The 72,089-nt window shown below is 46.3% G+C and overlaps 2 long non-coding RNA genes across 2 annotated transcripts; one reads left to right on the top strand and one right to left on the bottom strand.

Annotated features, from left to right (window-relative positions):
• Nucleotides 1-35,611: 35,611 nt before the first annotated feature.
• On the bottom strand, nucleotides 35,612-36,224 carry LOC144100472 (uncharacterized). Its single transcript, XR_013307671.1, has 3 exons — nucleotides 36,096-36,224; nucleotides 35,854-36,024; nucleotides 35,612-35,770 (listed from the first exon to the last, which is right to left on the bottom strand). It is a non-coding gene; the product is annotated as an uncharacterized LOC144100472 (long non-coding RNA).
• A 2,671-nt stretch (nucleotides 36,225-38,895) lies between these two features.
• On the top strand, nucleotides 38,896-46,722 carry LOC144101952 (uncharacterized). Its single transcript, XR_013308114.1, has 3 exons — nucleotides 38,896-39,090; nucleotides 41,157-41,208; nucleotides 45,711-46,722. It is a non-coding gene; the product is annotated as an uncharacterized LOC144101952 (long non-coding RNA).
• Nucleotides 46,723-72,089: the final 25,367 nt, after the last annotated feature.

Below are 72,089 nucleotides of genomic sequence, written 5' to 3'. Positions count from 1 at the left end.
GAACATTCCGGGCAGGGATGGCAGTCATATCAAAGCGCAATGTAGGCTTGATGGTAACGCGGAACGAGTTCACAGCAGGCGGAAGAGAGCCTTGACTCACGGGAGGCATCTGTGGAGGAGGCTCAGACGCTGGTGACGGCCCTTGGTGGGAATACTGAACTGGCGCGACGGGCACAGTTTCTTGAGGGAGTGCCACGGGCACGGAGGCGGTAGAGCAGTCCATGTCACAGGCCAAAGTCGTAGCATCGGAAGACGGCGCAGGCTGGAGGCCCAGAGGCGCTGACGATTGCGTGGACGTGGAGGCTGCGTCAGGTGGCAACACAGCGGGCATCCGCGTAGCCGTCGTCGTCAACGCAGAATCCATGCAGACGCGTAGCGCGGCCTCGCTCGGCAGCGCCGAGCTAAGCCTAGCTTGCCCCTGAGGGTTCCGGTTGGGCTTTCTCACTTGAGAATGCGCCCGCCATGCCGGGAATTTCTCTGCAGGTGCATCGTCAGCATTCGGTCTCACGGAGGGCACTGTCCGACCCACGCCACACGCGAGAAGACAGCGAAGAGCGAAAACACAGACCTAGGAGCAGACACGTTGTTGTTGTTGTTGTTGTTAGCCTATCAAAAGATGGCACATACCCACACTGGGGGATCGGCCAAGAATCGGGTGGCTATTCACCTGAACGCAGTTAACAAAAAGGAAAAGCACGTGGGTGCATAACACCGGTGAATTTTTCATCATGAAGAGAAAAAGGATGAGTGTTTTGATTTTAAAAATTTAAGAATAATAATAAATAGAGTGATTAAATATTAATGATTTAGTCAAAATGTAATAATTGATAGAAAAGAAAAGGTTGAAACACTTAGCAAGGCAGTCGGTGAGATTCTATCAGGAAATTTTGAACAGCGGTGCAAACAGATCTGTGGCTGAACCCAAATGTGGTGGCCCCAAATGATAGCAAGAGTGATCTGCTCAAACTAAGGCCAAGATGCTGCAAGGGCTCCTCCAACAACCTTTTCTCAGTGAGTTGAATCGGCGACAATACAGCCAAAAATGTTCAATAGATTCTGGCTCACGGCAAAATGCACAAAGGGGAGAGAGCGCCAAACCCGACTTGTGTAAATAGAAATTTAGAGGGGGGATGCGGCAGCGTAGCCTCGTCAGTGATACTTCAAGCTGCCGAGAGCAACAAATTTTCCTGTTCCAATAATATTTAAGGTGCTCATAATCCGCCGATGCTAAAAGTGATGTGTCTTGCGTGCTTAAAAACGCACGTCGGCGAAATCTAGATGCTGTAATGTAGGCTGTAGCCGGGATGATTGGCAACACGGGGTCGCTGAGGGAAGCTTTGCGAGATTATCAGCAATCTCATTTACTGTCACACTGCTGTGGCCCGGAACCCATACTAAATGAACAAGGCTCAAATGCGGAGGAAGTAGGGATAAGAAAGTTTATAAAATGGGACCGTCAACCTGTGCAGCGAGGGACGAACACAAAGATAAAGAATCAGTAATTACTGCAACTGCTGTAATATAGGGGTCTAGCTTGCGTAGAGCAAGTACAACTGCTAGAAACTCTGCTTGAAAAATAGGGGTGAAATCTGGAAGGCGCAGAGAAAAGGACCAGTCTAAATGGGAGCAAAATATTCCCACACCTGCTTTTTCATTGCATTGCGATGCATCAGTAGCTATTGCTATATCGGTTGGTAGGGTCCTCAGATGATCTTCTAGAAGGCCATTTAGAATACTCGGTGGCAAAAGTTTTGCATTTTTTGGGAATATGTCGTCGAAAACAATGTGTATAGTGGGCCCATTCCGAAGCGCAGGAAGGATATCATAAATGTTTACATCTAAAGGCTGAAGTAATCTTTGCACAAACACTACCTGAGGGGAATTGAAACGAGACCAGGGGACACCAAAAAAGGAGGTCGGCTGAGAACAGAAAATGCTTTGGGAACGGTGGAAATGGGATTCATAGGTCCTGAGGTAAGTTTGCACAGTTAAAAATTGAAGTCGTGATAAGAGAGACGGAATGCGGGCTTCAAGGTACAGCACATTGATAGCCACAAATTTTGGAAGGCCGAGGCACATGCGAAGTGCTTCCCTCTCTAAAAGGACGAGAGGGCGAAGTTTATATGTAGCCGAGCCTGAAAACAACACTGATCCAAATTCTAAAATTGGCCTGACATACATTATGTAGATCATTAATAGCGCATCTCTGCGCATGCCGTACCGGTGATGACATAATCTCCGTAACATGCCCACGGCACGAGCCCCTTTCGCCGCGACATGGTCAATGTGAGGTCGCCAGGTGTGTTTGTTGTCATAAATGACCCCTAGGTATTTTAGGGAGTGAACCTGCGGTATTATTTTTAACTGGCAAGTGAGAGAGACCACTACAGGAGTGAATAGAGGGAAAACAAGAGTAGGGCACTTGCCAACATTTAACTTAAGGTGTAATGAGCTCAACCAGTGCTCAAGTGTATTCAAATATGACTGCAACAGACCATACAGAGAATGTATATCCGGCGCAGCAGCAAAAAACGCAATGTCGTCCGCATAGACGTAAGTGCGTACATGGCGGTGGAGAGGAATTGAGCTTAACAGAATATTAATGAGCACAGGAGAAAGAACAGCTCCTTGCGGTACACCTCGCGTTTGTCTATACCTCTCTGAATGAACACCATTATGGACGCAAAAGAATTCCCTGTTATGAAGAAATGCGGATACCCATGCAACTATATAATCTGGAAATTGAAGAGACTGTAGCCTATGTATCAGGATGGAGTGTTCTACACTGTCGTAAGCTTTGGCGACATTTAACGTAACCAAAGCCGCGACCAGGCGTTGACGACGAGCAAGGAGAATTCTGCTCTCAAGATCAGCATGTACATTCCATATCGAACACCGTGGCCGGAAACCGAGTTGGCATGGGCTGAGTATACTTTTGCGGTCCACAATGGCTGACACCCGAATTAGTAACAACCTTTCTATCAACTTTACCACGTTTGATGTTAAAGACATTGGCCTAATATTATCCAATTCATAGCCTCCACCCTGATTTTTAAGTAAAGGGATCACGTTGGACAGCTTCCACTCAGAAGGTATCCAAGCGTGTTTGAGAGAGTAGTTTATTAGGTGCAATAAGGAGTTGGGAGACTCTTCAAATAGAATCTTGAGCATCTTTGTGGTAACACCATCAGGGCCAGGAGCAGCAGCTGGCAATCTCTGGACAACTTGTGAAAGCTCTGATAGATTTACTTGTGAGGCATTATCATTTGGTACGACTGGTGCAAACAACAATGGTCGCATAGGTAGTAAAGACGAGAACCGCTTTTGCAAGCCTGTGGCTATTAATTCAACCGCCTGGATAGCTTCTACAGGTGACATAACTAATGACTGAAAATTATGAGAGGACATGAGCTGTTTCCTAGACCGTAGAAAACCGAATAGTGCACGTCGGTTGCCCGCCTTTGAAAGATAATCTAAGTGTTCTGAGTCATATTTTTCCTTTGCGCGAGAAACTGTGCGTTTAAAGGTGGCTGCAATAAATTTATAATCGCTCCAGTTATTCGGACATTGGTTATGAAGAAGCTTTTTCCATGCTGCCTTCCTCCGCCTGTAATCTCTTGTACAGTCCGCATTCCACCAGTTAGAAGAATTCCATTTTATTGGCCTCACCAGGAACTCCGACTTTTTACGGCTTTCCTCAATAGCCAGACATATACTTGCTGACTGGTGGACCTCGGCGATGTTAGACACTGGAGCAAGGGCAGAGCGCAACGCCGTCTGAAATCTGTCATAATTTACATGTGACCGCAAATGAGAAGACGCCGGAGTAACACGACATATGATATCAAAACGAATAGGTATATGATCACTTGAAGTGCCGCTATCAACTGTCGACCAATTAGTTACGTCAATTACAGTACTAATGAACGTGAGATCTAAAAGAGATTGAGTGTGTGTGCGAAGATAAGTGGCCGATCCTGAATTTAAGCACATCAGGTTGTGATCAGAAACCCAGTCCCAAAGGCGCTTGCCGCATGAATTAGTCGTGAAACCCCAAGACACATGGTGAGAATTGAAGTACCCAGCCACGAGAACTGGGTTTTTACAGTTTACGAGTAAAAAATCCAGAGGTCTAACATCCTGGACTCCATTGGGGAAATAACAATTTGCTATTGAAAATGGAGAGCACCCAGGAAGTACAAAGTCTATTGCCAAAATCTCACAGTCAGAGGACATTTGTTGAAAAGATACCACAGCCCTGTGGCAAAATTTTGAAGAGACTAAAGTTAGTAAACCCCCGCCTCTTGACTGGCGGTCTAGGCGAAATGACCGATAATTTTTGATATGAAAATGTTTGTTGGTTGAAAGCCATGTTTCTTGCAGAATTATGTCATCCGGATTAAGCTGAGTAGAAAGGCAGTGTAAATCTGTGGAAGCGGAAAGAATAGAGCGACAGTTCCACTGCAGAACTTGCAACGACGCTATGGTTGCGAAAATCTAGCAGCAGCAACTGCCTGCTCCAAAATGGTATCCTTGGGTTTAGTGCCAAGCTGCTTCTTCTTTGATTTGGGCTGGGTGCCCTGAGAAGACAACGAATGAGACATGGGGGACCCACTGCGCTTAAGAAGCCGCGCATCAGACTCCACCATCTCGGAATCATACAATTTATCAACATCCCTCGAAGTACCCGAGGTAGGTACAGCGGAAGTGACAGAAGTTTGTTCCTGGGGTTGTGATGCTACTGGAATTTGAGACCTGATAAGAGGAGAGGGAATTGTTGTCGAAAGAGGTGCCAAACTAGCCTGCACGGCATGTGTAATCTGAGTCGCTAAAACATTTGTAAAGCACTCCGACACACTTGCGACAATCTTTTCTACCATTTTAGACATCGAAGCCTCCACAGCAGCCGCAATTGCCTGGGACAGCGTTGAGTCTAGCATGACACCTTGCCGAGCGGCCACATCGGCATAACCGCGGGCACGTTCTTTGACCTATGAAATAGCGTCACGGCGCGAACAGCGTTTCCTGTCAATTATTTCCAGAATTTGAATTTCCTGAGCTCGAGAAGGACAATTTGAGTAGTTTGCAGAGTGCGCACCACCGCAAAGGCAACACTTCTCATTCTTCTCAGTGCAGGTGCTTGTTGCATGACCATCCCCACAGTTGCAACACCTCAAGTTGGATTTGCAACCGCCAGCGCTATGTCCATAACGCCAGCAGTTGTTACACTGCAGAGGCCGAGACGATAATGGGTCTACCCGAAAAATTAGAGGCCATGCCTTGATTTCAGAGGGGCAGGAAGTGCCGGCAAAGGTAGCAATCACTGATTCAGTGGGCATCCGCACTTTGTTTACATCCCGGCTACAGCGGTGCACAGCAACAACACCTGCAGCCGACAGAAGCTCAAGAGTCTCTGCCGGAGACAGGGAAGAGTCTACACCTCGTACAATACCTTTCATGCACGCCAGATGAGAAGGGATGAAAGAACTTACCCGAAGGGAGGCAAAGGAAGAGGAGTTTAGTAAATCTCTTACACAGTAAATCTCTGAGATTGACTCATAATGAGAAGTCGTCGACTGGAGAGCAGCCCGAACAGCACCAGGGTTGTTCATCCTGATAGCACCACCATCCTTAGGCACCAGCGCGACAGGGATACTGCCGAAACCACTGCGCAAAAAAGCTTCCAACGGTAGGAGATCAGTTGACAGAGAAGCCGACCAGAGGGAACTCCCCTGGCCGGGAGACTGGGTGGACATAGTCCGGGCTTACTGCCTTACCGCGCAAAGACGCAGAGAGAAAATGCCACAATCAGCCACCCGAAACTTAGCCGATCGTTCCCAGCAGAGCAGAGCCGTCGGGGCAGCGATGAACAGGACGAACGCCACTGGGTCGAACGATGGTGACCGGTCTTGCGCGGGCCGTCGTGCGCTTTACAGCACGCAATGCACTAGGTCTTCGTCTTCTTCCGGATGCAGTTCAACTGATGTGGAGGGATGGGATATTCCTTACAATGCATCTTTGTTCATGGTGTGGCTACCAAAAAAACACAATTGTGTTGAAGCAATCAGCATTGCAGAAAATCATCCGTGTCTGCATGTCACTGAAGTTCCCGATAGCATCAATCAGCGTGCTTCAAACCTGCATCACATTTCCATCCAAAAAACATGTCCATTTACTGGGCTTTGCTTCTTGATGCCCTCAGTCTTATAGAACAACTGGAGGTCCTTGAACTTAAAGATGTCGTTGTGAGTGACAGCTTAGCTGTATGGCTTGCTCACAATCTCGCAGGGAACCGCACCTCGTTCAGGACAGTAAACCTGCCACAAGCCACATTTCATGGCAGTGCCTCTGACATTCTTATGAGCGGCATTTCGAAATGTGAGTGCCTGAAAGAGCTTATGCTCAAGGCTAATTTAAGTCCTGCTGGACTGAGACGTTTGATAAGTTTACTGAGATTTACAAAGACTTTGGAAACGTTGCATTTGGAAGAAGAACTCTAAAGTGATGATTTCAATATGAAATTAGATCCTGAGAAAAACAATGCAAAAATATGCCACGCTATTGGTGAGTTCCTCAGGAAAAATGCATCGCTCACTGAGCTTCACTACCATGCACATAGCAATGGCTGCGTAGAGTTTGTTTCTCAGTTCTCTTGAAACCAACAGTGTATTGAAAAGCCTAATAATCCCCTGCATCGATTATTATTATTTTTATATTGGCCCCTATACCGGTGCTGTGCTGAAGTCGGTGCTATCCAAAAACACAGGCCTTCGTTCACTGAGTTTTGAAGGGTGCCAGATTGACGATGGTGCTGCGGAACTGATGTCTCAGGGACTTAAGAAAACACTACGCTTGAGTTCCTTGATGTTTCTGACTCTTCTGTGTGTCCTCAAGTTCAAGACCTTCTCGGTGCTCTAAAATTGAATAAGACCACGGCGTTTATTGAAGATTAATGCTGGTGCGGCAACGGAAAGTGAGAGGCAAGTAATTTTGATAATGCTTGCATGCTATATGCAGTTTTCTTTTAAAGATCACAACTGTTTGGGAAGAAGCCCGTTAAAGATGATTAATAGAAAGGTCGTGCAAAGTGCAAGCAGGAAAAAAAAACAAAGTTTTACAGAACCAGAAGGGCTCTATATCTTTTAGACTTGGGAAAAATTGTGGATTTATTTACTTTTTTATTTAGCAGCAAACCGTATACAGTTGAGCCTACTTATAACAGATTCTGTTCGTTGTATCCAATGTTCATAGTAAGTAAACTCTCCATACAAAGACCAAAAATATTAAGTCCTCCAAAATTGATGCTTAGTTCTTTAAAGAGACAGTTATGCAAATCTGCTTGTTCAAAGTAGACCCTACAGCAGCTTTTTCCAAGGTTTTCATGACTATCATTTTCTCACTGGTACCCTTGCTACCAACAATCGACATTAGGTATGGGATATAACTAATTGTAGTTCAAGCATCCATGGCAGCTAGCGGCAAGTCAGCCACATAATTGGATTCCTAACAGTAGGGGAGTTCTCGTACTTGGCGTTGAACAGCTTCGTCACAACAAGCAGTACTGTGTTATTGTGGTCTGCAGGAATGTAGTCATCCGAGGATACATCTGGCCAGCTATGCGTCAACAAAGCGTTGCCATAGATCTGCATGCATCTGACCACATGTGTTTTCGAGACCTTCATCTATACACAGAAGCAGGGCGAAAGTTGGGCACATTGGTATTGGTGGATAGCACAGAGGAAGAAAGACAAGACACGTGAGGAAGGCGCACACTACTTGCTAGTACTTGCTAATAGCGCCTGTAGTTTATGCCTTCCTCATGTTTGTCATCTTTTTTTCTGCAGTGCTATCCTTCAAAATGAGCATACATCGTTCCTAGGTCCATGCAGCGCTCATGGCACAGAATGTATGAGCAGTGCTGCTTGCTGTCTGACGCTGCCTGCACATGGAGCAGCGCAAAAGATGAGCCCACTGGGCTGGCGATGCATACTATGTGACCAGCATGGCTAGCAAGGCATTCAGACTTCTCAAATCGCTGCTCTTGATCCACGACCACGGGCAGTAGTTAAGATATCAATGGTGCCCCTGTCTCGTGCCCACTGCACTACTTCCACTAGGGATACTTTACCCAACCGGCAAACACAAAGGCAATGATTGCCCTCGTAGGCCATCGTTGCGAGCCTTTTATTGCATGTTCTTTTAGGGGCGGTGTCGCAAAGGCTGAAAGACGCTTTTTGATCTCGGCGCTTGCTATAAGTGCAACCTCTTCAACTTCGATGAGAGTTTACGGTGCCTCCTTGTTCACTATAACCGAGTGGTATGACCAAAGCTGTTCGTTGTGTCTGAGTCGAGTTTCCATTCCCTGATGCACATTTGGATGGTAACACCACACTCGTTCGTAATAAGCGAGCATTCATTATATCAGTGGCCTCGACTGCAATATGCGTGTGCATAAAAGATGATGCTGAAGGCAAAAAAGAAAATTTCCAGGATTACAGTCTTTTGTTCTTGCTGTCTGTGACATCCCAGGGCTAAAATAGGGCTCTGTTTTTGTTCTCGTATTTGTTTTTTGTGCTGATCATTAGGCACATTTCCTGGTTTGGTATGCCAACAGTTTCGAGTAGAGGTTACATTTTGTGGGTGGGAAGTGTGCATTAGTGCAAGGGAAGTGTGTTATTGCCCATGTGCTGTTATTTAGGTGCATTGTAAAAGCACCCCATGTAGTCAAAATTTACCTGAAGTGCTCCTATACATTGTGCCTCTTAATGTGGCTTATGCTTGCGCCATAATCATTGATTGAGCACCTAATAATACATGAACAAAAGTTGAAGCTCTAGATCTATACTTCTCTGTGTGTAGAACAGTTCAAGTCTGCCCTACTTTATCGTTAATGGGAGAAAAGGCAGTTAAAACTGTTGTCGTTATTTACGCACAAAATGTAACAGAATTGGGCATACATAAATCTTTATGAAGATTTCAGAATTGAATTTTGTTTTAAACTTGTTGTTATAGTTGCTGAGTGATTAAAATTAACACCCTCATATAGTCACCCTCATATAGCCCCCTCATATAGCCCTCCACTACGATGTCCCTCATAGCCTGAGTCGCTTTGGGACGTTAAGCCCTATAAACAAAACTGTAGCATTACAACCAGCCGAAGCGTTGATCTCTCCTCTTTATTGTGGAACTAAAATGGCGGTGTTCTGTGGTCTGAAAGCCATGTAGAATTCCAATTAGCTCACAGTTTTTAACAGCCACACATAAAAAAACATTGTTCTGAATTTGTCCACATTTTTCTGTAATATTTGTTACAAGACTGATGAAGACCCAAAAATTGCCAAAAAAAAACTGATTGGAAAAATGGAAATTGTGACCAAATTGCCCATTTTAGTTGCTGCATCCCCCTTAAGTTATTTAAAGGAATACAACGACACGTGAACACAAAGTATGATTTCTCATACACACTATGTTCATCTAGTGTCATTGATGGGTTTTCTCCAAGCCATAAGTTTCTTTATTCTGTGCATTGCCTAACTGAGCCTTGAAATGCATTTCAAACATAGTTAATTAACCTGCCCGCTAATTCTTCTGTAAATAACCATAATACCCAAACATAATTCTTCTACACATAGCAGAGGACCGGCAATTATTTTTTCAAAAAGTGCTCGCTGTTGCAGTACTTCTTTCAGAACTCTGCTCTTCAATAAAATTATTTCCACTGCTAAAAAATCACAAGCTGAGAAACTATTAACCAGATTCTTTAAGCACCACATACAGCAGACACCAGTGAAAGTGTAACTGCAGGGAAAGCAGGCCAAGTAAACTTAAAAAGTTGCATGCCTAAACTGCCAGCAATTATCTACATACCAGGAAAAAAACACTTAATATGCAGTGGCTTACTGGAGCATTGTGAGCTTCTTAAGATACCAGTGCTAATGCAAGCTGACAGACAGCCTCTGATCAGTTATAACCGCACCAATAATCCACCTTTGAAAAATAATTTCTATGGTTAATCCTACCAGTGACGGCAGTAACAACTCAACAAATTTTATAATCTTTCAATTAAAAAGCAGGCTCTTGAGTCACCGGAATCGCAGCATAGCAACCTTGCATTTCTGTGATTCTCTGCACACAATCTCATCCACAAAATTTTTCCGTGATTGAGCTCCCTCCATGTTTCTCTTTCACTGTTGATTCGTGTATCTTTTACAGGAAAGCATTGTCCTTGGAGCTTACCAAAAACCAGTGGTATGGCTCTGTGCAAGTCCTCTGGTGTGACACGGATGTTGAAGGACTTGTTGCTTCCTTGTTGGATCCATCACTTTGTCCTGCTGAGCTTCACCTCTACACAAAGCTGCTTTCTGAGCAATCTTTCTCTGCTATATGCAATGCGCTGGCTTCTGATACTTGTCTGAAGGACTTGAGCATCTACTTCTACAGTGACACTTCTGTACATGTGGAAAGCCTGCTCCAGATGCTTCAGGAAAACACGTCACTGAGATCCCTTACGTTTTGTGATGGCTGCGACGCACCGGGCTTGTCTGTTATGGCATCACAGGGCCTCGTCACGAACAAATTTGTGACAGATCTGACTGTACTTTGCTCTCAAATGAGCACCACGAGTGCAGAAGTGCTTGGTTTGATGCTTTTGACAAAAGAAAGTCTTCATAAGCTGGTCTTGTGCCATTTTGGACTGCAACCAGCCTGCCTTGAAGCCATGTCGGAAGGACTAATTCAAAATCATTTCATCACTGAGGCGGATGTTGAGTGCACAAGTCCAGCGATAAAGGCAGCTGGTAAACGGAATGTTTTGTGCCTCTATCGAACTGTTCGTTTCGTCCTGAGGCAAAATGTTGAAAAATTGTGTGCCAAAGCATTTGAGTTCCTCGAGACAAAAGAATCTTTAATTTCCTGTGTAAAATCAACCTCTGGGATGACTGAAGCAGAGGCAAAAGCTTCTTTGAAGGAAGGAAGGAAATTTATCTGCACCAATTATTTTTTCATTAACCGCATAGTTGCTCAAAAAGTGGAATGCTATGCAGGAGAAGGCACTCCAATAGACAAGCTCGATTTCGACTGTTGGCTTGCCATCACAAAACATCTGAAAGTTTCTGATGTTGTTTATGCATGAGATCAGTGGAAACAGTGTAGGAGCAGGATTTCTCATATGATCAAATGTGACTTTTCAATGCTAAGTACACTAAATTAAAATCTCTAAGAGCTAAATTTTTAGTGTGTGTTAATAAATGTGAGGGGATACTTTTGAGAGGGTTTGTTACTTATGGTCAAGATTTTTTCTTGGTTGCACTTAAGTGAAGGTTCAGTAAACACAACCTTTCCTTTAATGGTATTGGCTTATGTCAGTGCTGCTTTATTCTTTTTGTGTTGCCTCATTTCATTATATCAAAATGTTTTTATTTTTAATACAGTGTAGCTCTGCATTACAGTAGTATACAGCTGTTGATTAAGTTCCCATGCTCATCATCATCATCATCATCATCAGCCCTACTACACCCACTGCAGGGCAAAGGCCTCTCCCATGTCTCTCCAATTAACCCTATCCTTTGCCAGCTGCATCCACCCTTTGCCTGCAAACTTCTTAATCTCATCCGCCCATCTAACCTTCTGCCGCCCCCTGCTACGCTTACTTTCTCTTGGAACCCACTCCGTTACCCTTAAAGACCAGCGGTTATCTTGCCTTCGCATTACATGCCCTGCCCAAGCCCATTTCTTTCTCTTGATTTCGACTAGGATGTCATTAACCCGTGTTTGTTCCCTCACCCACTCTGCCCGCTTCCGATCTCTTAACGTTACACCTATCATTTTTCTTTCCATGGCTCGCTGCGTTGTCCTTAACTTAAACTGAATCAGGTAGATGGCGTAGAGGTAGAACATCCGCCTCGCGTGCAGGAGGACCGGGGTTCGAATCCTGGTGCCGCGCAATTCTCCACCGGGTTTAAAGAAAAAAAAAAAAACTCGTGTCGATGGAATTGCATAACCAGGCCTGGAGTGCGGCCTTATCTCGGTGACCAGAACCGACAACGCACTCTCTCACCAGAACAGGATTTGGCCACCCTGGTGTAGTACTTGGCCACAACCTTCTATGATCAAACCAATTAACCAATTAACCCATGCTCATAATGAGGTGCAAGTCTTGCATGCCCTCATGGCTTGAACTTGAATTCATGTTACAAAGCAGCAATGCCCTATTTACATAGAAAATGCCATTTAAGTTCAGGAATGTCTATTACGCAAAAAATCTGATTTATCTGTGGCAAAAATATTGCTGTATGGCTTATGTCCCTGTCCTGATTTCTTGACACGAACTTAGTTGTGTGTGTTCAATGTCTAGAAGCCAATGTGCATCCTTCATGGGAGCATCGTGGTCTGCACTTGTCGAGCAAGTGAATACTTGCTTGGTTGATCTCTTCGAATCTACGTTTTCATCAAATCTTCTCCATGCAGCAATGGGAAAAGGCTGTAACCTGGCAAATCAATTTTTCACAATACTCCTGTGCTGGTTATGTGACTATAGTCACCACATACTGTGGGGCAAGCCTATCCAGCATGTTCTTCCCACGAGGGCTCCAAATGGTAAGGTGAAGTAAAGGAAGGCACCAGTCTGCACACTAGTAAACTGACTGTTTATTTTATTCTCTGAGTAATATACTGTCAATTAAGCCAGAAACAAGAGAAGCAGAATAGCTGCAAAATAACTTGCAAGATATGGTAATGTTTTTGTTTTTTCTTGTATGCTGTGGAGGCAAGGCATGAGAAATCAACTTACCGGAAAAGATACTGAAGGCATGCTGACACAGCGATCGCTGTTCGTATTGATCTCAAAAGCTTCTAAAATATACATTGTTTGGTCAAGTGTTTTTAGGGGAAGCCTCCAAGGTGGAGTAAATTTGTAATAAGGGAGTAATTACTCATCGGCATCCACCAAAGCGCAGCCATACAGCTACAAAGGAAAGCCAAACAGCTTTCTTAGAAACTTCGCAGTTAAAGAAAACTTCGTCCTGGTCCGGGGTTGGAGCCCCGGATCACCACTTCACCGGAGCAGTTGCTCTACCGAGCTAACCGGGACGGCAAGCTTATGGTAGGCTGACAGCGAATCGATCAATAGCTCGAAGTGGGAGCAGGTTGTTTTTTTTTTCTTTGACTGTGAAGTATCTGAGAAAGCTGTTTAGCTTTCCTTCGTAGCCGTATGGCTGCGCTTTGGTGAATGCCAATGAGTAATTACTCCCTTATTACATATCCCTAGTTTGTTTCTGCTCAGAATATAGGTCCTTTCTGATTGTAGTGAGCAACCATTGTTTTTACTGTCAATGTTGCAATAGCCTCAGATTCGTTTGTTGTGTTGTGCGTGCAGATGCTCTTTCAGTCTTATTATGCACCTCCCTGTTAGTGCAACATATTGCCACCAGGCGGCCCCAGGTAACAGGCAGTTTTTTGGCTCGTGACGCCATCGGAGGAGGAAGCTTTTTTCGGAGATCCAGCGACTTCGTCCGAACCTAAGTGCTTTTTGGTATTTGCTCTTGTACATGCAGTAGGAACTGTAGTTTTAAATCATGTTAAGAGTAGGAAGGCTAACGCAGGTGTGTGTGTCGTAGGTTTCTGTGTAGGAATTTTGGCGGGCTTTTACGTTGCGTAGTCAGCCGGACGATAGGTCTGCAAGCTAGGAAAGTCAAGGTGGACGGGGAGTTAGTACAGTGCCAGGAGTGCGATCGTTGGTGCTATTTAGACGAGACCGTATTCGGGACCTTAGCCGAGGCAGGTGGGCTCGCTTCGCGTGCAGGCTGTGTAAGCGTTTTGAGGAGGCCGTTCGGTCGTTGAAAGGGGAATGGGCAGCTAGGATTAAGGAACTCAAAGGGGACCTGAAGGTGGAATGAGAGGAACGGATTAAGCTAGAAACTCAGCTCGCCGAGTCGCTTAAGAGGGACGGGGCTAATGCCGACCTAATGGAGCGAATTGTGGGCAAGCTGAAAGAAGCGCGGATGGAGCGGGCCTAACTAGAAGAGCAGGTAGAAGCGCTGAAATCACGGGCGGCAGGTCACCAAAGTAGCGATTTTGGTGCCACACAAGCTTGGCGTAAGACACGAGAACCATTTCAATGGTCATTGAGATTTGCCGAGTAGCAGCGACACAACTCCTTCGAGTTCGATGGCGTTTGAGAATTTCGAAGACCGTCGACTCGATGGCCATTGAAACTCGCCGTGTGACAGGGGTGTAAATCAAGACCTACTGAACTAGAGACCTACACACTTGGAGGGGTCCTATGGGACTGCGTGCGCCAACTTTCGTTAACTTTTTGGTCGTTGAGGGCGCTCGGTTGACCTGTTTACCAAGCGCCTTGTTGGGAAAAGCATTGACCTGTTGGGAAAAGCAGGCCCAGCTAGAAGAGCAGGTAGAAGCGCACAGGCCGCGGCCGGCTGCAGGGCACTCCGGTTCGGAGCAGTGTCAGGTGGGGACGAGGCTCGTCGATCCTACAGCCCTGTAGTGCAGCAGGCTTTGAGTGTGGACGACAGAGAGGTAAAAACGGGCACGGTGATGCTCAACAGTAGTGTACGGTGGAGGGAGAGACAGCTAGCATGATCCGGAGAGCAACAGTCACAGTCAGGAAGGAAGCGGTTAGAGCGCAGAAGGGTTCTGGTAGTCGGTGACTCGAACGTAGCGAGGGTTGAGGAAGGCGTTTTGACGACACTGAAGGCGGACAGGCAGGTGGAGGACCCGTCAGGGAAGTGCATGGTAGATGCAATGGCCAAAGCCCAGGAGGTGGTAGCTAGGGACAACGTGGATAGCGAGCACCTTGTCGTTATCCATGCTGGTCTAAATGATGTGCTGAAGGGGAGGAGCCAGGACCTCGAGAAGCAGTTAGAAGTGGGGAAGCATAGGTTCAGAGAGGCCTCTGAGAGTGTGCATGTGACCGTATACACAATCCCAGAGGCAGTCTAGCGGAAAGGAAAGGAAGGTCGTTGAGGCTAACCGTGTAATTAGATTAATGAGCCAACGACTAGGATATGCGGTAATGGAAGGTAACAGCAATGTGTACGTGGTCAGCTTCCACCGTTTTGCACAGGATGACATTCACTACGGTGGTGCCACTGGCAAGAAGGTAGGTAGTAGGATAAGTCGCCAGGCAACAGCTTTTTTTTTGGGGGGGGGGGGGGACCCAGAGCTCTGAGGGAACCTGTGTAGACAAAGAAGAACCAAGGTCAAAGACACGATGGAGCCATAGAAAAAAGACACAAGCGCCAGGGCGAAGTTAATTCAGATGTAAGTTGAATTAATATGCAAGGTGGTAGGAATAGGCTGATATGGGAGGAAATAGAAAAACAGTTAAGGCAGGAGGAATTAATGGTATATGGCTTAGTGGAAACGCATCTTAGAGACATGAAGCAACCACCCTTTAACCTAGACTACGCATGTGAATATTGCAATAGAACAGAGGGCAGCAGAAAGGGGGTGGAATTACAATATATTGCAAGCGACATTGATGAGCTAGGAGGACAGGGCGAGATAATTATATTAGGTGACATGAATGCACACATAGAAGACCTGGATGGGTACACAGATTAGACAGGAAGCATGCTGCTGGATGTGTGTGACAGGCATGATTTAGTTGTATGCAACAGTACCGAGAAGTGTGAAAGGCTCATAACATGCGAGGCAGGGAGTCTGCACTCGACGATAGGTTATGCACTTATGTCACATAGGATGTGTAGTAGATAAGGGGTAATGAGCATAGATGAACATGGTTGCAGAAGTCTAGGTAGTGACCACAAATGTATAAAGTTGAGTTTCAGAAGAGAAACCAATGCAGGATTGAAGCGAGATGAACAATCAGAGGGGAATTTTCACTCAAAATTGGAGCCAGCAGCTGAACAAACAGAGAAAGTAGATTTTTGAGGATAATGAAACAAATTGGACTTATACCAAATTAACTCGATTACTTGAGCTATAGCTAGCTAAGGTGCGAGTCAAGCCAAAATGGAAAAGACCCGATCCCAAGAGTTGGTGGGATGAGGAGGTCAAGAAGGTGATAGAGAAACGTGGGGAAGCGTTGAGGGAAGACAGATATTCCAAGAAGGGGAGGGGGAGCCAGAAGCTGAATTAGACAGAAAATGGGATACCTTCATAAGGTGTAGAAGGGAAGCATCCTATTGGATTAATGAAAAAATTAGAAGGAAGGGTGCCCAATGGATGTCAAAAGTAAACAAAAAGGATAGAAAATCAGCTCAGAGATTCTGGAAACATCTAAATGCAATGAGTAATAAGACTAGGCTAGAGCAAAGGTTTATTTTTAGAGATCAGGGTATTCGACTAGAAGGGGATGAAGCGATAAAACACATAGGAACAAGGATGACAGAAAAATTCTCAGAAAGAAATGTTGCACGTAATTTATCGAAGGATGATAGACCGGTTACTGCAATAGCTTCACTTGAGCAAAGAGAGTGGGAAAGGGCAGAGAAGAAGGTTCCTAGTGGCACATCAACAGGACCAGATGGTATTCCGATTATGTTATAATAAAGAAGCTAGGACCAAAATCCAAGCAAACATTAATACAGGTAGTGAATAAATTGATAATGGATGGGAAAGTCTTCGATGAATGGCGATTATGTAGAATAATCATTATATATTAGGGGAAGGGGGACAAAGTTGACGTAAGTACCTACCGTCCCATAACAGTGACATCTGTGGTTTACAGGGTGGGGATGCAGATTATAAAGGACAGATTGCAGGCTTGGGTGGAGAACGAGGGGGTGCGAGGGGAACTAGAAAATTGGCTCCGGAAACAAAGGAGGTTGGAGGACAATCTATTTTCATTGACGCAGTGTATACAGATTGCTGAAAAGGAACACAGGCCCTTATGGCTAGCATTTCTGGATATTAGGGGGCCTACGATAACGTTATTCAAGAGCATTTGCGGGACATACTGGGCACATTGGATGTGGAAGATGGAGTATTTAACCTTTAAAAGGTATATATAAAGGTAACAGAGTGCTTATAAAATTGAAAAAGAAATGTATCAGGGCCTGTAGAGATACAGCGGGGGCTTAGGCAAGGATGTCCTCTTTCTCCTTTGTTGTTCATGTTGTACCTGCAAGGGCTGGAGACCAAGCTAGAGAGGAGCGGACTAGGCTTCAACCTTTATTTTTTAAAGCGAGGAGAATGTGTTAAACAGTCATTACCGTGACTAATATACGCCAATGAAATAGTGCTAATGGCTGACAACAAGGAAGATTTACAGAAGTTGATAGACATATGTGGTACAGAGGGAGATAGATTAGGTTTCCAGTTTAGTAAGGAAATACCGGCAGTCATGATATTTAATGATGAGAATACAGGAGTTCATGCTAGAATTAGTGGATGAGTACAAGTATCTTGGGGTGTGGATAAATAACGGTGCTGAGTATCTGACAGAGCATGAAAAATATGTAATGAATAAAGCTAGTAGGAGTGCAGCTGTCATGAAAAACAGGGCACTGTGGAATTACAATAGGTATGAAGTGGTAAGAGGAATCTGGAAAAGGGTGATGGTTCCTAGCCTCACTTTCGGTAATGCGGTCCTGTGCATGAGACTGCAGATGTTCAAGCAAGGTAAGAAATTAAACAACGCGGCATAGGGAGGCTAGCTTTAGGAGCACATGGCAATACACCAAATCAGGGGGTACAGGGTGATATGGGATGGGCGTCGTTCGAAAGCTGCAGATTAGCTAGCAGTAAGATAGCATTTGAGGAGCCGTTGAGAAAAATGGGGGAAAAGCAGTGGCCTAGGAAAGTTTTCAGATACCTGTATATAAAGAATGTTGGCACGAACAGGAGAAAGCGAACTAGAAAATTGACGAGCAAATATCTGGACAGCAGTAGGGGGGGGGGGGGGGGGTCAAATAAGAAATTATCGGTTAAGAAAAAGGTTAAAGAAACAGAGAGAGCTCTTTGGAAAACAGGGATGATGATGAAATCGGCACTGGGAACATACAGGATCTTTAAGCAGGAAATTGCCAAAGAAAACATCTACGATAATTGTAAGGGAAGCTCTTTGATGTTTGAGGCCAGGACTGCAGTTTTGCGGACTAAGACATATAGAGTCAGGTACCACGAGATAGACACGTTGTGCGTTGCGTGCGGAGAGGAGGAGGAAACGGCTGAAGACTTGATACTCTTCTGTAAAGGGCTTCGCTCTACAGTGGAAAGCAGCGGGGCTGATTTACCGAAGGCATTGGAGTTTAAGGACAGTGAAGGGAAGTAGATTTTAAGCGGGTAGAAGCAACCAAGCGAAGGTTATCTTATTGGCGGCTAAGATTAAGAGAAGAGTAAAATTTCATTTGTCATGGCTAGGTGGCTTGAGCCACCGACCGATTTTAAGGGTTCAGCCTTATCCATCCACCCATCGATGAATGTTTGTCATTGTCATCATCATCGTCTGCTTTTCACAAATGATTTTTCTCCTCTCACTGCCTCCCTGTGCTTTGGTCCTCTTATTATTTTGAAAGCTAGTAATGAACGATGCAAATATGACATTTCTTTAAATCCTAGCGGTGAACATTCTGTTTGCGCACATGCATGCGGGAGACTTTCTGGCATCTTTGCTAAGGCACTGGATGAATAATGAATACCCAAAACGTAGACAAATGACAAAACTATTATATCCTTGAAGTAAAACAACCGACGCTACTTGCTCAACAGGTTAACTGTAGCGCCATTCCGCCCGTAGCTCAAGCCACCTAGCCATGACTTATGAAATTTTACTCTTGTCTTGCTTTTAGCCACCAATCATATAACCTTCGCTTGGTTACTTCACAGACTCGCTTTAAATCTACTTTCCCTTCACTGTCGTTAAACCCCCAATGCCTTGGGTAAATCAGCCCCACTGCTTTCCACTGCAGGGTGAAGCCCTTTACACAAGTGTTCAGCCGTTTCCTCCTCCTCTCCGCGCGCAGTGCACAAAGTGTCTATCTCGTGGTACCTGACTCTATGTCTTAATCCGCAGAACCCCAGTCCTGGCCTCAAACAACAAAGAGCTTCCCTTACAATTATCATAGATATTTTCTTTGGCAATTTCCTGCTTAAAGATCCTGTATGTTCCCAGAGGGTCAGCTGACAGCGCCGCCATACGGCGGATTCATGCATGTTCTACAGGAGGCATTGGTTCGAGGCTACTTAGAAGTCTTATGGTGTCTTCGGCTGACGGCACTCGTGGCGTTTTCTGCGCACTCGTGCGCTGCCGTACGTTCGGCTGGGACGAGCACGACACGAGTGAGCGCCACCGCGCCACCGTGAAGACTGACGGTGGAGCGCGGTGCAATCCCGTCGTGCAGCGCGCGCTAGCAGGCGCCGGGCGAGCCGGCAGCAGACGACTCGGCGAACGTCTCCTGCAGCTTCAGTACCGCATTCCAAATGCAGCGGAAAGAGCAAATTGACAATAAATGTCGCGCTCGCTTTCTTCTTGCATTGTTGGAGTCCAGTAGTTAATCGGAAAGTGAAGATGTGCTAGTCTCCGCTATTCGTGAGCATGGTCGCCTGTATCAGCGGTCGAAAGTGGAGAACTTCGCGATCAGCGTAGTGCCGCAATACAGCGATGAAGAGGTACGTTTAATAACGGCAGTTCGTTGCGTCTATCTGTTGTGCCCCGCTGCTTGGTCTTTTTGTTCATTTTAATTTCTTTCATGTGTCTATTTTCAGTTCCGGAGGCATTTTCGCCTGACCAGAACGACTTGCAATTTGTTGACGACGCAGTTTGAAGACTCAAGCTGGTTTCTAAAAAATTATTGGCATGGCGGAACACCTCAGAAGACAGCCGAAGAACACGTTTTGTCCTTTCTGTGGTAAATGACCACGTAAAGAATTATCGTTGAAAGCGCAAAACATATATGCGTTTGCACGATTCCTTTTCATATGTATGTTCACAGGCGTTCCCAGTCACTCGAATGCTTGACTCGTTTTTGAAGGTATGCTGGTAACAAAGCCACCTTTAGATCTGTAGCACAGCTGTTTGGAATGGCAGAGAGCACACTGCATAGTGTGGTGGACAGAGTTGCGGGCTTTTTGGAGGACGTTGCTCCAATGTACATAAGGGTGCCCGGAACAGAGGCAGAGAAGCTCCAGACGAGCTCTGACTTCAAAGCGGCAAGTTTGCTTTGCTGCAGATTTAGAAAATATGTGCTTTTTTTTTCTGGTACAATTATTGCGCTAAGGCAGGTGCATTTCCAATTTTTGAATGGCGTGTATATGCTTGGTGATAATTCAAAAGGTGATTGTTTATATCTTATCTTTCACTGTTTATTAGTTCGTGGTTATGTTTGAGCTGCAACTATAGGTCATGCCTTCATACGTACGAGACCGAATGAATGGTAAATCAACTGCAAGCACGATGAAGTGGCAGGGATGGTTTATCGCATGCGTCTTTCTATAAGAAGATTGGGACCGCGCTGTATAGATTTAACCACGCGTACTTTCACGTGATTATTTAGCTGAAGGATCGATCCTCGCGCGCCTCATAATCGTTAGCGCATTGTGATATAGCGGTGCCTGTCCCGTTGTTTTCTTTTTTTTAGATCGCTGGATTTCCAGACGTTCTGGGAGCTATTGACGGCACCCACATTCCTACACGGTGTCCAGACAACAGAATCAAGGCCAGTTTTGTCGACAGGCATGACATGCCTACCTATGCCCTCCAAGGAGTTTGCAACGAGAGAAAAATGTTTACAGACGTGTTTTGTGGTCCCACAGGACGGTTCCACGACGCCAACGTATACAGTTACTCTTTCTTGAGTGAGAAGTTGCCTGCAGCATGTGAAGCGGGCCGCTTCCATGTTCTCGGAGATGCAGCGTACCCTCTTCGCGAGTATATAATGACGCCGTTCCGCGGCCACGGACACATGACTTCACTAGAAAGGAGATTCAACTTCAAATTGAGCCAAACGCGAGCACGGATCGAGAACACTTTCGGAATTCTGAAATGCAGATTTCGGCAGTTGCTGCACCTCGAGTTTCACGGCTTGGAGAGGACCACAAAATTCATTATCGCCTGCTGTGTGCTACACAATATTTGCATAATGAACAGGGATGAGAACCATGAAGAAGTACAGTTGGCAGACGACCACAGCACCACCAACAACACGCCACCAGGTGAGACCACGACAGAGAGACTGCTGAGGCAACTTGGCGAATTGAAAAAGCGCGCTTTGGCGCAATCTTTTTCTTGAAGACAAGGACATAAATGCAACGTATGGAAGGCTTTTATTTTATTTATCAAAGAGAAAAGCCGAACGCAAAAACACTTCGGAGCTCAATACACCAACTAGAAAAGTCGTACATCTTTTGAGAGGAGGCTTCTGATTAGCTCCATCTTTCCTTTGTGCCTTCTCTCCCTGGCCTGCTCCTTGTCCTTGTGTATATTCCAAAGAACCTCGCCAAAAGTGAGCCTTGTTTTTTTCGCGGCTGGAGGCGCAGTCTCCGCAGTGTCAGCGTCAGTACGTGGTGCTGCTACACTGGCCGCCCCGTTGTCTGATGTGCCGGCCTGGCTTGTACTCGGTGCCGGTGTCATGCGCTCAACGCGCCCCGCACCTCGCAGTATCTCGGGGCATACACTGTAGTCTACCGTAGCCACCATGGCCATTTCCTGCGCAAAAGGAATTTCTACAGGACTTGCCCCGCTCTGTCTGTTGTGCTTTCGCGCGTTCACGTACTTCATCTTCACCGTCTTGAAGCGGTTTTCACACTGTAACGCGGTTCTTTTCTTTCCTGTCACTGTTTCCACTTCTGCCGCGATCGCAGCCCACATGCTTTTTTTGTCCTTGAATTTCCTCATGGGGCCCACGTCGGGCATGTAAAGAGCAACTTTTTCAAGAAGTAGGCGTGTTTCTTTGTCGTCCCACACGGAGACGAATTCTTTGCCGGAAGGCCCTCCATCTGTAACAGATATGACATACTGTATACTATATTTGTATACTGTACTCCATTGTATAGCACAAATCATGTTCTTTTTAAATACGCATATGCGTTGCAATGGGTCTCACTCATTTTTTTTTCTTTACATATAAGGTTAGTTTAATTTTTGTTCTTTGCATGTTCGCCGTGGTTATTTTCATTTCAATGACGTTTTTAATAAACTGAACCCAAAACGAGCTCTGTGTGTGTGTGTCATTTAATTGGCTGCTTAAATAACACAGCACGTGAGTTGAACGCTGCCAAAACAATGAATAAAGGGGTTGCAATGAATTTACAAAACACAATTGCAAAAATTTTATTTTATGTTGAATTTAATTGCTGAACCTCATTTATAATGTATGCGTCCTGCAATCCAGGGGCGAACAACGGGTCGGGGACTTGCCATGCATGGGCAAACCGCATCCTTCACCGTTTTTTTCTTTGGACCGAAAAATTTGATGACATGCAATTGAACAGATTATACTATTCCCTAACCGTCCCCTCCATGCATTGCCAGATATGAATCCGGCCTCGGCATACGCGTTAGGTAACGCCCATTTCAGGTCATTTCAGAAAACGATGTCTTCATTGAAGATCAGATATTTTAATTAACATCGATTGCGTGGCTGCTAACACTGAAAGATGACAGAAGAACATGCGTGGCACAGCAATATTCGAGAAGTACACCGACCTTCACGGCGTGCCCCTGCTACGTCGCGCTCTTCACGAATGGTTTCAGTAGTCTGCTTTACGGGCATACTGCAAACTCTGGGAGAAGGCGAAATCAGGTTACGAGTCGAGTTGCCATACCTGCAAGTAAAATATTTTTTTCCCTGTTCTCTGAAATTCGTTTATTGATGTCGTTGTGACTTTGAGTCAGCTTTAAACACTTTCACGACTCCTGTAACTCGATGTCCCATTTTTGCACGCTCCAATTTAATGATGCAAAATATGCGGCAGCTTTAAACAGGCGTCTTACCTGCCAAGTCATCCCGTCTGGATGTCTCTTGGCCCTGTTGAAGTGTTGCTATGACCTCTTGCACTTTAGATGGATCTAATATTCAATGACAGAAAAGCACGCACAAATATTAGCAACCCATGAAAAGCCAGGCTGGCCCCTTGCAGTCCAAGTTCATTTCATTCCCCATCCCGTATCCTTCAAATAAAAGTTTTTTTTTTCTTACCTGCCTGAAGAGTTTGCAGTTCTTCGTTTGTAAGCTCACATTTAAAACATTTCCCGTCGACATATAGCTGAACTGAATTCATTGTGCAGCGGCACCAGCAACACTTCTCACATGCGATGACTTTTGCTGAACTGTCGTCTGGTGAACTCAAATTCCGCGCGAGCTTCGCAGATGGCGCTCGAGGTGAAAAAAAACAAGCGATTGCGGGTCGGTAGGCTGGAAACGCTGATTGGCCCAAAAAAAGTGACGTCACGCCTCTAACGTCATGGTCACGTTACTTTTAATGACGTCATGTCCGGTTGGGGACAGACACATTTTCCTTAGAGTTTTCTCAGAATTCCCCACGTTTGTGACAGCGTGCGCGGGATAAAGAAGCGCAACGTTACCTCCACCCCACCCAGTTCGACCACTTTGCCGAGCGGGGTGCAGTTGAAGAACCCTTGCCTAAATGCTCCCGCCATTCACGTTTACCCCCCGCCTCCCCTCCCCCCCCCCCACCCCCCCCCCAAGACACTTTCCCGAACTCGGATGTTTTGTCGCCTTTTTATTTTTATTTTTTGTGTTTGCATGCACAGTGCACATGTCTCTACTTAAGCAAACTGCGCCGCTGATTCCACATTGACTATTCCTGCCGAAGAGGCTCCAGGGAAGTGTCCTGCCATGTCTGCGCTTTATTCTGTTTTTTTTTTACTCGTTTTGGCCGGGGGCACGCGCGTACACGCATCTCCGCGAATCCGCCACCGTCTGTTTCTGTACTCGCCGCCGCTCTGCCTTGAGGGGCGACCATTCTCCCCTCCCGCTCCTCGTGTTCCTTTAATTCTTTCTCTTTTTTTCTGCAAGCTCCCAGCGGCTTTTCGGTGGACAGGGTGCGACAGCGCGTATTCTTTTTCTATTTATTACTCTTTCTCCCTTTTCTAGTATTTTTCTTTTCTGTCCATCTTCTTTCCAGCACCCGATTGCTTGCTGCTATTTTCATGTGGCGGACATGTGTGCCAATTACAACTCCTCAAGAACGGGAGGAAGATCGCTGTAACTTCAGTCTTGAGAAAGGACAGCAGTCTTGAGAATGGACAGGCTCTGTCCGAAATGTCGACTCCAAATAAATCTGTCTAAATGAAGCGTCTCTCAACTTTGCATATATATATTTAGTTACCCTAGATGTAGTGTCTCTGTACACAAACATACCGCATGATGATGGCATCCGATTCTGGTCGCATCCTATGGAAAACACAAAAACGATGATGCTCCTAGCCAAATTAAGTACCATCGCTGCACTTACTGATCTGGTCCTCAAGCTCCACTTTTTTGAATTCAACAACTCATTTTACCTACAAACGAGTGGTACCGCTATGGGAACGAAAATGGCCCCAAACTATGCCAACATATATATGCATAGCATTGAATCGGAGTTTATCCGCTCATACCCAAGAAAAACGGCTTTTTACAAACGCTTCCTAGACAACATATTCATGGTATGGACGAAAACAGAGGACCAATTCATCCAGTTTATTTCAGCATTTAACAACGTACATCCAAACATCTGTTTCACACACCCTTACTCCACCAGTCAAATTAATTTCTTGGACGTCTCAATTCGAATGGAGAAGGGTGCCTTAATCACCAGTGTCTATAGAAAGCCCACGGATAGGCAACAGTACCTTCATTAGAAGAGCTGCCACCCACGCCACTGCAAAACTTCAATTCCATATTCCCAAGCCATCAGATTCAAACGGATCTGCTCACGACCAGAAGACTTCGAAAAAAATTCTAGCCGTATGCGGGAGGTTCTGGGGGACCAATGCTATCCGGCCTCCATTATTGATGATGCCGTTACGAAAGCGGAAGCAACATATCGTAATGAAATGTTTGGGGATCCCCCATTAGCAACCGCAAATGAACACCGCTCTAATCTCGTCTTAACCTTCGCAAACAACCTTCCTAATGTCAACAAAACTCTAAAAAAAACATTTCAACATAATCGAACAAAACGATCGACTGTCAAAAATTTTTCCAACAGTTCTACAGGTTACTTACAGACTACCAAAAAACATGCAGAATTATGTAGTTCACTCTACTGTCAATAAGTAAAACCCTGTGGTTTGCCTACCTTGCAGGAAGAATCGCTGTCAAGTTTGCCAGCACATGCGGACAACAACACTAGCTCAAAGCACACACTCTAACTTCAAACACTCCATCCGTGAAAACTTGAACTGTGGCAGTAGTAACGTAGTATGCATGCTCGAGTGTGGCGATTGTCAGATGCAGTACATTGGCCAAACAGAGAATTCCTCCCGAATTAGATTCAACAACCACCGCGCGCACCCCAGATCTGTTTCTCTCCTCCCCCTGGCGAAACATCTTTCCCAGGAAGGTCACGAGTTTCACAAACTGGAAGTTACGCTGCTACAGAGCGGCTTCCAAAATGCCCGTGAGCGTGAGCAACGAGAGTCATACTTTATATATCAGTTTAATACTGTGCAGGCCGGTACAAATGAAAACCCTGGTACTCTCTCCCCACTTCAGAGATCATAGTCCTAGCCCTACTGAAATTCACAGCACCCGGACTGCATCGCCTGAGGTCATGCCAATTTGCGTGCTTGCTTCCACATGCCGCCCTTCTCCTCCCCCTGCCAGTCTTTCTTGCCCATGACCAGAGAAAACAGTTATGAGAGCAAAGCATATTGCCTATTCCCCCCCTCAACTTTTTATATTTTTATATATTTTATTTATTTCTTTTTTCCTGCTTTGCAGATAATAGAGCGTGATGCTCCATATAGGGCAGTAACCCATTGCCATAACGCACACTTGGGTGATTTCGCGCCTTCGTTCCCCATTTTCTTTCTGTTACTCTCCCCTCTCTCTCAGTTTTTAGGAAGGAGCCCTCTTTTTGTCTCCGCGACGGAAGGCGGGCGGAGGCACCTTCGACGCATCTTCGCGTTTCGTAACTTCACTTAATTGAGGTCTCCTTCGTTTTAAAATTGCGCTCGTGGCGGGAGGCGTTCTGGAACAACGCTGACCTCCGACGCCGCGCGATTGCAGAAGCATCTATAGCTTTGCGCCGGGATGCAGGAAACTCAGGCGCCAGACGCCTCTAAGTAGGTAGAAAACAGTGCCTTCCACTGGTTCCATGGTATTGGTGGCTGATCCGGGGTTTTCAGGAATGTACGAGGGGGCGTAAGATCCCGTGAAACTCATAGTAAAGATTTACCTCGTCGGCACGTTGTTGTATTGTAGATGCAAGATCGAACGACACACCGGAGCGAGCGATGTCATGCTGACGCCAAGTTTCCTCCGACCCCCCCCCCCCCCCCCTCTACTTTTCCTGCGTCACGTATACGCGGTGTCAAGCAACATGCATGAGACTGAAACTGAAACTCTGAAGAAGAGAAAATGAAAGTAAGAGAATTGAATTTGAAAATAAGAGAAGAGAAACTGAAACTGCCGCACAGTTCATTACCTGATGGACACAACAGTATCACGTATTACTTAACGTCTTCATAAAACCACTGTTTGTTCGTCTATACCATTAGCAGCATTAGCATATGTTTGCTATTAATGACACCCAGGTAATGAACATGATTTACCAACTTAAGTAGTGTTGGTTCTGGTGTAACGCACGAATAATTTATAGACATGCCTTTGTGTATACGCCAGAAATTAAATTGTGAAGCAAGCCTTGAAACTGCCTACCTGATGGACACAACAGTATCACGTATTGCTTAACGTCTTCATAAAACCGCTGTTTGTTCGTCTATAACATTAGCAGCATTAGCATATGTTTGCTATTAATGACACCCAGGTAATGAACATGATTTACCAACTTAAGTAGTGTTGGTTCTGGTGTAACGCACGAATAATTTATAGACATGCCTTTGTGTATACGCCAGAAATTAAATTGTGAAGCAAGCCTTGAAACTGCCTACCTGATGGACACAACAGTATCACGTATTACTTAACGTCTTCATAAAACCGCTGTTTGTTCGTCTATAACATTAGCAGCATTATCATATGTTTGCTATTAATGACACCCAGGTAATGAACATGATTTACCAACTTAAGTAGTGTTGGTTCTGGTGTAACGCACGAATAATTTATAGACATGCCTTTGTGTATACGCCAGAAATTAAATTGTGAAGCAAGCCTTGAAACTGCCTGTGCATTTCTAATCAAAAAAGGAAAAAAAATTATCTTGCTTTCATAGCATGCGTGTCATCTATATCAGATGTGATTGTAATCTTGAGCTATAACTTGAAATGACCCATGCTGGCTGCCATGAAAAATCACTTTTTTAATTGTTCAACAAACCTCATAACTCATTTATGTCACGAAAGGAATGAAATGCTTCACTTATGTCTCATTGCTTTGGTACAGTCATGGTTCATTATGCAATGTAAAATCTGATTTAGGAATATTTTGTTACTTGTTGCATGGTTTGTTCCTGAAATTCAGCACATCCGCCAGGGTTGCGTTCCCGCGTGGTTTTCTTTTTTGTTAATTGAGTACAGATGAATAGCCACCGGATTCTTCGCCGATCGCCCAGTGTGGGTATGTGCGATCTGTTGATAGGCTAACAACAACAGCAACATTGGCCAGGCTATCAGCTTCCGCAAGTTAGGTTCACGCAAGCTCCGCTTCAGGTTGATCTGATCTCCTTGCAACGAGTTGCTGATACGCAGGCTGACCCCGTCTTCTATTACGACCATATTTACCCGTTCCATGCGAAACATATGCCCGCAAATATCCTAAATGGTCTTCTTTCTGAACACCTACACAATTTTCCTCATCATACTGTTCTCTCCACTGATGCCTCCGGCAGCTGTCAGAAGGCGGAGATTGGGATATATTCGCAGGATCTGGCTTGGAGCTATTCCGTTCGTATCCCGGATTATACTTCTAAATTCTTCGTAGAGTTTTTGGCTATTGGTTTGGTTCTTCTCAAAATTCCCAGACATGTAGCACGGGTTCTTATTCTTGCAGACTGCCTTTCAGTTTCAGGCTCTCTCCAAAACTCCGGAAAACCTTTATTGAATCGGCCGCTTAGGTTTTTTGTTCCGTGCACAGTGCGTGAGATCCGCTTTGTCCGGGTACCTGCAGGCATTCGGGTGTCTTTTTTTAACGAGGTGGCTGATTTATTGGCAAGGCCAGCTCTCAGCGCTCCTGTAATCTTAATTTATCCCGTCCCTCACATCATTCTGTTGGAAACTTCACGTTTCCAGTGGTTCTAACATATTTCAGCCAGCTTGAGTGATCCGTTGCTCAATACCGTGGATTTTCACCACTTAAAGTACCCATGGAATGTCCGGTGGTGTAAATCAAGGCGTTTTGAGGTGTCAATGACGCTTCTGCGATGCAGAATCCCTCACTTAATAATAATTGGTTTTTGGGGAAATGAAATGGCGCAGTATCTGTCTCATATATCGTTGGACACCTGAACTGCGCCGTAAGGGAAGGGATAAAGGAGGGAGTGAAAGAAGAAAGGAAGAAGAGGTGCCGTAGTGGAGGGCTCCGGAATAATTTCGACCACCTGGGGATCTTTAACGTGCACTGACATCGCACAGCACACGGGCGCCTTAGCGTTTTTCCTCCATAAAAACGCAGCCGCCGCGGTCGGGTTCGAACCCGGGAACTCCGGATCAGTAGCCGAGCACCCTAACCTGTGAGATGCAGAATCCCTGACTTAAATTTGTACTTACGCAGATACGGGTTCCCTGCGACAAACCTTTGTGTCTCATGTGGGCAAGTTGAAACATTAGACCATTTTCTCCTCTCTTGCCGGCGGTTGTTCAAGGAAATCAGTATTTGGAGGTCCCTCTTCCAGTTCTTCTCTCGTTCGGTGCGAGCGCCAAGGAATTCCCGTTAAGCAGTGTTTGTGGCTACCTTCATGATTACATAAGTGCAACTGATCGGTTACCTTGTTAGCTGTATACAAAATTCTGTCTCATGTCCGAAATGCTTGGTTCTATTCCTAGTAATTCATATTTCTTAAATTTAATTGAATTTTCCTATCTTTATCTTGATTCAGTCTTCTACGCCGCCGCCTCACGTCTTTTTTCCCGTGCAAATACTTCATTGGCAAATCTCCACTGTACCTTGGCCAATCCCTCCGCCTGGGTATGTGCCATATTTACTGAGGTGAAGAAGAAGAGTGTGGACTACAAATACTATCTGTACTTGTGCTCTATGTGTTTTTTTTTTTGTCTGTTTGCAATGTAAGCCATTACTAGGTGGAAAGGCATGCACGTAATGGACATACCCTGTGCACATGAATGGGGAAAGCTGGCCATGGTTGTCCAAGCATTGCCAAAAAAGCAACGGGACCTTCAAGAAACAGGATAGGGTTGTGACCCCTCACAAGCAATGATTTTTATACAATTTGAAAATGTGGCCATTTACAGCACTCCCGTGGTTATATTCTTGCAAAACAAGCCAGCTCATTTAGGCGGAACCATTTTTAGAGGCTACCAAAAAGGAACATGTCAAAAAGTTACACATAGCATCCTGTTTCATTGATGTTGTTTATATGTGTGGTAAACGATATGAACAAGCATCTCTTTGTTGGTTAACTGCTTTGCTATCCACGCACTGTCATGCAGTACATACACAATCACAGTTCAGTGACTGCAGAGCGGTCTGCAACCAGTAACTTGCAACTATACTATGCAGCAAGCTTCTTTGCACGGTATTTGTTATATTTATCGAACGATGAGATGGAATTGGTATGGCTATTTCTACACAGTGCATTTCCTAGAGACCCCTTTCTGCCATACTGTACTTTTTACCCAAAAAGCTTCCTACAGAGTCATTTAAATTGCTACGTATAAAGATGTTTGTAGCAGGTGTGTGAGCCCGAACAAAAAAAATGATTTAATTTTCCTTAATTCTTCAGTATTCCTGATTATCACGACATGGGCGTCTATATGTTGGTACAACTTTTTTCAGGTATTACAACTGATGTACCGGTGTGTTTGGTACTAATTCATCTTCAGACCTTTCATGTCTGTTGGGTAAAAAAAAACGAAATAATAGTTGGCTGCATTAGTTTTCACTGAGATAACTAGCATCACACAGCATGCTCTTGAAATTCCTCTAGCTGTCTGTAATTGGCTTCATTGTATAGCTTCATACTTGTTTAATTTAAACTCTGCACACTGCTCTTTTCACCGCACATGGCGACATGGCACGCGGAGCCCCGTGGGAATGGGCGAGGAGGATTCAGAGGTCGGCTGCTACTTCCCTGGAATCCAAACACAGCTATAGGCACCTGCAAGTCACGGTTAATTTCGGAAAGGCAGCTTTCCCCGCTTCCTTTCGTCGTCTTGTCCGTCGTGCGTCGCGTGTCGCGGCGAACCCGACAAAGGGGAGGCCATCAACCCCCTTCCCCTCCCCCTCCCCTCCTGAAGCAGAGGAAAGATCCCACAAATAGTTTCCTAGAGAGGTCCTTTTTTTCCCTGCGGTGAACGAGGGGTCAAACGACAGGCCCAACCAGTGTGAGGCAACGTTCTCTGTTCATTCTAGAGACGCAAGCTTACACTGCAAAATGAAACCTTGTCTTTCTCTTCCAAATGCAATTTCATTTCATTTTTACAAAATGCAAGTTACATACTACAGAGATGCAAGGGCTAAAAGCTGCTAAAAAGCAGCTTGACTGGGCCCAAGCACCTCTGAAATGGCAGTACACGACAAACGCACTTCAAACAAAAAAAATGTTTACATATACGTATAAAAAGCATTAAAATGTTTACGTGCTCTTAACGCAGCGCTATCCACGTTCTTTTATTGATGACGCCATAAGCAGAGCTTCAGATCTGAACCGTAGTCTAATACTCCAGGGCACCGAAGAGATAACCGAAATGATTACACTACAAACCTTATTCTCACATTTAACAGTAACGCACCGAACATAAACAGAATTCTTAATAAGCACTTTAATATTCCCCAGCAAAGTCAACGACTATCGAAAATATTTACATGCGCACCCCGCGTGATTTACAGGCGTGCCAAAAACATTCAGAACCATCTAGTCCACTCCAAGGAACACAAAACCCCAAAATATGGATGCCAGCCCTGTGGTAAATGTCGCTGCAAAGTTTGCAAGCACATGAAGACTACGTGTTTCGCAACTAGTACGAGGTCAGTTTTCCAGCATTCAATCAACGGCAAGTTTGACTGCGACTCATCAAACATTATTTACCTTCTTGAATGCACTGTGTGTAACCAGCAATACATAGGAGAGACAAACACTGCAATCCGCATTCGATTTAACAACCACCGAGCACACACCAAGTCTCTCCCCAATCTTCCCCTATCCAAGCATGTAAACTCAGGACACCCATTTGACCAACTAAAAGTAACAATTATTCAAGGGGGCTTCAAAAACAGGCGAGAACGTGAACAACGTGAATTCTATTTTATCCACAAGTTTAATACTATTCAAGAATGTCCTAACGAAAAGCCTGGAATCCTTTCTTTTATTCACGACCTCCAAACAAAATAATACTGCACCTCTCGTTAAATGGCTAACTCAGATATACCCTTTATAACTCCTAGAGTATATCCCAGGCAATCATACCCCTCCTTACTTACACTATCCTGCCTCGTGCAGTATTAATAAGCTTTGACGTTCTTTCCTTACTTTTTTCCGACAATTTGAAATCTTTGTACATAGCTAGCCCAGCCCTCCTCCACTACAACCAAGTATTCCCGACGAAGTCGGTTCAACGACCCGCCCAGGGAGAGGGGTGCACCGTTCAGTGAAACCCAGACCCCCTGAGTAAGTTCTTACACATGTGCTCGTTAACGTAGCCCACTCCTTCCTTAACGTTCTAGCCCTCGGCTCACCGGAAATTAGTGAGACCCCCAAAAGGCGCCTGGTATGGCCTGTTCGTCGCTGCCAGTGTCATTTGCGCAGCGGCGCCTCTTTGGCCACGCATCTGCAGCGGCGCCCATCTTTGTGTTTGTGCATTTTGTTTGTGTCTTGTTTGCACGTTTTGCTTTCGTACGCCTGTGGTTGCCGCGCTGCCCATATCGCGGGCACCGTCTTCCTCTCCCTTTCTCTCGTTTCGCCATCTCCTTTTTTTACCCCGTCCTTCCTTACTAGAATAGTTCCCCCCCCCCCTTTTTTTCTTTTCTTTCTATTTTTTGCTTCCTCCCCCAATCTTGTCCCTGTCTGCTCCCCACACGCCTATCTTTATTTTTTTTTATTTTTTGTTCAATTTTTTGAACTGCAATGAAAACAATGAGCATGTATGTTCACTAACAATAGTTTACAGACGCATGAAAACAAAGAGAAGACCCGAGAAAATAAAGAGAAAAGAAACACTCAATAGGCATACATGGCACCGGCAGACAACAAAGGAACATTAAATGCAACCTGGCTATATATTAACAAAATACATTTTTAACTCGCTTGGTTTAACACTATCCAAAACTTTGTGCTTATTAAGAGTGGTCGGTAAATTGTGTTCAAGCGTTTGTAGTTTATAATTAATTCGAAAATATGGAATATACCAGAGATCGGTATTTCAGGTGTAGAGTCGATTCGAAGCGGTCCTTAAATGTGTAGTACGTATTAAGAAATCTCTATAAGCAGGAGAAGATGGTAAAAGAACCTCAAAATGCGAAAAACATATATATGTTCAAAACGAATGATGTTATAATTTCTAAAAGCAGTTTGCGTTGGAGAGAGAGATAAGGAAGGTTTGCAATGTAGCGGATCATTTTCTTCTGCAGAACCTGTATTTTTATCTCATTTGTTTTTGTGGTGTTGCCCAAACAGAGTTACGGAACCGAAAAGAGCATGATAAATTTGAATTTTCACGTGAGTGGGAAGGAGCTATCGACATCGTGTTAGAACACCTGCTACTGAAGAGAGCTTTTTGCACATATTTTCCACATGTCGATCCCACCTGAGATGCGACGAGAAAGTAACTTCAAGGATTTTGTGGCTGTCTACAATTTGAATTTCTTGACCTACGTATTTAGAAGCGCGTTGTAGTTCGACTGGCTTGTTCCTTGCACGGAAAATCATTACCTTAGTCTTTGTAGGGTTTATTTGTAGGCAATTAGAAGAGGACCAGTTCTCTAGTTTCGTAAGGATTACGTTGCACTCTTCAATTAACTTGTTTGTGTCGTGACCAGGGATTAGTAAACTGCTATCATCGGCGTATATAATAAATTTCGCTTTGTCATAAATATGCACAATGTCATTTATATAGATGTTAAAAAGCATCGGGCCCAGAATGCTGCCTTGAGGCACACCATTTCGTACCGCCAGAAAAAAAGACTGATGGTTGTGGATATAGACAGATTGTTTTCGATTTTGCAGGTATGATTTCATGAGGTCTAAAGGTGTTCCTCGAACTCCGTTTTGAAAAAGTTTATGAGTTAAAATTTTATGGTTTAGGGAATGGAAAGCCTTACTAAAATCAATGAAGAGTCCGACAGTGAGAATACCTGCTTCAGTGTTTTGCAGGATACATTCCTTAAGTGATAACAAAGCCGTTTCCGTCGACTTTCCCCTTCGGAAGCCAAATTGAGCATCAGACAGGATTTGTTTTGCATTAAAAAAGTTCACTACACGGGAAAAGATTACTTTTTCCAAGCCCTTTGAAAAGACTGGAATCACAGATATTGGTCTATAATTGGACACTACATCTTTATCTCCCCCTTTAAACACAACTGTCACTCTTGCTTTCTTCATTTATTCCGGGTAAACTCCCGTTTCAATTAACAAATTGAAGATGTATGCAAGCACAGGTGCAATATATGATAGTACACATTTGACTGGTTTTATCTGAATATTGTCAACATCTAAGGCTTTGCTATTATTCAAATTCATAAAGGTCTCATTGGTGGGCTCAAGGAAAAGGCTTTCGAAAGGGCTACAAGATGAAGGAACTTCAGGTAGATGCATCATAGGTAAATGGGTGGTTAAAAAATTGCTGTTTAAATGGCCAGCAAGAGCCTGACCGGATAATTCAGAGCCCTTATAGATTATTCGTTGAGCTGGCGCATTTTTCGTATTGCGACGTAACAAGTTATCTACAACTTTCCACAGTGTCTGAATTTTTCATTCTAACATCAGAGAACAGTTTTTGATGATACACAGTCTTAGCACGCTTAAGCTCAGCATTTAGATTATTTATTGTTTTTTTTAATAAGAGATTCAAGAGAGCGATTATTTAAAAAGGCACGGTACTTGTTTTTGCTCTTTATCATTCTTCTGAGCTCTGGCGTGATCCATGGTTCTCTTATTCGTTCAGACTGCTTAATGTTCTTTATATATTTCCACAAAAACCTTGCTGAATATGCATTATTTGAGTCCTATATAGAATAACTAGGACTCCCGCCCAAAATCATTTCAGCTTATCTGGGTACCTCCAACCTTTTTTATTTGCGTGTAACTCCAGCCCCTCTTCATCTTTGTTATCGTAGCCGCTATTGTTTCTCAAGTACCATCTTGATATTAGCAGTTCCTAATTCAAGCCTTTTGCAGGGTTTGAAGGACCTATTTAATTGTAAATGAGAACACGTGCACAGGGTGGAAAGCGTGTGATCTGCCAGGAAACACTGAGGCGGCCCCGAGAAGGGCCTTTATTAAGGTTGACAGCCGTTTTGTGCCTCTTCACTTGGCAGCGACGACACAGCGTGTGCGGTCCCCATGGTTTTGCCCCAGCTGTCGAAGCAATCCTCGGGCACAACCTTCGACATCTGATGTTTTTATTTAAAAAACACATGGACCAAAGTCGTGCTGTATGCAGTGCGATCACCATGTAGTTCCACTGACGGCGAACAATCATCCACCTACCCCGGCTCTTTGGACAGATTCAGGAAACGACTGAAAAGAACAAAAGTAACGAGCAAACAAGTCAGAACGCAAAGAAACGAAGGCGCTCTGCGCTAATGCTGTAGCGAGGTCTAATATGTAAAATTTCACGGCTGGCGTCGATTTCTACAAAGCGCGGGTAGTCGCTACGGAAATAAACAAAGGCGCACTGGAGCTGGGCAAGTCTGCAGCTACAAGCACGAGTTTTTTGTCTCTACCGCCGATTTCCACACCGCGCGATCGTCATAACTTTTCTTGGACTTGCTGTTGAAGCTGACAGCGATCATAAAAATTAAGGCCGCCGACTGTAGTGACAGAGGCTTGCCATTGAAAGGAACAAAGCCGTGCACTTTGTCAACCAGGCAACGAGGCCTAGCGCGAGTTTTAGAGCCGACTTGGACAAAGCGCGAGACGGCGCGCGCTTCTAACGCTTGCCGACGCAAAGAAACAAAGGCGCGCTGCGCTGGGATAATGCTGTAGCGAGGTCTAATATGTAAATTTTCACGGCTGCCGTCAATTTCGACAAAGCGCGAGAAGTCTCTAAGGAATTAAGCAAAGCTGCACTGCACTGGGTGAATGCTGGACACTTAGGCCAGGCGCGATTTCCACAATGCGCGAGTCGGAACTTCTGGACTTACCGTTACAGCTGATAGCGATCCTAAAGGGCAGATTGTAGTGGCATAATTATCGTGGCCACTTTTACCCTGGACTTGCCACTGCAAAGGAACAAAGGCGCACTGGGGTCGATGCCCTGGCGTCTCGCCACGTGGTATCGGTCCGCGGCAAATAAGGACAGCATCGGCTCGCCAGAAGCATCCAGAAAACGATGCTGCAAAAAAAGTTACGTTACAAGCGCCGCAATTTGGCGAGTTCTGCACGAGAAAACTTGCGAAAACGTTGTTCAACCCTTACCTCGTGATTGAGAACGTGCACGCCCGACAAGCGCTTCATCGTGGCTGTCAGACGGCGGTTCAGATGGCGACGCCGGCGGTCCTCAAACCGCACCTTATGTGGGTCGTCGTAATGGAGTTGCAAAATTTTGAACACCAGCACGACGTGCTCCTGCAGCAGGAAAACGAGGTCCTGGAATGCGCAAGGCATGTAGGTAAGCGGTACAGCACTTCATGAAGCGAAATTTGAGATAAAATGCGCACCTTTATGTCGCTGGCGATTTCTCGCGGGTCAGCGCCTTTTGGGGGTCGTCGCAATGTCGTGGAAGCAAGAACTGTACAGAAATTTCAGCTGGCTGCGCCGACGAGCGAATCACGCAAAAAAAAAAAAAAGAAGCCATACCTGGACAGCTTCCGAAACGCGCGCGCCGCCGCCTACGCTCACGAAGAGACCACGCACGCCCGGCGGCCGGCCGGCCGGCCCTAGCGATTCCCTAGGCACTCTAGGGACAGGCCGAGAGAGGCGCGGCGACCCCACATCCGGTTGAGAACGAGGGCAAAGTGAAAAAACGTCGCGCATACACGCATCCCACACCCTGGCTCGAGACCTCTACTTCCGAGCCAGGGGAGAGCCGCCCGACTGCAAGGACCTGGATGAGAGACTGATCAGCTATGCAGAAATAATAGAGAGCTATAGAAGTCAAAGGAGGATTTTCCCTCCGCCGGACAAAATACTAGGGAATAAAGAAGCTACAACTTGGCGTAGACTACAAGCTGGGAACTTCATAAACCCGGTGTGGGCATCACACGTATTTAGGGAACAGGAAATAGAGGAAAAATGCAAAAAATGCGAGAATAGGGGGACCCTAGATCACATCATTTGGGAATGTACACACTCCCCAGGGATTCAAGAAGGAATAAATAGCAAGGAAGCCTGGGAAACCCTTCTGCAAAGCGCGGACCCCGCCGTGCAGAAAAAAGTCATTCACCTGGCACTGAGGCCGCAAGAGACCAAGAACTCTATGCCTGCCTCGGCGCGGAGGGACGGGGAGACGAGGCGCGCTACGTCACCGGCCGGCCAAACCCCTCCCCCGCTCCCAAATTTAGTATTCACACGGGCATCGGGGAGCCGCCGCAGGGGATCTAGACGCGCGAAGCGGCCGGGCGGCGTGGGAGGGGTTAAAGAAAGGGCCGGACGGTCGGTTTTGCTGTTCTTTGAAGACAGAAACCGAAAAAGGGAAACAGACAGTTCCCAGCACCGGACACATCAAATACATGATGCGGCCGTATTTGCTAAGACAAAGCTATTGTACTCACCAACAGTGTACGGCTCAAACTGGGGGAAACGAGTTGCCATCTCCCGACAGATATTCTCCCAGACGGAGGCTTTCAAGCGTGTCTTGTAGTCGCTGTTGCTGACATCCCACAGTGAAGGATACTGCTCAACTAACGACAAGAAGAAAAGCATTGCTTCGTCGCTCCAATGCATCTTTCGCTTCTGGCGCACGCTGAAGAAAGGCACAAAAATCGACGCACGAAGCTCGACAGGAACGTTGACGTACACAAGACAGGCGCTTCTGAAAACGAGCGAATACTGACTACACAGCGAAATATTGCAGGAAAGACCGGAGGTTCAGCACAGCTGGTCCAGTTCGTTCACAGAAAGGCCAACTGCGAAGCGTAGCTGGTCTGAGTCCCCACGAGAAGCTTGGAAACCATGCGCACTGCGAACGTCAAACTGATGGGAACTATTCCGTTCCCACGATGGTGCCGACAGCAAGCAATTCGACAAGGGAGATTATAAGTCTGCGAAGGCACAGCTCAAAGGGTTGAAAAGGAAAGAAGGGGCTGTCTGGTGTACCTCATCGTTCCTATCGTGTTTCATGCGTCTCGAATTTTGTGCATCCCTTCATTAGGGAGAGGGGGGGGGGGGGTTAAAATGCTAAGATGCTTTGCAGCGACGAGGCAGTTATTATTATTTTTTTTACAACAAAATCCGCCATCTGGGTTTACCATGCTCAAGGAGCGGGGCTGTGCTGATCTGAGGAGGGAAAATGCCGACAGTCGAGGGGGGGGAAAATTAGACGAAAAAAAAAGAGATGCGTGAAAGATAGAAGAGAAGAAACTCTGAGAAGATGCAGACAAACACAAAGACGACGTATGCCACAAAACGCATCTTGCTCTAACCAGTTCATAAATATTGGACTTCAAAAATGTTTTTATTAGTGCACGTATTCCTCTTCGTCCAACGTGCGCAAAATCCACGGCAAGAAGTAATACAGCTCCGTCGACAGCGGAGCGCCACTCACAGCGACCCCAACGCGCGCCCTGCCAAGTGCCGCCTAATCTCCCGGGGACGCGGGGACTGAACGTAGCGGCCGAGCGAACGGTCCCCTCCCCCGTCGGCGGCGGCCGCCGGACCAAAACCGGAAACTGCGTCGCCGCGAGCACTCTCGAAGGCGTGACGTGTACGCAGCCGCCGTCAGTTCGGGAGGGATTCTATCCCCCGTGTGAATACCCCTTTAGTTGCGAGGCTCCCGGCCCCCACCCCTAGGCCTGCGTGCCAGAGATGGGGAGTAGGGGAGCCTCTTCTCTGGTGGAAATAAAGGTTTTTGGAATGGAATGGATCCCACCGACCAATCGGCGTTTCCAGCCCACCGACCCGCAAACGCTTCTAAAGAAAACACGCTGCACGCCGCCGCACGTTCGGCTGGCACCGTGATGGAGAGCAACTCGTGTAGTATTTGAGGTCACTTCCTGAGCACCAGCACGGAGGCAGTGCGGCTGAGCCGAAGACACCATTAGACTTTTTAGGCATTTACTGCACTCTGAGACATCAAAAACATGTTTTTTGTCGTTAACAAACTAACAGTTGTTGCTAAAAGTCAGAAAAAAAAATTAAACATTGTTCGGGCGCTGCGCATCGCAGTCTCCCAGCCATTGAAACCGAAATTGAGGGTCATCATTCAGCGCCGCCTAGGAACCGGTCTGCGCAATGTCGAGGTGATAATAATAATTATCTCGAGCAACGTTTTTAGATCTAAAAACGTTGATCTCGAGGCCCATTGAAATCGAGGAGACGCTTCAGGCATGTCCTAGGTAGGGACCGGAACTAGGTACAGCTGGGAACGGACTGATGTAAACACAAAGAAAAAGACCGGTTCCCGGCTCTGCCTAGACGTTTCGATTGCGAAGTGAGATGCGTACCGAAGTGAGCTGCGTATGACAGTTCACACGAAGAGTGTGACCGGCATCACTAGTAAGCAGTGAAACCTTTGAGATTACTTGGAAAACCGCATGGCTTAATTTCTCCAGTCTTGTTGCACGCTGTTCGTTCCAGCTCCAGCGTGCGACTTGCGGACCTGACCTAAAAGTTTTTCTCATCGACCCTCCGCTCATCGTAACGGTGGGAGAAGAAAAATGCAGCGTATTACGATCGAAAGAGTAATTTTTTGTCACTTAAGAGGTCTAGTATGTTGCGGCAGGCAGCCAAGTGCGCTGCTGGCTTACCGGTTTCTAGATTATGTCAGGACGGCGCGTCATCTAGAATCATCACCTAGAACATAATCTAGAAGCTATGCACCAACTAGCCCAAACCAAAGTAGTTCTTGGCTTACCGGTGTTGTTGCCTTTGTTTGTCGCATGCAGTCACGAAGTTGTTAAGAAGTGTTCTTGGCACTTTTTGTGACAGTTTTGTAGTTTTAGCAGGAGCACGTCATCAGTGCACTCGATTGCTGTTGCGACTGCGGGAAGAACGAAAAGGAAAATGCACGGGCCTGCCTTCTGGCTCGTGCTGAGCCACAATCGCTGCCACGTGCTCTCTTTTTCGCGTACATGGAGCTCAGTCTTTAAAAAGAGATGTGAGAGGAAAGGTTGAAAGGTACGACGCGCGTCGCAACAACCGCGTTGTCCGAAGCGACGACGACGGTTTAGCAACAGATACACCCGGTGAAAAGGAGCCCTCGCCACATGTGCGGGACCCCTAGATCCCAGCCCCGTAGGGCAAGGAAGCCACCCGACCCCTGCACTCGATTGTGTAATAATTTTTTTTTTTTTTGGGGGGGGGGGGGAAGGAAATGGCGCAGTATCTCTCATATATTGTTGGACACCTGCACTCGATTGTGTTTTGGCTTGGTATTATGGAGTTTAACGCACTGACATTGTACGGTACACGGGTCTCTAGCGTCTCGCCTCATCGAAATGCGACCGTCGCAGCCGGTATCGAACCCGTGTTTGTTTACGTCTTCGTCCCACCCACCTGCGCAAGTGTTACGCATCCAAACTATCCCAACATTATATGCTCGAGACTAGACGGAGCTACTGTCAGGGGCCCTACGACCCAGTGGTGTAATACTGAGCATGCAGTGTAGCTGATTGCAGTGTGCACGAACGGGAAGGCTCGTAAACAAGCAGTTACAACGCTTTGTCCTTCGGCGCACAGTGTAAAAAAGTGTCAAGAAAACGTTACCATCTGTGCTGGTCTTCCTAAGCGATCGCTCGTTAATATGCATATGCTTGTTTACTTTATATTATGGTCATCTTCTTGTGTTTGGAGATGACAGCTCCCTTCCACGGCAGCTAATGCCAGCTGTTTGTTTGGTGCAGTGAATGAGCATGAGAGTTGGTATTTTCCTTGGGATTTGGTACACTGCACAAATGACAGTTGTGGGGTTTCAGTCTTCTGCCATGAGCAACATCAGTTCTGCTTCCTCAATTGACAGTAGTTTCTGTTCACAGGGCCAGCTGCATTTCACATAGATCAAAACTCCTCTGACTTATTTGTCTTCTCTGCATAGACTGCATTGATGGAAATCTTAGTTTGTTGTATATTTGCTGTGCTACTGCGAACATTTACTTTGCTAAGATAATAATGTCCAGCACAAAGACGTTTTTCCAAATACACCCTAAGGAGATCCCAGTGCTTTTGTAGACTTCTTATGTTTGTGTGTATTATTAAGCAGGGTTTTCATTGTTCTTTGATAATGTAATCCTCTGCAAGTACCTCCCAATCTCATATCCAGAGTTGTTCCTTATCTATACTATGTAATGCTGACTAAGTTGTTCTCACTCTCTAATGTGATTACACTTGCCCCTTCTTGTTTTTGAAGAAAAACCGCCGTTTTGAGCCAGCATAATTTGTAGTCTTTCTCTCCAGCCAATTTCTTTGCTATCCATAGCACCTTTATCGTATGAGATGCTAGATTTCTCATTGACGTATGTCTTCATTTTTTTAAAGATGATTCATTCCTTTACCTGTGTGTTGCAAATTTGTGAGATAGAAAATCTGACATGTGTCGGAGGCACTGACCCTTCTTTACATTTCAGCCTATGTACCGCCTCTATGTGCTCCAAGGCCAGTTCTGCCAGGGATTGTACCGTAAGATTCAAATTTTCATTTTATTTTTATTTTCAGGTATTTCATATCCCTAAAAATTTCTCCTTCTAGAGTAGTGCACTAGACTTACTACCTTTGCTTCTAGTTGGCACGTTTTAGACCGTTGTGCCTCTAGTGCCTCTATCTGTGCAATCACCCTTTCCTCGTGCAGTACAACTATCTGGGGCAGATGAAACCTGAGCTGCTGTTCAGCCGCAGTGTTTTTGGAATAACATCAATTGGGTGTTTGCTTTGTCTTGTACAGGCGAGGGAAAGTGAAAACACAAGGGGAATGGTGACTGAACTCCATATCAGCGCTATCATGATAGCACGCGGCTGTGGTCAAGATATCCTTGCTGCACCCTTCCTAATATGCTGGCCTGTTTGCCCACGCAGTTGTGCCGGTCACGGCTTTTCCGAGAAAAAAGCTTTAAGGAACCGCTCTTCACGCCTGTTACGTTTATTACCATGTTACGTTCATTTTTCAAAGGATACTAAGGTCAATTTGGAGCACCTGCATCGAGAGATTTCAGCATTCTAATGACAGGGGTATACTTTTGCTGCAAATGGGGTTTTTTATCAGCTCTTACAGGTTACAGAATGGAATACATATATTGTGGCTATTGGCTGTTTTTACAAGTGAATTCCAGTGAGTCGAGGCAGATTTTTTTTTTTTTTTTTTGCAGAGATCCTTGTTGCTAGGCTACTCTGCTGTTTGCTTTGATACAATAATCACTGATTCCTGTTTGGTCTTGACGTCTCAATTTTTGACCGCAGCGGTGGCCAAGTGGTTGAGTATCCGCTTCGCATGCGGGAGGTGCGGGGTTCGATCCCCAGTACCGCCGGGTACCCACCGGTGATACAATGGGTACAAGATTTCTCTTGCCTGGTGCTCGGCTTATTCAGGGTGAAATGCTTGGGAAATGGGTTTTTGACTTCACCATGAGTAGTCGGAAAACATTGTGCCATGGCGCTCTTTGGCCTCAGATGCCCTTGCGCCATAAAAATCCACCATCATCATCAATTTTCAGTGAAGTGGTGGGAAATTTTAAATATAATTTTCTCAGTAATAAATTACGTTTATCCAGCAGCAAAAGGCTGCTGGATAAACATCAGCATTGCCAGAAACAATCATATAGTCAATTTTCCTAGTAGGAAAAATTTTAATCTGTTGTCTAAAGTGACCTTGTCTTGTGTTACAAGGTATAACACTTTCTACTGATGTGCGCAGCTGCTAGGTTTTTCCTTTGCAGCTTATTTTAGAACGGAATGTTCGGCTAGTCAGTATGGTGACACCCTGGACAATGCATAGCAGAATAACTGGGGTGAAAAGAGATGACATATGTGACTGACTGGTGAACCCTATGTGAACAGAACCGCAGTACCGTAAAATTCCTACAGAACTAGAGACCTGCACATTTGGCACTGCTCCAGCGCGCATGTTCTAGTTCATGCCTTTTGCCGCTAGGGAAGGGCAGCTACGGGCGGTGTGGTGCTACAATTAACCTGTTGAGCAAGACGGCGTTGGTTATTTTACTTCAAGTATGTACTAGTTTTGTCATTTGTCTACGTTTTGAGTATTCATTATTCATCCATTGCCTAGCAAGGATGCCAGAAAGTCTTGTGCTTACATGCGCGCAAACAAAATATTCACCACTAGGATTTGAAGAAATGTCATATTCGTATCGTTCATTACTAGGTTTGAAAATAATAAGACAGGACAAGTGCACAGGGAGGCAGTGAGAGGAGAGAAATCATTTGTCGAAAGCAGGCGATGATGATGATCATGACAGACGAACAGGTCAACCAAGCACCCTCAACAACCGAAAAGTTAACAAAGATTGGCGCATGCAGTCCCATAGGACCCCGCCAAGTGTGCAGGTCTCTAGTTCAGTAGGTCTTGGTTAATTTCACATTTCCGTGCAGTTCTGTTCCCGGAAAGCGCCCCTCCATTCCTACCACACTCTCCGCGCCTAGCCGATCCAGTCTAAGAATCCAATCTAATCCAATCCTGCTTTTCAAGCCATTTGCATGCTCTTTTGCCACGTGCAGTTTATTGCCTTGTTTTGATGTTCACAAGTCGGCAATGCATTCGTACAAGTGGCGAAGAAAATTGAGGTCATACAATGGCATCAGGAAAACGGAAGGAACAGGCACCAAACAACTCGAGAGTTTAAGCTCGACCGGAAACGGATACGGGAATGGGACAAGATTTTCGAGAAGTTGCTACAGCAAAACTACGGGAAAGCAAAACATGGAGAAAGTTGAGTAATGGCGCGCCAGAATGCGTGGACGATGCACTCTTTGAGTGGGAAGGAACAGCAGGATGTTTTAAATTTATGTGCACCACGCTTCTTTTTTTCTGGCAAGAAAATGTTGGCGCTATCTTGAATTTTGGTGCCATTCTGGGATAGCACCCTCCCCCTGCTTTTCCAATAATTTTGACTTGCAGGGATAGGGGTGCTTGCTCGGAATTTTACGGTATGTATTTTTCTGGTCATTAAGGGGAACCAACAGACAAAATGCTTTGAAAATCAATCTGTGCTAGTTGATTTGGCAGACTCCAGAAATGCAAAATATAGAGAACTTCCTGGTATGACAAGGCAATGAACAGCATTACATGGGAATTATTGTGATTGTATTGGCTGCAGATATTTGTAATAGCTGATTTTGGACAGGTCAACTTTTCTATGTCATTGGGTAAATGCAGGACTTTTTCTATGCAATATTTTTCATGTATATCATGTGAGAAATGGAGTGCCAGCATAGGTACTGTTTCAATGGGTTTCACGTGCTCAGTTTTCCTGTCTATTTTTTTCTCTTTTTCCCTCGCCTGGTTCAGAGCACTTTTGTTCCGTATAGTACCCAGTTGTCACTGTTGGGACTTTTGCCACCATCTCTGTCTCTGATCCAAAGTGGCATTGCACAACATTTTTTCTGCACAAAAGCTCCCTTCTTATATTCACCTTCAGTGTTATTTTTGATTAGGCTGAATTGTCACCCTCTCCTCAATAGGCCGAACATGGTTTGTGGGGCTATGTAAATGCAACAGTGATATGATTGCTGTGCCAAAGGACAAAGCCTGCAACATGCTGCTACATAATGACAAAATACGAGTAATCTGCTCCATAAGTTCGTATTTCCTTAAGAACATCTGCGTTAGGCGGCACTAGTGGAAAACCTAATTTTACCAAGAATTCTTCAATTGGTCGGTAAGCAGGCGGTTATCATGCTGACCGAGCTCACATTTAGCCCGCATAATGCAAACAGAGAAGCGAAACAGGCCTGGAGTATGCAGGGATTGGCTTTGGTCATCTTATGGTGTGGATCTGGAGGACATTGGAAAGTCTCGTGGCACAGATATTGACAAATGGCCCCACTGACAACTTTCACGTCCTTGCTCAGTTGAAATGAGCAACCCAAGCTACCGCGAACTTCTCGGTGGGTGTCAGTTTTGCGGTTCGCTTCTTTGTCCTGTCAAAAAAAGGCGGTTGTGTGTGGCGTACACATGGCCGATGTGGGAAAGAGTTTTTCAGAAGTGCGTGTTTAAGATTTGTTGAAAAAAGCCGAGATACTGGAATCGCATTCAGGGTTGGCGGCCATCAATTTTGCTATTATAATCTTGTGCCATAAGATAACAATTAAAAAGCTGATTAATTAATTTTATCTGGTTATTTTTAATTCCACTTTATTACGAACAAAATGCCCATCTTGCTATGTAATCTAACCCGCTGCGCTGGCTCATTTGTTAAGCGCTCGTCTACTGAGCCAAACAAAGTACCCGGGCTCGAATCCGGCCGCAAAAGGCGCCGGTGTGCATTGTGTTTTCAGTGCACGTTGAAGATCCCCAGGTGGTCGAAATTATTCAGGAGCCCTCCACTACGGCACCTCTTTCTTCCTTTCTTTCACTCCCTCCTTCAGTTGCGGCTCAGGTGTCTAGCAAGATATGTTAGACAATTACTGTCATTTCGTTTCCTCCAAAACCAATTTTCAATTTTTTCATAAATCTACCTGTGCAGACCACCAGCAATGACACATCCTTCATGGGTTTAAAATGATGTATGTCAGCTATAGAAATGCTGGGTACATGAATATGGAGGGCCAGCTGAAGCTTAGTTGATAAAGAACATTATGTGAGATGCGAAGGTCATGAGTTGGTATCTTCCGATTGGCATGTGGCTGTCTTTTATGCTACTCTGTTTTAAATAATATTGGACTGTAAAAAGAAATTACAACAATTAATATCCCAGTGATCAGTGTTACAAAAAACATACCCTTATGCTGTCCTTCGTTTCTGTTATCTATTATATACGCAAAATGCTCAGTTTTCTGCTCCAAAAGCTGCTTCGAAGTTGCTTCGGCCAATTGCATTACTCTACATGAGCAGAGAATGTAAATAAAAATGTGTAGCTCTTGAACTTAGCAAACAAATAATTTGGGAAAAGTGGATTTGCTTGTTTTTCTTTTTTCTTTTTCCTTGCTCTAATCTGGCAGTCACCTTGCAGGTTGATGGCAGCCAAACCCAGCTGCTCCGCCTACTACTCTGTCATGGCCAGCACAGCCCAAGCAGTCTCCATTACCTACTCATGCTGTTCAAGCAGGGGACCTCAACGATGACTGCCGCAACTACTGCAACAAGTAGGTTCCTAAAGGAGGTGACAACATTGTGTGATGTGCCTTTGGTGAGTGGAGTTTTTGATCTTCGCATATGGAGGTCTGCTGAGTCGCTGTTATTCAGAGCTAAGTGCCATGGTACCTCTGTAGCTCAAGCATTCAGTTGCTCAGCCTGTCACCACAGGTTTGATCCTAGTCGGTGCAGATCTGTTTTTGTAAACACGAAATGCACTTGATCGGATGTGAGATTTGGCTTGCAGGTCACTTTCAAGTTGACTGCATATTCCAAATCGAATGGGAAAGCAAGATGACGCGACAGTTTCTAGGAAGCCATCATTGCATCACGCCCATCGGTGAAAGGCAGTTGGAGATGAGAGCAAATGTCTTCGCTGAAACATGTGCACTGTTGTTTTATGAACAGCAGTATATGAAAAGTGGATGCAATGTAGCCTGGATACTAACCCAGTTGTATGATTGTGGGGCATCTATAGCAACAGAATTGTAACATATGAACGCTTGTAAGGGCCACACTTTTTTTTTCCAAATTTGGGGGCCTATTTTTAGAGTGTAGCCTATACGCAGTGTGCGGAAAAAAAAATTTAAGTAAAAACGCAGCGATCGAGTGGCATTTATTCTACGTTCAGTCGTCACTCGCAGAGTATTCCAATTGTGAGCTCAAGCTGTGCTCTGGTGCACAGGATGTCGCACAGGATGTCTGCTGTCAATGCGTAGCCATTGTTCCGCGCATCCATCATTTAGCAGAACTGCTGTTCCAGATCAGGAAGCTTGCACAGCTTGCCTCAGAAAGCACGCTTATTGCATCTTGTGTTCCTCAATGTATCTATTTGGTTGCACCATCGTCGGATGCACTTCTCGGCCACACTTCTCGGCCACATCAAATTTCCTTCCTCCTGTACACTTGCCATGCTGTAGGGCGAACTCTTAGCCATGTAGTTATTAAGGTGCTTGCCCATTGTGCTAAAGCTGCAATGCTCGGCGGTAGCACGCGAAATCCACAACTACGCTGAACGAACACTCTACCAAACCCCTCATGCCTTTGACAGCCACAAAAGGCTGGAGCTCGTGATGCCGACGAGGATAGTATGAGCTTGCGGCGGAGGATAATGTTGACGATGATGATGAGCCGTCGCTTTGGGCGCCATTCATGGGCGGCACCTGGAAGCTCCAATGCTCATGCGTTGCCTCCGTGATCAAGCGCATCGTGGCTCGCCATCGGAGCTGATCGCGGAGGCCATGGTATGGTGGCTAGAAGGGAAAAATGGGAGCATCGCCTGCTGCGGAGTGTAACAACAGATCGTGCAGGCAGCGGCGGCGCTGTTGTCACTTTTTAGATCGGTCAGCCGCGGCGGACGCCCTGCGGCTGTGCCAGCCAGGCGCGTTGCAGCAATTCCAAACAGTCTGCAGAGTTTCCAAACAGCTTGTTATAAGAGGAATCCGGCAGTGTGTCTAGCTAGCTATGGGGTGTTGTACACGGAGATATAAGCGCAGAATGTAGCATGGCCATTGACCTATCTCTAGTGGCATGTAAACCATGAAGGTAGCATCCAAGAGCCGGTTTACTTTGCGATCAGACCGCGCGTTTATAAACAGTTTCAAACCTAGCCACAGGAGCTAGTACCGTATTTACTCGATTCTAAGCACCCCCTTTTTTTCACGATCGCGATGCCCAAAGTGAGAGGGGGTGCTTAGATTCGAAAAATCTAGACCCCCCCCCCCCCCCCGGGCCCCTCTTTTCGCGGCGAAATCTCGATGAAACGGTCGCGAGAAAAAACATTTTATTTAGGAAACATTCAAAAGAAAAATAGCTGCAGACAGTGAACGCACCGCTATCTGCTACTCGTCACTCTCACTGCCACTCGAGTCCGTCGCACCGCTCGAGCAGCTGCTCTCAGTATCCCAGAGCAGGTCGTCTTTTGTTCCGTCGAAGTTATTTGTAATGGAACACTTCTTAAATGATTTCACCACAACATCAACTTGCACCCGCTTCCACGCCTCCGAAATCCACCTTGCGATGGTTGACGGGGGTGCTTTCTGCAGCTTTCCCGTCGGCGTTTTCTTCCGGTCGGGGTTCCGCACCCATTCTTCATACTCCTGCCGAAGATTAGCTTTAAAGGGCTTGTTTACCGATACGTCGAGAGGTTGCAGCACTGGTGTCATGCCGCCTGGAATAACAACCAGGTCGCAATTGCTGTTTTGGAGCTTTGTTTTTACCTGGGGGGTGAGATGACCACGAAACGCGTCCAACAGAAGCATTGACCGTGTGCCTGCAGATGCGCCGAGCAATGCTCCCGGGCGCTGCTGCCACACGACTCGAATCCAGTCGGACATCAGTTCTGCTGTCATCCACCCTTTCTCTTGGGTTCGTACGATGACATCTTTAGGAAAAAGCTCATTCTTCGGCAGGCTTTTTCTTTTCAAGATGATATACGGCGGCAGTTTGAGGCCGTCGGCTGTTACGCATAGCATCACAGTGACACGTTGCTTCTCGTAATCTGTCGTCTTCACTTTTACTTCTCGGGCTCCTACTTCATTAACTGTGCACGCCCTCGGCATGTCAAAGTACACCGGCGTCTCGTCAGCGTTGCCGATCTGGCCGAGCTCGTAGCTGTGTTGCCTGCGGAGATTAATCACATACCGCTGAAAGGCAATAAGTTTTTCTTCGAAATCGGACGGCAGCTTCTGGCATATTGTTGTCCGACGCCTCAACGAAAATCCATTTCTTTTCATCATGCGCTCCACCCAGCCCCGGCTTGCACGAAACACCGTGCGGGGAATCTTCATTCGTGTTGCTATTTCCATCGCTCTGAGCTGAATTGCATCAGCAGTGACAGCGAAGCCTTTGCATCGCTCGCTGCGAACAAACTCGCAGACATCTTCAATTTGCGGATGTCGGCCCTTGCGCGGTCCCGTGAACTTCTTGCGTGTCGCGGCGCCTTTGAAAATCTGGTCCCGCTGTTTTCTCCACCTGTTGACGCACGCCCGGTCCACGCCGAATTCCGCAGCGGCACTGTGGTTGCCATTATCTTCGGCAAACTCGATCACAGTTCGCTTGAACTTCAAGCTGTAGGCAGCCCTCTTTGCACTCATATCGACTTGCGTTAGGCACGTTAGGCGTTAGGGCTATCAAGCAACTGACACTAGACAAAGCAAGGCGCGCCCGCGATGCCCGCGAAACCTGCCGAGCGCCGCCGATACCAGGCCCATGTGACAACAGGCTGACAGACCCGACACTACTCAAAAATAAATAAATAAATAAATAAATAATTATTACTACTGACAGAATTATCGCGGTTGCTTTCGGCTGGTTTTTGGTTATTTTTTGCGTTCTGTGCCGCCTCTGTCCTCGCTTCGGCGAGCGCGGCCACGGCCTCGCCCGCTTATCTGTTTTTTCAGCAGCGTCAGCTCCGGCGGACCCATGACGCGCGTCTTATCTTTTCTCTTTATCTTTCCTCTGATCTTTTAACTCTCCTCTATCTGCACGTGGCCGCGGTGGTGGCTTGGCTCGAGCCAGTAGGCAGGCCCGTGCAATTTCCTTTTCATCCTTCTCTCAGTCACAACAACAACAACAACGCGCAGGCCGCGCCTCCTCGGGACTGCACAGGCTCGACGAAAGAGAGAGCAAGTGCACTTGGCGGCCTCGGCAACGCTCTCTTCCGCGCAAAAAGGGGGGTGCTTAGATTCGCATGCAAAGTTTTTCAGAAATTTTTTTCCGAAAATAGGGGGGGTGCTTAGATTCGGGGGGTGCTTAGAATCGCGAAAATACGGTATATGCTCACATTTACAAACGGTTGTAACCCCCTTTCACGGTGGTAAATCATATGCAGCACTCAAAGAGACTATGCAATAAATTAATTTAGATTACTTAAAGCAGATGAGAAATAGGCATTTCATCACTCGTCACCCCAACGTGAGAATTTATGAGCTAGCATCAATAACAACGAAGATATAGAGGAGTAAAAATTACGCTCCTCCTCTCCCCTTCAACTTGTTCACGCAGGGCACCAGACAAAAATAAAGAAAACAGCTCTGGGACTGGGCCTCGCCCATGAATACGTCATCCACTGGCGTTCCTTTTGCAACTTCCTGTTGTCGCTCCTAGCACCCCAGCAGCAGCATCGGCGGTGTGATTGTGGCACGCGTCGGGTTTCTGTGCTTGTTGTCTGTTGTAGTTAACAGTAATGGACCCAGACCTCGAGGTGCGACAGCTCGCTCTTATGGCTGCGATGGGCATCAAGCCCTATGCGTTCACGCCGTACCGGCTGAACGCCAGCGACGAGAGTAGCTACTCGGCGAGCCACTGCAGTGGCTCCGGAACTCCCGACAGAAGGAGGCGGCAGAGGAAAATTGAAACCATATGCGCGAAGGCAATGCCCCGGCTCGCGCGGCGGCACGAGCAGACGATTTTCACGGCTACCGGAAGTGTGCCCGTGACGTCTTGGCCGCTGTGGCTCCAGCGAATGACAGCGTGTGGTGGCCTGGGGACGTCATGGGTATAGTGGCGTCTTTTTTCACAATTTTAGTTTCAAAATCGGTCACTACGAGCACACCAATCAGCACGCAAATTTTAAAAAACACGGTTTTAAAAACTCATAATAAATTCCCGGCTCAGTTCCAAAGACTCATACTTGGTGTGAATGCTTCTTAGCATCATTTCTAAGCATTGAAAACATTTACAAGCACCTTTTTATTCATTGCATAGTCCCTTTAAGGATACATTATTACTTCCTTCACTTTGCAGTTGTTCACTTTCCATCTATGCGATAAAAGTTTCGTGTCTGGTGGATTTTCTGCATCTCGACTCACGCATACACAAACACAGAGTGCAGAGAGTTGAAAGATTCGATGTTTATTTTTGTACATCACAAATCTCGTGCGACAAGCAGTTCTAAATCACAATCAGAGGAAAGCATAAGTCCAGGCATATTCATGTAGCGCGACGAAGCTTCAAATAGCGCATTCACTGCCGCTTACCCTCCCGTGCCTTGTTTTCTGCTTTTACTGTGAAATGCAGCCTTGTCATCACATAAAACTTGATGAGTCTGTTGGTTACATCTGTCGAGTGTTGTTTGCAGTCAACATGATTCAGTCTATGTCTTGACAGTGCAGAAATCAGGTCCATTATGCTATTTGCTTTCAGTTTGCTGAAACTGAAGCAGTATGTGAACGAGTCTTCCATCTTTGCGATAAAAGTCTGCAGTTCATAAGATGGGTAAAGCAGTCCTCCCCTGTCTACTTCTTTGACTGAACAGGTATCCGCAGGCATTTCGGAATCAGGTGGATGAATGAGCGCTTTTGCACATTCATAACATTTAGTTTTTTTTATCATCCTTGTTGCAACGTATCCTGTGACGTAATAAATTACTCGGGAGTTACTTTTGGGTGAAACCATTGCGCTGTGATCCAATGGGATGCCGGATGACTTGAGTATTTCATGCACTTCGTTGGGACAACCAATGTCCATGTGCTCGTCAAGCTTCTTCTTGACCTCTCCTTGGTCCTTGCATGTCCCATGTATGAGGCTCTTCATCATTGTTGGCTGAACATTTCCTTTTCCAGGTGCCTTTACCAAACTGCAGAACGTGAGACAGTTTGCTGAAAATAGAAACTGTGTCGGCATCGGATGACCATTGCTTCCAGACATTTGCCTCTAGATTCCGAACACATTCTCCAGAGGATCTTGGCTTAGTCGTGAAGTTAACAAGTACAGTAAAAGCTCGTTAATTCGAACCGCAAGGGGACGCCATCTCAGTTCGAATTAAACGAAGTTCGAACTAACGAAAGCAATGAAGAAAAACGGGACACCGCGACCAGGAAGCAGCAGGGCATGGCGCCAGTTCAATTTAATGTTTGAAAAAATCCGTAATTGTAGTCTGCTTTTTTTCTTTGAAGGCAACAGCAAGCACTTTTTGCTCTAAAGAGCGAATGTTGCGGAAGGCTTCCTCTTCGCTTTCTTCAAAACTGAGGAACAGGCGGGCGGCATTAAGTCCGGCCATGACTTCCGCAGCGGAGGGCCACACCAGTGCCTCGTCGTCTTCCTCGTCGTTGTCACTGGCAGCGACAGGCTCTATGTTTTTAACTTGGGAAATGATGTCCTCGTCTGTGGTCACACCACAGACAACTGCGCTCGCATCCACGTCTACGTAGTCGGCAAAGGAAACGTCTTTCAGAACGTCTGACATGGGAGCGGTGACGCTAGTGACGCAGTCTCCGTGCGCAGGTGGCTCGTCCACGTGCTCGCCTTGCGTGGTGAAGCCACAGTGGCGATAGCAATTGGCTATTGTAGCCCCTGTCACTTGTTCCCAAGCATGCACAAGCATATGCAGTGCACTCAAGAGCGTCACTTCGTAATTCTGGCATAGAATAATTCTTTCTAGTATGTGGCACCGATAAAATGTCTTCAAATTTTTTATAATGCCCTGGTCCATGGGCTGCAGCACTGCCGTTGTGTTGGCTGGAAGAGAGGCCAACTCAACGGCATTCGTTTGAACTTCAATCTTGTGCGCAGAGCAGTTAACGACAAGAAGAAGGATTTTGCGGCCACAGCGCTCGAACTTCTTGTCTACCTTCATAAGCCACTGCTTAAACAGCTCTCCAGTCATCCAAGCCTTCCTGTTTGCCGCGTAGTCTGTTGGGAGGGACCTGATGTTCTTGAAGCAGCGAGGATTGCTCGACTTTCCTACCACGAACAGCGGTAGCTTTTCACTTCCGGTCATATTTTCCGCAACCATCACCGTTACTCGCTCTTTGCTTCGTTTACCCCCCGTACACTTGTTATCTTTGTACGTGATCGTTTTGGCGGGCAGTAACTTGAAAAATAAGCCTGTCTCATCAGCATTAAAAATGTCCTGCGGAGAGTACTTCCGTTGGTAGCCTTGTAGGACCTCGGAGCGCCAACTTTCACATGTTTCCAAGTTAACAGCCTTCATCTCCCCTGACACCGCACGAAACACAAAGTCGTACCTTTCACGGAAGCGGTGCAGCCACCCATCTGAAGCTGCGAAGTGGTCGTAGCCCAGCCGCAGGGCGAAGTCCGCTGCCTTCGCCAATATGACGGGGCCACTCAGCGGTATGTCCTGAGCACGCATCTCCTTAATCCAGAGGAGAAGCGCTTTTTCGAGGTCGGGGTACTTTGCCAGCCGCATCCTCTTCCTTTCGCTGGCAACTTCTGCCTCTAAGGCGTCTTCAATCGTCTTCTTATTTTTTATGTAAGTGGACAGCGTGCTCTTCGGTATTCCATGCTTCTTGGCGATTTCTTGTTTCGACAAGACTCCGGCGTCCACTTCCCGTAAAATGTCGCATTTATCCTTCAGTGTTTTGGCGTGGTATTTACCGCGGGCGCACGCCATTCTGAAACCGCACGTCAGCACGGCGAAGCACACTACCGAGGCCTCACTTTTCAAGCGATCCGCACAACAAAGGTCGTAAGCGCGCGAAAACCAGAAAACTCGAGGCTGCCGAAAGCGGCCGAGACCACCGCGAGTTCAGGACAAAGACGTTGACGAAGGCTCCTCCTATTCGTTCAATTCTCGAGTGCTAGTGGAGCTGCGATGTACTGGATTCGCTGTATTTTTTGTGCTGGTTGCGCCATCCATCGGTTAACAACTGCAGCTACAGTCGAGTGCTAGCGGGGCTGCGATTTACTGGATTCGCTGTATTTTTTGTGCTGGTTGCGCCATCCATCGGTTAACAACTGCAGCTATACGACAAGATTCTTAGGCCTCTGAGATCGGCGGCTCAAAACCCGAAACCGCAGTTCTCGAAGGTAGAGAGAGGGCGTAGCTGTTGCCACAGCTGCCACCCCTTGCCCTCCAGCCTCTGCGCTGGGTGCTGGCACCGGTTTTACCCGCTTTTACCTTCTCTCCCCCATTTTGGAGGCAACTCAGCCGCTGCAGCCTCGCGACAAGGCCTGCTCTGGCCATGTGGCAGGCGGCACGCCGCCCAGGCGCGGCGGCGCGTAGTTCGAATTAACCGTGGCAGAACCAACTCACGTTCGAATTAACGGGCTTTTTTATACATGGACTTCTATGGAGCTAGGCCGGACCAAGTAGTACAATTCGAATTATCACGAAATTCGAATTACTGAAGTTCGAATTAGCGAGCTTTTACTGTACTTATAGCCAAGTTTTGCTGTCAGATATTCGAGAATGGACACGTTGCTTGCCAGAGTAACGCGAAGCCTTTCTGTGGTACCCGGGCTGAGGAAACCGGCTTTCCAACTTCTTCCTCCCAGGTATCTAAATATGCAATAAAATCTTTCACCTCAGCCAAGACTTGTGAGCTTGGGTGCTTAGCATCACGGCTACAGCGAGGTAGCTGCAATCAGCTTAGCCATTTTTCTGATAAAGCATGTAGTTGCTTTGCTGGAGTTGGTGCCACATATTCTGTGGATCTCTTCTTTATATACATATAAGCCTCTGATTATCTCATCACTGAAAAAAGTGAAAGCATAGTTTACTTTCATTTTTCAAACCCATTCGGTTCGATGACAGCTCTTGTTACACGAGGCATTGCTTTGAGTCACATTATTCCTATTGTCACACTTCCACACCTCTTTCACAACATCTATCCTGGCCCTTCCTTCAGGCACCTGGAGACCCGTTGATACAACGCTGTTGCGGGAGCACTTCGCGAGATGCGGAAAGTCTGGTGATAAGTGCAGGCTTTTGCTGTGATCTGTAGGGTGCATTACTCTGCAGACAATTCATTTTGAAGTTCCTTGGATGACGAACTGTCGCCACATACTTCTATTCCAGAATGCGCCATTTGTGGTCACAAAATCCACAAAAAGGCCAGACTTCTCAGCAGCTAGTGTTGCATCAACTATGATCTTCGCAAGCACATCCGCGTTAACGTTTCCATGGGTCCCAAAGACTCCCAGGATCTGCTGAAAGTTGCCTGAAAATGGCTGGTACAACACTACCAGACCGTGATCACATGCTTGTGTGCTTTGGTCCAGAGAAGTGTATTTGCCCATATCAATGAAGCCTTCAATAAATCCACTGCTTGTCACTTGAAGGCTCTCTGAAAGCTTCATCTCATTAATCAAGAGACCTCCGTGCCTCTGAAACTCGTCCGTAGTTTTGGTTTTTTTCTGCGATGGCAGCAAGGGCATTTTCATTGAACCCAAAGTTGCTTTTATAGTTTCTCACATATTTGTTCAAACAGCTCTTGCTGGGCAGAACGATTATTTTGTGCTTTCAAATATGCTCATATAACTTTGGACTTATCATCTTCATTATAATGCAGTCTAGAAGCCACTCACCACTGTACTTCATTCCCTGCATACCTTTCCTTTTTGATGCTTCAAAGCATGTATGTACTTGCTGCCGCTGCTTCTCGGGCAGCTCAGACAGACATTTCCGTAGGTCTGACTCAGGGAGGGCAGAATTAGCTTCCTCCATCTTTGCAAGCAATGTATCTAGTTGATTAACTTTTGCCTTTTGCCACCTCAACTTTCTTCCCCACTTAATCAGTTTCTTCGTAGTACGCAAACCAGTGGCCACTCGCTTTTCTCTACCTGTTGGACGCTCGGTTCAAAAGCTGCCTCCTTAGATATCTGCAGTGGATACAGGGGCTTTGATCTTGAGAAATTCCTGAGCGGTTTTATGCGAAGCATATTAACGTAGGTTTCGGGCCTTCGCGCGACGCTCGGCGGTGGCCACCATTGACTCTGAAGTGGGGTCACGTGACATGACGTCACGTGATGACGTCACACAGGCTGCAGATGGGGCCTCATATCGCGCCACCGGTCGCCTCCCGGCGGTGGCCACCATTGACCTTCAAGTGACCTTCAAGTAGGTCATGTGACATGACGTCACGTGATGACGTCACACCGGCTGTAGATGTGGCCTCATATCGCGCCGTCGGTCGCCTCCCGGCGGTGGCCACCATTGACCCTGAAGTGAGATCACATGATGTGACGTCACGTGATGACGTCACACTGGCTGCAGATGGGGCCTCATATCTCGCCGTCGGACGTCGCCCGGCGGAGGCCTCCACGCTTCGGTTCGCGCCGTCGCGCGCGACGCGGCGGCGGCGCCACCATCGCTGCATCACGTGATATGTGACGTCACACCAGTCGCGCCAGTCTCTGTGCCCACAACCGCGCCAGCGTCGAGGCAGCTGCTTAACATGCTTCGCATCCACTGGGCTTAACCTTGATAAGCCTCCAATTTTTTTGCTTTGCAATTTATTTGCGTGCACTCTGTGCTTTGATTGAGTGGAGCTCTGGCGTTGCTCCCGAGGAATAGTGCTTTGCTCAAACCCGGAGCACACATTCATCTCATTGACAGAATGGAGCAGGCTCTCTACAGATTTTGCATCAAACACGTCCACTTTCTTCGCAGTGACTCCTTGTACAAGCACAGCACAATGGTAACAAGTATCATCTGCCGAACACAACACAAGTTTCTTAAAGCGCAAACTTTCATCGGCTGGCGCACAAACAGTAAACACGATAGCCTTCGGGGCATCTGCATGTAAATACCTAGACCAGTATTTACTAGGAAGCTTCTCGCCTTTCAAGTGATCCAGCCTTTCCACGCTGCACGCGCTGGGAACAGGTGCACCGTGTGCTGTCAATCCAAAGGGCTGTCGTTCTACATTGAAGGTGGTTCATTCTCGTCGTTGGTTTTCCTTTTCTTCCTGAGCACTTCTCCTCACGATATTCTGGACTGCCGCTTCTGAGGAAGTTTTTTTGAGAGATAACACGGCGTGTTCGGGAAGATCGTCAGTATTGCATCCTCGGTAAGGCATGGGCGGCCACGAGGAATCTTCACTTTTTCTCCATTCACGATGTGTGTGTAGTCTCTCACAACGAACTGTTGTTCGAAGTGCAATTCACACAGAACTGAAGTCCGATCGAGAAGCTTGTCTCCACGTGGAACGGCCCGCTGCCATGCTGTCAGGTGGTCCTCGTGGTTCGGCACAGTAAAAACAGTTTTTGACACCTGCCTTTCTGGCTGAAACGTACACTGTCGAGCATCCGGGTGCGGAACAGTGTGCTTGACACTTTGCAGGTTTATCCATCGTTATTTACGCCATGGGAACACTTCACAATTTTGCCGAGGACAATACGATCGCAGCAGTGGAGGCGTACGTGCTGCGCTTCTGCCCGGAGAGACAAATCTAAAAAGCGACGCATACGCCACCTCTCGTTGGCATGGATAAGGGCTACACGCTCCGCCGTTTGCTGCAGGCTGCGAAGCACCCACCTCCCCTTCTAGCCACCATAGCCATGGCACATGCATTTCGAAGGCTACTCCTGCATGGATCATGGAAAGTTTGGGTGGGGCCCTCACACAAATATTTTTTTTAAATATTTCCTTTGGGAAAACAGGGTGTGGTCCAAACACGGGTGCAGCCCTTACAAGCGTTTTTCAGGAAATTAGTTGAATGCAGTTGCCCGGATTTTAATGCCTGCTTTGAACTCCCACATATACATTCATTGGTTTCTTGTCCATAAAGTTCTTGGGCACATCCTTGAATTTTTCACAGAAGTATTCTGATTTAAAATACAGTGTAGTCCAGTTATAGCGATACTAAGCAAACTAAAAAATAATCCACTTGTAACTGGTCATCATCATCTCTGGAGTGTTGAATAAAAGCCTCCCAAAAGCACCTGGGTCATTCCATGCCAAACGCCCAGACGTTGCGCTCGAATATCTCCAGTTTGTAAAAAAATTCAATTAAACTTATCCTAGTGCGTAATCAAGGCCTCAAATATTACGTGGCGACCAGCCGAAGAATGAGACGCGATGAACGGTGGCAGTGAGATGATCTTTAATGGCCACCGGCTGTCGCATATATTAAGGAGCCTAAATTAAATTTTAAAGGAAAAAGGTGTGAAGAAGAGGACGCGAATTAACCGAAGAATAAAGACGAGGAAGAAGAAGCATTCGTTGAGGTGGAGAGAGATGATTGGTGGAGAAGCATTCGGTGAGGTGGAGAGAGATGATTGGTGGAGAAGAGAAGAAGACGCAAGGCTTACGTGGACTAACACCGAGGCTATAAAAGGGCGAGTGAGAGCGAGGCACAGGGGGGAACAGCAGAGAAGAGGAGGCTCCGGCAGGTCAGGGACACATCGGCTGGAAGAGAGCGACGCTGGCTACTGCTCCGGTGAGCTCACGTTCTACGACATCGCATCGTGGACTTCCTGCCGTGCCTGAACCCGTTCCGGGGAGTCAACAGAGGACGCTACCACCTGCTACAGCCAGGGGTGTCTCCAGCGCTGTTGCTACCCATCCAGGTGGTGCCCAAACGCCAACACCGGCATCACCTCCACGGGCGCTTGGACCGGGAGCTTGTAAGACACTGCCAGCGACGCCAGCCCAAGCACGTCAAACGCCGCCTCGGCTCCGGATACTGGATACATACAACGCCGCAGCTGCACTGAACCAACCGTGAGCACGAACGCCGAACACGAATAGTAGAACGCTAGTAGTAGACGCTGGTAGTAGTGTGCCCGGGTCGTGTGTATTTATAGCCTTTGTGTGTTGTGTTAGTTTTGTGTTCTAGTGTGTGTGTGTCACATAGGGTGTATTAAATGTGCGTTTGTGTGGGTACACCCGTCGCCTAGTCCATTCTTTCAGTCCGAGTGTTCTCCGGAGAGATCCGTGACACCGGCCTAGTGCAAGCGCTCCATCCCGCGCCACTGCCAGCTTTGTCATCTTCGTTACACAGCCCAGGGCTGCCGAGTGATCGCCCCATTGTGAATAGAAGAAGACACTGACGAAGAGACGCACTCAATGGTGATAGGTTCAGAGGATGGTGCAACAGAAATGGCATGGTGAGGAAGTGCTGGTCACCACGATGAAAGATATGGCTGAATGAATCCTGGTTTACGAAGCTTCCCGGCCGCAGGTCGCCAGGAGCCGATGGCCGAAGGAAGCCCTTGGATGCGCCGAACGGCATGGGCAGGGAGGCTGTGTCCTAACTTGTGGGCAGCGTCTCGGGTCAGTCGGGTCATGGGTTCAAGTTGCGGCAGTGTCAAGTCATGTCTTGTGGTCGGGGCAGTGGTGTCATGTCATATCATGTCTTGTGGTTGGGGCGAGTAAGTGTGCTCGTTGCTTGACAGGTTGAGTCACATCGTTGGCCTCAAAGAAAAATTGTAGCCGGCCAAACCACGATGCCCAGTTGGAACCAGTAAACTCCTCCAGACGTGCAGAAAAATCATGCTGGCACTCAGCCATGACTCACTGGATGCTCCACGATGCCCTCTGGGCTTCCCTGCCACAGGTGATCCCATCCTCGTCGCCAATGTTACGTACTGAGAATTACTTTATTCCGCACGTAGTGCACATAATGAATGTAGCCTTGCCGGAGATGGCGACCACACTATATCACTTGGCGCAAACACGCTGTCCACGTGAATGTCCCACACCAGAGCTTGCCAGGTATGTGGCGCCACCCATCAGCACAGTGGGGAGCGTTCACGTGTAGTTCCAGACACTCCCACTACGTGGCTGCACCCGTCCGCATCCGGGCACCGAAACCTGAACTTGATCACGGACGCAACAATATATATGCATTGTAGTATCCGGGGCGGGTCGGATCATCGCCTTCCCAAAAGGCCTCATATACTTTTGTTCAGTCGAAGTCTGCTATATCTTTCGGCTTAGAAGTTTGTAATGCTATTATGCCATATAATATGCTTATCTGTCTCATTCTTGTACCTGATTAAAACCAACATTGCGACGACAAGCAAAACACGTGTGGACAATCAACAATCACTCACACGTGTACTCAGACGTTGCAGGCGATCACAGCGGACACTGAGGTAGTCGTGCAGTGTGGAGCGCCAGTAGCTCGCCACGAGAATTGGGGGCATCATTTCTAGTGAACGTCAACATCGTCGAGTGAGGGCGCTGCTCGCAGGATGTGAGCTTAGCAGACCATATCACCTAATGCAGCGACCGTTGTCGTGTGCAGCAGTAATTTCTTTCGTCCTAGCCAATTGTTTGGTGCGCAAAAATATGCAAGGGAAAGCGGCCTTGTAATGGACGGCCATGTGCCATTACACTGCGCATCACATGGAATATTGCAGTTTGTTTGCTTTGAGGTACATAATGTGAGTAGTATGTAGATAATTGGGGCCTACACTAAATATAAAGAAATAAAACAAATCCGCGCCGTTTATTATTGTGAGGAAGGCGCAGTGCACACGGGCTTTTGCACACTCACCACCAGCATCATCCCTATGCGGCTGCTGCTGGTTGTCATTGCTCCCGACACAACTTCGGCACTCTCGGTCAGCACACTAGGCAGTATATTCTATGTACTGTACTCCGGACTTACTCCTGCACTGACTAGGCTTGGCTGATAACAGTAATAAGTGCCCCGCTGGTTCGAAACATTGTAGAGGGCACCTAAATTAAAAAATGGTAGAAGTAACCAAGCGCGAAGTTATCTTATTGGTGGCTAAAATCAAGACAAGAAAATTTTCACGAGTCATGGCTGTGTGGCTTGAGCCACTGCTTGATTTAAAGGGTTGAGCCTTATCCATCCATCATCCGTACAATGTTTTTGATACGCTGAAAAATAAGATGGACAAGCCTTGTGAAATGTTCAGACGACGCACAAAATATGCAGCTGAAAGTGAACTAATATTCATGAAAGAATTGTAATGTGTTGAGCCCATGCCTGCTTGTTTACTTGTTTGACTTCGGCTGTCCATCACCGCCTTTGGCAGTTGACAGGCCAGAGGTTTCCTTTGTTGCACAAGCATTTAACGATTTTACCATTGTTCAGTGTCATCTGATTTTGAACAGAAAGCTTCAAATAGAAGTGTGTGTGCGGTCAGAACGTATCCCACCCAAAGATCCGTATGACTTCACTATACAAAAAACACTGGGGCAGTAGACCTCAATTTCGAGTTTTCAGATACAGGGGCCTGGCTGGTTGCATTTCTTATGCACGTTTGGTATAAAATATGCATGCAGTAGCCGCAAGAAGAAAAACAATTACAAACATACTGATCGATTTGCTTCTTTGCAAATTTACTAAATGGCAATATAACAGCAAACAAGTACACCGGATTTGCAGGGAGACTGCAAAATGATTAAGGACACAATGTGGTTAGTGAAACAAACTGAACAAACGTTCTCGGACATTTGGCTTTCCGTGTGTCCGGTAATATGGGCCTTTAAGCATGAGCCAATTAGTTGCTCGAACTTCGGGGATATGAGTGGGATCGATAACACGATTTTCTTCTCAGCCATCGATGGCTGCAACCAACACCTTTGTTATGGTGTTCCCGTGCGGTGGCACCACCGCTCTAGTAGTGAACGAGACGGTCATGCCATGCAGAAGACACCAGGTTTATTCACACTCGTGAATATAAAGGAAAGTCAAGGGGAGAGGGAAAGCATGATAGCGATCAAGGATAGAGTGCGCACATGCCCACTAGAGGGAATGGCTTGGTCGTCCAGTTCATGGGTTACAGCATTTCTTCACCCTTAGTAGCCAAAACGCACGACAGGTTTCTTTGATCGCGTGGAGTGCTGTAGCTGTGGGGGTTGCGCTTCTGGTATTCTCTCGGATGTGTCGGCCGGCCTGGGGTCCTTTATAACCGGGGAACCTGGTGTAGGAGGCCTTGACAGGTCGACGACTGCAGGGGTCTCAGCTGTGCTCCGTTTACGAACTTGATCCAAGTGGCGGCGGACAAGCCCGTCCGGAGTCTTAACATCCAGGAGGCGAGCGCCAGAAGTAGCTTCCACAGTGCCCGGGACCACTTATCGCCGGCGCCGTAATTACGCACGTACACATAGTCACCTGGTGCAAAATTCCAGCCCGAGTCATTCACTGCTTTGACAGGGCCGGCTCTGGAAGGAAAAGACATGTCCAATCTTGTACGCAACCGGTACCCTAATAGCATCTCTGCAGGAGAAGGACCTGCTTGGTGCGGTGCATTTCGATAATTGCACAACAGCCGGGCCAACGTTACGAGGCAAACGCCTCCTATCTTCTTCAAACCTTTTGACTGTGTGCACGGCTCGCTCGGCTAGGCCATTACTCTAAGGGTGATAGGGAGGTGTTCGAATATGTGCGATTCCATTGTGCTGCATAAACTGCTCGAACTCCCATGCTGTGAATGTCCTCCTGTTGTCAGACACCACTCTGTGTGGTATGCCGAAACGGCTAAATATTGTCTTCAGGGCATTTATTGTGCTGTGAGAGTTCACCTGCAACGCTGGAACCGCCTCAATCCACTTTGTGTGGGAATCGACGACAACCAGTATTATTTTCCCCTTGATTGGTCTAGCATAGTCGATATGCAAACGCGACCACCTTTCTCGTGTATCGGGCCAATTTACTGGTTCTTTCGCCGGAGGCATCGGTGATGATTGCATGCAGTTGTGGCATGTCGCAGCAATTCGCTCGATGTCTTGCTCTAAGCCGGGCCACCAAAATAATGACCTGGCTTTTGCCTTCATAGCGAACACACCCTGGTGAGCTGCATGTAGTAGTTTAGCAGCTTCCCTCGCGCATCTGTTGGCACTACAAAGCGATGACCCCAGTAGAGCATTTCTTCAGTAACAGACAGCTCATGCCGCTTTTTGTAAAAATCTGCAATTTCTATCGTTTCCATGTCAAAACTGTGCGGCCAACCTTCCCGTGTGTACTTGCGTACCTGTGCTAGTACCTCATCATTGACAGCAAGTGCTTGAAGTTCCTTTAATGGCACGGCTGGCGGATCCCACTGGTCCAGGGTCATTACAATTTGGGCCTCGTCTTCCTGGTCCGCTTCCTCCTGCATTGGTTGAGGTAGACGGCTCAGAGCATCGGCATTGCACATGAATTTTCCAGGCTTATGTTGCAACCGGTATCGGTAGGCCCCGAGTATGATAGCTCATCGCTGAATGCTGGCAGCGGCCATAGCCAGCGTTTGCCGGTCCGCTCTTCGGAGACCAAACAATGGCTGATGGTCAGTTAGCAGTGTGAATTGCCTGCCCTGCAGGTAATCGGAATCTCGTGACACCGTAGACAAGAGCCAATGGGTGGCCCCTTGATAAGTCCCACGCCCTCTGTGAAAAGGTCAGCGTACTGGTCCATCACGGGTGCAGCTCCTCGACTTTCCAGCTTCAATTCGGCTGACTGCGACACGATGTGAAGAAGTGGTGCCCCTTGTATCTCGAGTTTCTGCAATAAGTCACGGCCGCAAAGGCTGGGACCTTCGCAGTTTTAACACTACGAGCTTGCAGTCAACAGTCACTGACTTATAGGAAGCTCGCATTGGCAGAACGCCAAGCACTGGTAGCTTTCCAAGATAGCATGAAAGGATCAACGCAGCCTCACAATGCGGTGGCCATTTATGACAATGGGCTTTGTATATTGCTTTGGGCACCACGCGGACAGGCGAGCCTGTGTCGATTATCATCTTCAGTGAAATTCCATTCCACGTGACAAGCTTCCATAGGGGCGGAACCATACATTCATTACTTTTCACTGACCATATCTGCAATGCATTGCTGCCGCTATCTTCACTTTCCGCTGAACCTTCGGTTATCGCCAAGGATCGGTGGGCGGAAACTGTTCGAGAGCATACTCGCGCCAAGTGCATTTGTAGCATCGGCACATTCGCAGCGAGCACGCAATGGTCTGATGTCCTGGTCTGCCACAGCAGCTACATTGTTGCGATAACATGCTCGGCTTATTCCTTATTGCGGGCTCCCCTTTCCGCTGAAAGTTGAACCCACAGAGGGCGTCACCTTGCCTGTCCATCTGTAGCGAACCAAGCTCTGCACTTTCTGCTGCTAGAGCAAGTGCTTCGGCTTCCGAAAGAGTCAAGTCCTTCTTCGCTAGCAGCTGTTTCTGCAAGTTTTTCGACCGCACTCCGCAAACGATGCGATCCCTCAGCATTCACTGCAGCATTAATGAGAAGTTGCAGTTATGGGCTAGCCTACGAATCTCGACGATAAACGCCTGCATAGACTTTCCTTCTTGCTGGTTTCGGTGAAAGAACTTCAAACTTTCCGATATCTAGTTAGGTGACGGATCATAGTGCTCATTCAATGCTGAAATGAGTTATTCATAGCTCAACGAGCTCGGTTTCCTCGGTGCTACGCTACCGCAAAGAATCTCAACGATCCTTGATCCTAACGCTGCAACCAACAAGGCCCTCTTCATGGCATCGCCTGTAACCTCGTTTGCTTCAAAGTAAGCGTCGACTTTTACGACATACGCTTGCCACTTATCTGTGTCCTCTAAGAAATCCGGAAGCTTGAGGGCCATCCATGACTGAGGTTGGGCTGATGGGTGTCTTCGTTTCGTGGCTGGTGCCCGGCAGCTGTACCGTATCGGTGGGAATTCTCGTCTCCAGTGTTATGGTGTTCTCAGGCGGCGGCACCGCCCTCTAGTAGTGATCGAGACGGTCGTGCCATGCAGAAGACACGAGGTTTATTCACACTGGTTATTCACACTGATTATTCTATCTCTTTCCTTCCCTCAACTCGTGTTTTCTTTTTACTTGCACAGTTGGCAGTAAAGTGGTCACCTTGGAGGAATTCAATCGAAAGACGCAGTTTTCTTTTCACACTTCAAAACCACCCACCGCCCTGTTCGAACGTCCCATCCCCAGTAAGCCATGAATATGCAGAGGATATCCACAAATGGTCCTAATGTCCAATGTCTGTGTGTCGATATCCTGTGCATGTTGATGGGACTACTGCATTCAGATATCAGTCAGTGTATATTCAGTGGATGTTCATGTGTGGATGGTTTTCTTTCTTCACATTGAAAGTTTTGGAAATGTGCTAACAGCTTACCAGAAGGCATGAACATGCTAAAGTTGTTACCTTTGCATTTTAATCATTCCTGCTTTCACAGTCTTACGTTTTCAGGAATGAATTATTTCAAGCGGTTGGCTATTACAGGTTTTCATTTTATTTTATGCGTGCGAATGCATGTATGGTACGATGATTTGAAGAAATTACTCATGTTAGACCAAGAACCACAAATGCCATGATTTCAAAACTAGAACAATAATTAGAACTCTCTTGACTGTCGGCAGTCTAACGGCCATGGGCATCGTCATTAGCTGTTTTTACGAGAAATTGGCACACAAGGATGAAATCTTGACAACAGAGCTCGCGAAAATCGGTTAGAAAATGCCCGTCTTCTGTCGTGCCAAAAGTAGCCAGCACAGCGAGACGACTTTGGCCTCGTTTCAAAGAGCGACGCCTCAGCTTTCCTTCCCGTCTGTACGAAAGGTCTACTGCGATTGGTAGCTGAGAAAAAGACAGAAAACAAAATATAAAATGCGGCAATGCTATTGGCTGTTGGACGTCACGTGGCGAAATGCAAGCACCTCATTGCCCGGCGACATATTTTTTAATGCTCCACGCTTTTCTCGTGATAAGTGCTTCTTGACCAGCTTCGGCATCCACCTTCGACGCAGAGCAAATCGTGGGCTCGGGCGAGATTGACAGCAGCAGGTCAGAATAGACACGTTTCTACCCAGCGCTGGTCGGGAGGAATTGCGAAGCACGGCGGTGATAAAATCGCCAGTTTGGCAGCAATTTCTGCAACCTGGCGCAAGATGTGGACGCTAGCGAACGAGCATGTAGACGCCAACCTGCCATTGTCTGCGGAGCTACCGTTATGGTCGTAGATTTGGTGGCGATCGACAGACTGCTTCACAATGCGGTGTGCACCCTCGACCTCATTTGTGCAGCTTGCTGCAAAATGTGATTCAGACTATTTGCCAGGGGCCTTCTAAGCTGTTTGTTTCGGTAAATTAAGCACTGCAATGTGCTTAGACAGCTTCAAAATGCCTCATTTCGTTTTTTGGGCTTTTCTCAATTTCATTTTCTGCACCACCCTACACATTGCTGACAAGCTTTTCCCTATTTCGTTCGCACGATTTTCACTATTCTTGTTTTATTCGAAAGCCTAATGATTGGAGCTTGCAATAAAGCCATTAACAGCACTCTTAATAAAATGTGAAAATGTGAAACAGCATAGAGAAAAATCACTTTTTTCCTCGCCACTTTTATGTGAACTTCGAAACATTGTAACTTTGGTTGCAGAAGGGCTAGAACAATGAAAGCACCCTAATAGGGAACCGCGGCGTCACAGAGTGGCGCTACTGCTCCTGACAGAAAGCGCCATCTCCGACAGAAAAAGAGAAACTGGGGTCATCCGCGGTGGCGCGCGCCCTTTGAGCCGCGTCGCTCCCGCTCGCTTCCGTGCACGCGCCGAGCTCACGCTGCGCCATTATGTATCGTCTGAAGTGCGGCTACAAAAAGGTCGCTCAGCTTGACAGCTACTTCCGAAAAACAAACTTGAATAAAGGTCAAAAGCTAATTTCACATGTATACTCTGTGGAGCAGAGTATTGACCACGATGGAGCCCGGCTAAGTGGCAAATGCACATCGCAAGTGAGCGACCACATCGTGTATGACGTGTACGTCGAGGTAAGTCTGTCATTTTGTTATATGCTCAGACTACCGATAAATGACTCGCATTGATTAGGGGGCACTCGATCCATCTCTGCTGGCGAATACGAGGCAGATGCTTTAGTTGCTGGTTGGAAAATTCACTGACGCTTGCGAGGTTGGCTGAATTAAAGCACTGCAAAACTCGGCTTACTGCCGCCTAATTTTTTTGAAGTTCATAGTTCTTCAGCGCAATGGCACGTTTTTAGCCAAGGAAAAGAAGACAGAAGACAGAAAAGAAGAAGGACGAACAAGGACGAACACAGCGCTGACTTACAACTGTTTATTCAGAGTCACACACACAGCTTAAATACTCTCAGACCAGCGCAGGCGCACACCGTAAAAGAACCAAAAAAGGGAAAAATAGGAAAAACAATCTCATCATATCTTTATCGCAGAAACTTTGACAGGAACGCCTTTTCTGTATTATGCAGAATGACTGAGGTATCGCTGACACACTCTGACCCAGATTTTTTAATATAGTATGCCTCTATCGTTTCACGGGTTGTTTTTAATTTGCTTCTGCTTAGAATCCTCACTGCCGAAAACATCGGTGTGCAATCTTTGCAAGTTGCGCAGTGCTCAACAAGGTTAGCACCTTCCCTATTCCTTAAATCTCTTTCGTGTTCCCTGAGACGGTCGTTGACGCAGCGCCCCGTTTGCCCTATGTAGGACTTGCCACACGTCAAGGGAATTTCGTACACAACGCCTGTGGCGCATTCCGCAAAGCGGTTCCCGTGCCTCTTTTTACACCCAGGTTTCTTGTCATCACCTGTGATGCGTCGGGCCAACTGGCCTAGCTTCCGAGGGGCTGAAAAGACCAACGGCACATTGTGCCGGTTTGCCACCTTTTTGAGGCCATGAGATAGTTTGTGCACGTAGGGCATCACTGCAGGTTTTACTTTAGCCGTCTCAGGGAACACGAAAGAGATTTAAGGAATAGGGAAGGTGCTAACTTTGTTGAGCACTGCGCAACTTGCAAAGATTGCACACCGATGTTTTCGGCAGTGAGGATTCTAAGCAGAAGCAAATTAAAAACAACCCGTGAAACGATAGAGGCATACTATATTAAAAAATCTGGGTCAGAGTGTGTCAGCGATACCTCAGTCATTCTGCATAATACAGAAAAGGCGTTCCTGTCAAAGTTTCTGCGATAAAGATATGATGAGATTGTTTTTCCTATTTTTCCCTTTTTTGGTTCTTTTACGGTGTGCGCCTGCGCTGGTCTGAGAGTATTTAAGCTGTGTGTGTGACTGAATAAACAGTTGTAAGTCAGTGCTGTGTTCGTCCTTGTTCGTCCTTCTTCTTTTCTGTCTTCTGTCTTCTTTTCCTTGGCTAAAATTGTGCCGTTGCGCTGAAGAACTATGAACTTCAATCAACAATACCAACTAGCCCAAGAACTAACTCTACTGAACTAATTTTTTTATTCAGTTCTCACGTCTGCCTACGAGTTTTGTGGGCTAATTTGCATTACAGGCGTGATACCCAGCCACGGGTGTCGTGCGTGCGACGCAAGCGCGGAAATGTACAGTGCCGTTAGTTTTATCCACGAGGAAGCCATTAAGCAAAAAGAAAAGTCAATCTGTGTGCGTGAGTGCGCGAGCGTGTGTGAAGAATCGGGCTCGATTACAACCGAAAGATTTTTCACGGAAAGCCAATGCGTGTGATAGGACGGCCGATCAGATGGTGATAGAAAGTGATGTAAGATAATGAGACAGTGAATGCGGTAACAGAGCAATTGCGAACAGTAATGCAGCGAAACATGCATGACGAGATGGAGACGTGGCTCTAGCAAAAAGCAAAATGTCTTGGCGCATCCAACTATAAGCCAGGCCACCCAAAATCTGACGTTGCCTTACATTTACAATTAGTTTGATGGTCTAGCATGTCTGGCTGGTTTGAGAAATACCCAGACAATTTTTCTCTCATAGTTGGCGTGGTCAAGCCAGGAGAGGCGGAACCTCCTTGTTCAAGGAGGGAGATGCCCATGCAAAGCTGGCATCACAGCTAATTGCAAGCATGCAGCTGCTGTGTGCCTCTATGTAAACAGCTACGAGGAGGAATCATGCACCAGCCAGCCCCAGAAATGGGGAAAGCCGAGTGACAAACCAAAGAGGCGCTTATAACAAGATGTTTCGGACCTCTTCTCCTGTGAGTAGAATTCGCTGTTTTATTAGATGCTTCAACACTGCAGCCTGAAAGTATGCTTTCTGGCCAACTAGTTTAGCTGATCTTTTTTATTTCTATGCATTCAGCATGCCGCCCATCATAGCTGCTGCTTCCATTTGTTAAGTATGCCATTAACTTGTTTAGTTTTTTTTTATTCGTCCTTCTTAACAGGCCAGGACACTAGCACTCCAGAAGGAAAGCCTCATGACCCAAACATCATATTTAGCTATCCGGGCATAGCATGTTCCCTACGACAAATATTGGAAATAGAAAAGACAAGTGCTGAGGATAATATTTGTGAGGAAGTAGTCAATGAAATTGTTGAACAAGTGACGGGAAAATTGGAGAAAGAAACTCTAGAGGAATTACTACAGCCAATGAAGCACCAACCAGTCTACAGATACCTTGAGGTTCTTGAAAATGAAAAAACCCAAATCAGAAATTTTGCCAGCAAATTGGATGAGAAAAGCGCTGCGAGCTACGATGAAAAAGTAGTGCTTAAAGAGAACCCATGTGACCTATGCCTTCACACAAGGGGCCAGGCAAACTGCTCACGGTATGTAATGGAAATTCGGCAAATGATAGCAAGCACAACACACATAATGAATGAAATCATGTTTATAATGCTTATAATTTGCAGCTGGCACAAAGAGCGTCACGTGCGAATAAGCAGTACAAAAACACATGCCATCAGGACAAAAAAGAATGATGACGGATTGCAGAGAGCAGCTGAACAATTATGCAAGAGATCATCCTACACAAGTGCTGCAATGCAATACGGTATACTTTCCAGCAGCACATAACTTCCTTTAAAAGGAAAACATGCTGTGCTTTGTCATCAAATCACATCACTGTGCTCCCTGTGCCACAGCAGGATTGAATTATGTCCAATGTTCATAATAATAAAGTCTAGGACGTCAAATTGTTTTTTCAGGTATCAAAACAGAAGCAATTGCACGAGATGAGCTGCAACAAAAGCTTGGTATTTGCATTGTACAAGTACTGTAAAAACCGGAATATAGGTCGAACTTTTTTTCAAAAAACCATGGTGAAAAGTCGACCCCCGTCTTATATACCGGTCATTGGCGGAAAAAATACGGAAGTCTTGCAACAATGAGTGGCTGAAGTCAACAGCCTCCATCACCATCGCCATCAGCAGCAGTGCCGCCATTTTGCGTTTCAGTAGATGCAAAGCGGAAGCTAACGGCAATTTACCGTCGCCTTCAAGAAAAACACGATTGAGTACGAGGAAGCTCACGGGAACCTGGCGGAACAGCGCGAATTTGGAGTATCCGAAAAGAGCATTCAGTACTGGCGGAGGCAGAAGCTGCGTAGTGTATCGAGAATAGGAAGGAAACGCGCTGCGAGCAAGATCGCTGCCTGTGACTGCCGAATGCATCCGCGTGAAAGCGGCAGAGATCGCGCGTGCCTCTAGACTCACGAGCGCGCAATTCAAAGGCTCGCCATCCTGGTTGCGGCGATTCATGAAGAGGAGGGCTTTGCTCTACGGCGCTGTACTTGCCTGTGCCAGAAACACACGCGGGCCGATTGGTGCGCGATATTGTTAAAAAATTTTCCGGGTGTACATACAAGCAGCATTTAAATGAAATTAAATACTGTCACCATTGTGCAACCTCTCGAGTCGCATTTGTTTCAAAGTAAGGATGTCTTTCGGTACTTTTCGTATTGAAAAAAGATCTTTTTCATTTTTAGAATTGGTTAGTTAGGGGGTCGACCTATATTCCGGTTTGACCTATAGTCCGGTTTTTACGGTAAGTTTGCTTGTTGTTTTACCTTGCATGAGTCCCTCCTTGCACGTCAAGTCTTTTATCCCTTAGGTCTTTCAAATAAAGTACTAATTAATCCCATTCGTTATTTTCAGACAGGACTCGTACTTCCAGAGCAACCATGGCTTTGCTGCAGCCCCGACAGTATCGCCAAAATTGACAATGAAACTGTGCTCATTGAGATTAAGTGCACATATAAGTTCAGAGATGAACCTTTCATCTTGTATGAAGAAAGGCGCAGCCTGTTGCCTTACTTAGTTTTCAGTGGGGATGAAATTGTATTGAAAACAACACATAGCTACTACACTCAAATCCAAGTGCAAATGTATATAATGAACCTTTACAGGGCCATTCTCTATATTTACAGTCCTAAACACTCAGTGATAGCAAAAGTAAACCGGGATGAGGCCTTTCTGTGGAATCTGATTCCAAAGATGGAGTATTTTTATTTTAAGTTTTTAATTCAGTTGTTGTTCTAGATCTCAATACTTTATTTCCTCAGCTGATTCAAGATGCTTCGCTCAAGGTACTTTACATTGTATAACCACCTTTTTTATCATGTACGCACTGAATTCCTTATTTATTTTGAACCCCTATCCATTTTTTTTAATTCCAGGAATATGCAATTATTAAACATACTTAAGAATTTTGTATTCAGAAGTTATCTAATGAAAATGTGTTATGTGATATTTATTGTCATGAAGCAACTCTGGCTATAACAGGTGCCTTTTGAAAGGACGTGCCATGTTAATTTAATACACCTGGAGATTTTAAGTGTTTGAGCATGAATTTTTGTTCTAATGGTAGGTTTTTCATTTTTTAGTCCAAGTGTCCCCTAGTCATGACATAGGAAAATTTGCCAGATAAAGCATTAACATATTTCATCCATAATAAAACTGCATTTCAGTAAAAAAACAGTGAAATGCATTAAATTTTTTTAGTAAGGCACAAGTAAAACTGAAAAATGTAAGTTATCAATAATATAGCGCTAAAAGTAGCATGCAAAGTCCATATGAATAATTAGGGGAAGCGTCAAGCGTTGGTTTGCAAGAGTTTTATGTCCAAAGGGCAACAGTCTCAAGCTTTTACTACATTAAATTTCGGTGCATTGTACTGCATTTTTATTGTAAACACATCTGGGCTGACAACCCAGATGTGTAGCACTGTTTATGCTAATCAGATGTCTAAATGATCTCATTTAAGTGTAGTCGGGTGTAGCTCATGTGCAATAAATCAGAGTTCTATGATATGAAGTCATCGTCATGAGCCTGGCTATACCCAAAGCAAGGCAAAGGCCTCTCCCATATTTCTCCAATTAACCTGGTCCTGTGCTAGCTTGCACCCACTTGACCCCTGATTTGCTTCTTTATCTCATCTAATTATCTGCCACCCCCCCCGCTACACTTTAGTTCCCTTGGAATTCATGTTACCCTCAGTGACCACCGGTTATCCTTTCATCGCATTACATGTTCTGCCCATGCCTATTCTTGATTTCGACAAGAATGTCAGTAACTGAAGTTTGTCCTGTGACCCACTGTGCACGCTTCCTATCTCTTAACGTTACACCTATGATGAGGTGATACCAAGTGATGTTCAAAAACCATATTTCTGTGATACCATTTCAGTGCCATGTACTGGCTTGCATCCATTGCTTTCACTATTTTGCTGCCATCTATGGGAGAATAAAAAGTTAAAAGCACAGATCTGCTGTGCAAAACACATGGTGACCAACACAGAACCTTTCACAACAAAAGTAAGTAAAACAAAAGTCCTCAGTGCTGTGATTAGCATACCCATTTATTGGCTGGGATGCATACAATTGAGTTGTGAACTCACTTGGGTGCTAACATGAACTCTT

Source organism: Amblyomma americanum, chromosome 8 (assembly GCF_052857255.1).
Source record: "Amblyomma americanum isolate KBUSLIRL-KWMA chromosome 8, ASM5285725v1, whole genome shotgun sequence".
Classification (NCBI taxonomy): Eukaryota; Metazoa; Arthropoda; class Arachnida; order Ixodida; family Ixodidae; genus Amblyomma; species Amblyomma americanum.
This window is presented reverse-complemented; position numbering and strand designations above follow the sequence as displayed.